Below are 72,089 nucleotides of genomic sequence, written 5' to 3'. Positions count from 1 at the left end.
AATTGTAATAATTTTCCAGCAAAATCAAAATCAAGGTTAAAGCAGTGAGCATTACTGAAAATGACTACAAATTGATTGTTCAATTTATAAACTTAACCCGGAGATTGACTGAAGCTGCGTTGATCTACTTTGCACTTGCATAGCAAATGCAGTTCGAAGGCTAGCTGGCTTGACTTCAGGCTCCATCCTTAAGTTTATAAAACAACAAAAATTGACCAGCAAACAAGCTATTTTGCTCACAAGATAAATAAAATTAAAATCAAATTTACATTCCTTAGTCTAACTGTCCCATAATTTATTTAAGACCAATCCTTAAAATAAATTACAAAATGGGCTCTAAAAAGTTACAAACTATTTCTTTAAATAATCTGCAAACACTCATATTTGGAAAGCCTGCTGCATACATAGAAGCATATCATATATCACCAAGTAATTGCAATTTGAAGCAAATTAAGGTTATATGCTAAGCCTGATAACTATGAAATAGATCTTTGTATCATACATAGAAATGCAAATATTGTAAGTAAAATTTGCACGCTATAAGTCAAATATGATCATAATCCACAAGACTCTCAACCGTAGTGTTACATTTAGATATCTTTGAACAAAATGACTGTTAAGTAAAGATACTTATTGCGTTCCTGCTACATTGGTAGTTACGTGAATATATGGAACATTATAAAAACTTACACTGTGATTGACGCGCATGAAGGATATTATATTCAGATATTCCTTAAAAAAAAAATTATCCAAACGAAAAACCTGCAATCTCGGCATAAAGTTTTTGACCAGTGGAATGTTACTTAACCAATGATGAAATGTTAATTGCTCTGATGTTTCTATAATACGATGTTTCTATAATCACAATCCAACCAGAATTGAGGAACCTTTTTGAGTGGCATATAATTTGGCATATAATCGTTCCATTGAATTAAACAAATGCTACATTATCGTTCCATTATAATTTTCCTATTTGGAATTATCGTTCCATGCCACATTATCGTTCCATTGAATTAAACTTTTAAAACTTTAACTCACACCGCAATTTATCATGAAATGCACAAATTAACTATTAACAACACGCTTTGCTATTCAGGGGTAGGCGAAAATAATTCGATGGTCACACTGAACCGTAAATGCCAAGGTTACCAGTGGACGTAACAGAGAGACAATACTTCCACATAATCCCTTGATTTAACTCTAATTTCAGCCTCAAAACCATACAACTGATTCAGAAATAAATATTAGAAACAAAATACATAAATAACTTGATTTTTAAAACAGTTAAGTCGAACTCTGCAATTTAATTTATATTTCTCAGCGAAATCGTTAATTCTGAATCCAGTCCTGTCCTCGCAACGTGTTAAGTCTCTGTCCACCTTGCAGAACAAGGTTTTCACTTAACTTTGAAAGGGAGGAAATCATTTTAGTTGAGTTGTAAACACAGATCCTTTCGGAAATAACAAAAAATGGAAATGAACAACAAAACCCATCATTTTGAATAAAACGCCCAACATTATACAAACTAAAACCCTGCAAACCTTGGAGGTCGCAGCTCAAACGAAACCAATGACTTACATGTCCAAGTTACTGCAACTATAAAGATCTTTCAACGAAACTAGAGAGCAAAACACATGCAGCTGTATTCGCCAAATCTTAATCGAGTTGGAAAATAAAACTTTTAAGAATTGGGAAATTATATCCGCAATAATAATCCAAATACAGAAACAGAATACAAAATGGTGATAAGGGGAAACTTAAAGGTATCTCTAGCTTATCTTGCCGACACAGAGCGCCTCATGATCATGGATTTAATCCGAAACGGTTTTCTAAACAGCGCATAGAGTTTGAGGGTTTCTAAACAGCGCAAGGCCGGAACCCTCTGAGAACGACATGCATATACTGAAAATGACTGTTATGCTTAATAGGCCATGCCCAGAAAAAAAAGAATTCGATTCTTGGTCAACACACAGCAAGGCAGAAGTAAAAGGGCTCTGATACCAAATGTAAGAAATTCTACAGATTTCATGTCAACGATTCTTGATGCGGAATAAACTCAAAGAATCATTAAATCTTAATGCCCAGGGATACGAGTTACCTCCAGCCATTGATGATGTTCTGATGGAGGCCACAGTCCACAAGCTTCTTCTTCAGCACTCCAGCTTCAATCCAAGCAAAAGGAAAAGGACACAAGAATTCTGAAGGCACTTCCAAGCTCTGATATCTCAGCTAGATGGTGTAAAACTGAAGGGGGTTGAGAGATGAGCTTGGGGACCAAACAGATCAACATATAGCTAAGCTTCCATCAAGCTTCTCATAGCTATGTGTTAGATGTCCACAAATCAAGGCAAAGAACTCGAATCAAAGTGATGGACCACTTTAGTAGCTCCTAATTACAAAATTAGTAATTGCAGTTGCCTTTTCTTATCTTAAGGAAACTACTGCAGTTGGTTTCCATAAGTTAAGGAAAGACTGCAACTCCATAATTGTAGGTAGCAATTTGTGCAAAATTAATGGAGCTAATAGATCTGACATAAAAATATAAACCTAAACATGTAATATTTAACATTTGCTAAAATTTTAATATAATCTAAACTAATGCCGACCCTAATGAAAAATCAGGTCTCTATATCTATATAAACTTAACCCCAAAAACAAAGTGTGGAATTCTATTTGTGTGGAAGCATTTAGGCATAGTGCGAAGTGTGAAATAATATTTCTGAGGAATGATTACTGCTATTGGTTTCTAAGTTTGATTTCGATTGATTTCTAGATTTGATTTCAATTTCTCTTACACTTGGTTTGCATTATATGTTTGTTTTTTTTTTTCTTTCTTTCTTTCAAATTTCTGTGCTAGACGGGTAGATTATTTAGTACTATTATTAATCTACATGATCTACTAAAAGGATGCTATTATTAATATGATCCGAAAGTGGGTTTTAGTTCTTTTTAATTTTTTTCCCATTTCATAGTATATATCTTTGCCTAAAGCATGCGATTATTCATATTCTATTTGGAATTTGAATGATATATATCTTTTGTAAGGCATGTCATCTTTCGTATGATACAACTTTTTTTTTCCTAAGTTAGCATTCTCGTAGTAAATTAAATCTTTTAATTTACTGTTTGGTTTTTGATTATTTCTAAGAACGAAAATTTAAATTGTATATAATTTTTAAATGATATATACTTTTATATACAATAATATCTTTTACTAAAATCTGTTTTCTCCCAATTTTTTTTTGGCTTCCTTTACTGAATTACCACGGAAAATCGGAAGAAAATTGTTTTTTAATGGCTCTTTTTCATTAGAGTTTTTTTTCTTCTTTTTCTTTAATTAATCTATTAAGTCGCTCTATTCAAGTTGCATCTCCCTACATGACCAATAACATAGTGGATTTCGTAGTGGTGTGGTGCCAAGTCGATTTAATATCGGAAAAGAAAAATTTAAACCTTACTCTTCTTCCATATAAAAGAAATACCTTTTACCAATTCATGGTTCTTCCATATAAAAGCAATACCTTTTACAAATTCACCATGAGGTTATCAGTTTATTCTTTCCTCATTAATAGCCTCTTTTTCTTTAATTAATCTATTAAATGCATCCATTCAAGCTACATCGCCCTAAATAAGTAATGTCATATTGGCTTTGGCACTAATGGGAGGAAAATCACTACCTATCACACCTTTATTCTTTACTTATTCTATTAAATTCATTTACTCGAATTACACCTAACATATTGGCTTTGGCTTTGTATAGAAAATATAATTTTCTTTATAGAGGTTTTGTTATAGAGGTTTTGTTATAATATGGTTTTAAAAGTGTTAATTAAATTGTGTATAATAATTTTTTTTAAAGAAATGTATTAGGACTGTTAATATTCAAAAAGAGAGGTATGGTAAATATGGTAAATATTATGGGACAAATTATTCTCAAAGATAATAATACATACTTTTTTTTATACTTACTCTAAAGGTATGGTAATTAAATACAAATATAAATAAATTAGAGGTATGGTAAATAAATAAAACTTCTTTTTATATTTAATCGATAAACATCTAAATTAGAGGTATGGTAAATAAATAAAACTTATATTTATATTTAATCGATAAAACTCTTTTTTATATTTACGAAAACTCAAAAAAAGTTTTTGATTTAGGTGAATCTCATGGGCCAAATACCATTTTACTACCATGGGCAAATCTCATATTTATAAAATATGTATGGTAAATAAATAAATATAAAAGAGGTATAAAAAGGCATGGTAAATAAATAAAAATATATCAAATAGGATAAATCAACATCTAATCATATACCAAGTCTATGGGCCAAACGCCATGGTAAATAAAACAGGTATAATAAATAAATAAAAATATAAATAAACCAAAGCTATGGTAAATAAATAAAGCCTCTTTTTATATTTTCTCCACAATCCTCTTTATATTTAGAAACAATCAAAAAAATGTTTTATTTAGGTGAAGCTTATGGGCCAAATACCATGGACCACTTTATTATGAATACAATGAAAAAGAACATTATTAACCCTAATATAACTATTAAAATATTATTATTATTATTATTATCATTATTATTATTATTATTATTATTAGATATAATATTCATATTAATATATTATAATATTAATATTATTAAATCTATTAACTTTGGAATAATACCATATTGAATGTTTTATATTATAGTATATATTAATATATCATGAGATATATTAACTCTAGATATGTATGGGAGGGAAGAAAAAAGACATAGAGTGATAGAGGTGGAGAGATAGGTAGAGTGACAATGGAGATATAGAGATAAACTGAAGAAGAGGGGATAGGATGAATGAAGAGGGAGAGATGGAGAGGAGTGAGAGAGCTAAAGAAGGCTAAGAAAGGGAGAGAGAGACATAAAGATGGACAGAGGAGAGAGAAGGAGAGAGGGAGCGATATAGTGAGAGGATTGGAGGGGAGAGAGAGAGAGAGGGAGAGAGAGATTGGGGAAGAGAGAGGGTGGTAGGAGATAAAGGGAAAGAGGACAGACAAGTGAAATAACTTGAGAGAGATGAGGAGAGAGGGAGGGATAGAGAGATGGAGTTGGAGGGGGAGAGAGGGAGGGAAGAAGAAAGACAAAGAGAGTTAGAAGTGGAGAGAGAGAGGGAGGACAAGGGAGAGATGGAGAGAGAGTGTGTATGTATATGTAGATGTTGGTTTCTAATCCTATTTTCTTACTTGCACTAGATGCATTGATTTGATTGTAGATGTTGATATTTATTCCCATTTGGTTGTTTGCATTAGATGCACTAATTTCAATATAGTAGTCTTTTTCTAATCTTATTTGATTGCTTGCACTATATGCATTGATATCAATGTAGATGTTGATTTCTGGTTTGAAAATACTAACAAGGGTGACAATAAGAATAGTAGAAAAAATCGTTTGACATTGATCACAGTGAAGACTATTTGTAATTGACTACATTCTTATTATTCATAGTTTCTATCATTCAACAATATTACATTTTCACTTTGCATTCAAAATTTTTATTTCATCATTTTTCATTAGTAAAGTTATTAACAATATTTATCATTTCAACAAACTCAACTAACTAAGCAAATTTAAAATTAAAATACCAGATTAATCTCAGACATATTTAACATATTTAAAATGATTATATTAATATTAGATGTATTTATATATTATTCATAAAATTAGTCATATGTTCAATAGATTTTCCTTGGCCACACGACTGAAACCAGCCTAGATCCATCTTAACTCCAGATCTATCAAGCTTTGTGAGGGATCAAATCTCTCAAGGTGCAAACCATTCCTCAAATTTTGCGCTAAAAAAAAAGAGGCTTGCACCTCGAGAGATTTGATCCCTCTTGGCGCTTGATAGATCCAGAGTTAAGACAAATCTAGGCTAGTTTTAAAATTGGTTTATTAGGATGGTATTAAGATTTTGAAATTCAATCATAATTCAAATTTCGTGTATTTATGTTTATAGATGCGTCTCTTTTGGGGTTTCATGTCTTTAATAATTATATGTGTCTTTTATGATAGGGATTTAACTTGCAATAAATACTGTAGAATATTCATAATATTAGCTACAAATCAAAATTTCAGATTTATCTCCAAAGTAGTTATGTTCATTTATTTGTTTTTTTTCTTTTTAAAATAATTTGATTAATTAAAAATAAGTTATATGAAAAACTATTATTTGAAGTGACTTGTGGTTTTTTGGGGTTGTAGTATTGGTAAGCCATGGTATTGTAACGAAGCCTATTTACAAATTAAGAATCTCCATAGTAAAATAGGGGTAAATCTCCATGGTTAAAAATTTTGTTCCATATTTTTTTAAATGTATATATGTTTAACTTATATATTAGTTATTTTATAAATATAATAATAATAATAATGTTATAATTTAGTTAGTTTTCATGATGTTTTTTAATTTTAGAAATGTGAGATGTATCATGAAGCAAGTGTTTTGATACAGATTGATACTATTTATATATTAATTTTTTATAATAATAATAATAATAATAATCATAACAACAAAGTCATAATTTAGTTAGCTTTTATGATTTTTGAATTTGAAAAACATGAGATGGATTATGAAGTAGGTGTGATGATGCTTAGTATGGATTTATATTTATGGGGGATTATTAGCCATTTAATTCATATGATTTTTCTAATTAATATATTCATTAAACTATTATTTTAAAATAAGTAAACTAATATTTATTAAAGTGATTGAATTGTTTCTTGATAAATTAAATTTATTCCTACTTTAAATTTTACTTGGACATATTGTTTCTAAATATATATAAAAATTAAAGGGAGGATGGGAAAAGAGGAAGGAAGAATGAGAGCTAACAAATAGAATACGAATACGGGGAGAGAATTACAACCATGGGAGGGATTTGAAAGAGAAGAATATGGGGATGGGGAGAGAATTATAACCATGGGATGGGGATGAAAGAGAAGGGGGAGAAGGATGCAGTCAAGGGAGGGGAAACTGGAAGGTCCAATAGCAAGACAAGGAAGGGGACCAGAGATGGTGTTGGAGACGAAAGTAATGAGAGGGACGAGGAGGTAATAATAAGACATAAATATACCCGTCAAGATGATTAAACCCAATTAGTGGAGAAAAAACCAGAAGCTTATAAAACCTGAGAATGAATGAAAACCATTGATGAGAGATTTTAAGATTGAAACCTAATTCCAAGGGGGCAAGAGCAAGAAATCAAAGCTACATGTACTGGTTTCTTTGTTGAAGGGCATCTTAGAAGGATATAAGAGTCTAAAACAATCACCACTTAGGATTAGGATTAGACCACCTAGCCTCAATTGTTCCATGGATTAACTCTAATAATATGAGAGGTCGATTTTTTTTACCTCCCGCTATGGCTGGTTACTTAAAATGATGTAAAGGTGCTCTCTCCTTACTAGTTGATCTCCTTCCGACCACCTTTCAACATTATTTTCCTGTATCATCCCATGACCTCCCATAATGAGCAACCACCTTCCATCTTTATACAAAATCCACCATGAGTGTACCTTCCCTAAACTCGACATGAACCATCTATGTTTTTATGCAAAAGCTACTAAATTACCACATATTTGTCTCTTCATGTGATGGCTTGGTCTCCATGTAGGCTACCCGGTGGAAGGAAACCTGTCTTCCCTTGTTTTTGTGGTTGCTCTTATATTGATGCACAGTAAGATGCCCCATATGTGCACCCATCATTAGGATTTTCTATATTAAAATATTATTCATAATCATATTATTTGTTTTGATCTTTTAAAAATAATTATCAATTTGCATTTACATGTTATTCTAAGCATGGGAGGGAAATTAGATACTAGCTTCCCATTATGTTTGGGGATAACTATGGATGATCAAGTTGAAGCATATCGGTTCGTTAAAGGTCATTCTCTAGCCTAGGAAAGCAACATTGAAAGGTTTCTTATAGTCGGGAACTCGAAAATCATTATAGGCCACCCTTGAAATGGATCAAATGCTAAGGACCCTCTTCTCAATTCAATCATTAGTCGTATAGGCCTTGTTCTCTCTTGATTTTTTGATGATCAATACTTTCATGCTTTTAGGCCTAATAATTTCAAGAAGATGAAATGGAAAATCAAGAAATTAGATTAAGGGATCGTTATTGATCAATGATAAAATCACTTAGTCTCTCATCTCGTGACTTCACCCTAGTTTTCTAAGGGTCAAATTGGGAGTTAGTTTGTGCTACCCCTCACTACAAAAGGTCAAATTGGGTCAATGATCAATTTAGGTCAATTATCTATCATATCTTCTTCCCCATGCAAGTTATTGTTTCTTAGAACTCCGTTGGATTCAGATGTGTGTCTGCAAGAGTTGTGAATTATTCATTGTATGGAGGAGGAGGATTTAATGTTGCGTTGATAAAAATGGGGACAATGATTGGTTTTCCCTAGCACATAATGAACATGTAGTGCTTCACTATCCTTTGGCACAAATGGGCCAAGCAGAAATCAAGAATCTTCATTCTTCAAATCAAGGAGGTGATGTATATGCATCAAGTCAAAAGGCGGGAATGAAGGTTTTTGCAACCCAAGAATTTTTTATTTGCAAAATTCCTTCTATGAGTTATCACATCAATTTATTAGTAAAATTCCGTTCCAATATCATGGCTTTATGGCATCTATATGTCCTTGAATTTATGGTTTCACAATTTATGTGGGTTTTGTTTCTCAAGGATGGCAATTATCTCTCGGTGGGGCCTCCAAGAGGGAATTGTGGTGTCTAGTTTTTCTATAGAATTTGCTTTATGGCATATTTATATCCTTGAATTTATGGTTTCATAATTTATGTGTGTTTTTTTATGCAAGGATGACAATTATCTCTTAGCCAGGTCTCCATGAGGGAATTATAGTTTCTAGTTTTTCTATGGACTCTATGTATCCTTTCCCCCCTAGAGATTGTCTAATTTGGCAATTTTGTTTTTAATTGGAAAGAAAAATGAATTATGCTGGTTTTGATAGCATTTTGGGATTGACATGAATCCCCTCTACAATGTACCATTGTGTTTTCCTTCAATGTTAACCTCCTAAGGCTCATTTTCTATTTAGATGTGGATTGTGTTTATTATAGATTCCACAATTTCCACCATATTCTTTAGGATGTGATGTGGACATATTCTTTAGGATGTGATTTGGACGTTTGAGATTTCTTATGCCTCCTTTTAATATCCATTATCTTCTAGTTTCTCTCCTAGTGTAAGTCTAGGTAGTGGTGTGGCTCTAGGCTCTTAGTGTTTCTTTCCTTTTGTGGGGAACTATTGGTGGAAACTAGAGTGAAAATTCAGTCTTGAGGATAAGTTTGGCAGCACTTTGAGTCGCGTTTACTAAACAAACGAAATCCGTTGTTATTTTTATGTGGATAATTATGAATGTCAGATTATTCATATCGAGCAATGAGGTCATCTACGTTAAACAGTGCCAAACCCATGACACACATTGCAGCGCCCCCAACTAACCCAGGCACCTTAGACGGTCACATTTGAAAAATGCAAAGGCAGCCTTTAATGGATCTGGCTTCCTCACGTCCCTGGTTTCTTGCAAGTGTACCTTGCTTGCTTTTAAGGCAACCAATATTTTCAACCCTATAGACCGATTAATACACCTGAAAGGCCCTCAAAGCATGGGCATTCTGACATCTATTTACCAGTCAATTCATGTAAGTAATTTTCAGGCAAACACTTAATGGTTTCTAGTTAATAGTGATGGAGATGTGATCATCCATCTCGTTGTTTGTATGGATGGCCATTGAAACGAGGCGGCATATCATGGCATGTCGTGTATCATATGCTATCCATTCCCCCACACCATCTAATATTAATTTCCATGGAATGTTCCCATACGAAATAAAATACATAGCTCGATTGCTGATAAATATAAGATGGTGTATAACGTGGAATGCGTATGAATACTGTAACCATTAATGCCGTGTTATTTGAATTTGAAAACCCGCTCAATATTCAAGTTTGAACTTGTAAACCCGCCTGACACCGCTCGTATTTCATCTGAACCACATCAACCACAATTCATTAATGTCATGTTATTTGAATTTGAAAACCCGCTCAAAAATATTTGAATTTGAAAACCTGCTAAAAAAAATATTGAAGTTTGAAGTTTGAGCTTGTAAACAAGCATTCCCATGTTTCATTTGAACGACATCACATTTCAGGCGTTTTGGACGTTGGTTTTTGAAGGGAAACGATGCAGTGTTGAAATTGGAGCGACACATCAGCATAGATTCGACAACGAACACATTTATTCCCATAAACCATTTTGCAGCATGTTTGAAGGGAGTATCATCGTTACAGTCTATTAAACGAGGAGTTGATAGATTTTGCATGGTGTTTGCAGGTCAACAACCAACCATTCTTGTGGGATATTGAATAACACCTCGTCATCCAGGGGCAATCTGCAATACTATCATGATCTGTCTCGGGATTTCATGGAAAGAACCAAGACCGAGGTTTTCTCTGTTAGCTGGCAAAATTTCTCACACAGTGGACTCCCAATACAATTAATAATCCGCTGTTGTGATTTAATGTATAGAATCAGTTTGGGTTGCGAATGAAAAGTCATTATATTCGAAACCCTAAGAATTGGGATGATCGAAAGACACGATTATATGAGTGGTAGCCCTAGTAATAATACCCATCACGTAGTGAGGTCGTCGGTTCCATATCTGGTTGCCGTGACGGGTTTGTTTGCAGTTGCCTTGCTCGTGCTGGTTTGGTCTATCAATAAACAATCTGATCAGCACTAAGAGAGCAATACCGGAGGAAATCACAATAATAGCGCTGCTGCTGTCGAACGTGGGGAGAAGAATAATGAAGTATGCATAGAATATACAGAGGCCAAAGTGATGGTGATTAGGGCTGGAGTTGAAAGGCCTACTTTCCTTGCAAGGCCTGCAATGTCTACAGCAGGAGACATGGAAAACACGGTTTGCCAATTTCTTGCAATTTAAATTGGCCATAAGGGGATTTCCTTGCAGCACATCAAGTACCAAAGCAGTCTTGAAGTATATTTAGGAGATATTGGTGGAATATTAGGCCTGCCATGTATAATGTGAAATGTCGATATCATTAATAAGATAGTACGATCACTTGTGAACCTATCGGAATCCGTTCATCCAGTGATGTCGTAATCGTTCATCCAGTGATGTCGAGATTACGGAAGCTACTTATTTAATAGCTGAATTTTGTCGGGTAACCCTTAGATTTTAAAATATTCTGATTTAAATTTGTGTTATTTCTTCTAATTTCAAAAAACATTAAATAATTTAAATTAAACATAAACTCTTTTAATAACGTTTATTTAAACAATAATGTTAAGTTTTGGGCTTAGACTATGTCTTAAAATTTCTTGTGTTTAGCTAACTGCTTTTTATTGTTAATTTAACAAATAAATTATGATAAAAATTTTTACTTGCTATTAAAAAATAATGATATATTCAATTTGCCGAAATTAGATAGTGATACTTCTGTTCATGGCATATAATAAACCATTATGTACAGTGATTACTTAAAAAATGTATCAAAATTTCATGATGTCAAAATTCCTCTCCACGCACACAATGAAAAATTTGCACTAACTTTTGTAATGACCAAACACACAACATTTTGAGCATTCAAACTTTCCTAAGCCATGCTATCAGGTTTCCTTTTGTAATGAGAATTTTTTTCTAAACATTTTTAGAACTTGGAGCACAATTTACATGATAGCAACTCAATCTTGGTGGTGTGGATATTGAACCATAGCCCATAACCTTTTAGGGCGGAAATCTTTACTCAATCATTACTTATTTAAAACTTTACTATGGAATAGTAAGAAAGATTGAATCTTAGGATTGCTAGCCATACAATAGTATTCTAACTCAGAAGCAGATAGCAATTGTAAACTCAGAAACAGAAGGCATCAAATTCCAGGAAGATAACAAATATGAAACAAACAAAATTAATTTCTGAAATAAAACAAAATTAATTTTTGAAACAAAATTAATTTAAAATGGTTGTATTCAAAACATACTAAATATTAAAATTTATATTAAACCTATTAAATATTAAAATCCATATTCAAAACTAAAAAATTACATAACAATTATTATTTTTTTAACTAAATAATTGTATAGCAATTAATTTTTATTTAAAATATATTATATATTAAAATCTGCATTTTATCAATATACATTAAAAACTAAATAATAACTTAACAATTGACTTTGTTTGGAAAAATAAATGTTGTTAGGAAAAATTATTATATATGTAAACACTTCCCTCTCTTATTTTCCAAACTGCAACTCATGTATCTTACAACATTTCATACATTTTAGACTCAACTTTTTGATGAATAATCCTGGACCATATTTTATAGCTTCAACTTCCCATTCTATAATCCTTGACGAAATAATAATACTTTCACTAAGGTTCACAATCTGCATTTTAATGAGATGCAACATTTTTGGGTTATAAATATTTTTTAATTTAAATTTTTAAAACCGTATCATTTAAACTTGAATTAACTTTAAGATATAATGTATAAACCTCCTAATTGTAGAACCTTTCTTATAGCTCTATAGCCCAGAGTTCATTGATCATTGATCATGTTATTGTTCTCTAATTTTATTATTGTTAAAACATTCCTAGAATTTAAAGTAAATGGCCTTCCTGGTATGTATAAATGATTTTAATGAAATTTATTATATTAATTATTTAATTAAATAATTTATTAAATATTAATTGAATTAATTATTTATTTTAATCATTATTTTTAATATTAGTAATTATGCTGAAACATGTTATTTTTTTTGAAAAAGCTATAAAATTATATTATTTTCATGTTTTTTTAAACATTTTTTTTAATCAGTTTTCAAGTGGAATATATTTAAGCTTAAGATAAAATATTTAGTTATTAAGCTACTAGTTCTTAACTTCATCATCTAGTACATTAAAAAAAAAATCACTTATCCATTCAAATAATGTATATGTTTTGCTTACTTGTTAAAAATAGACTAAATAGAATGATCAAAATGACTAAAAAGTAATCTCCAATTAGAGATAGGAAGTACTTAAATGAAGAGGATCTCTTGTTCCCACCATTAATCTATGAAAAACAATACAATATTCTAAAATCTTATTTTCTATAAAAATGGATAGAAAACTGAGAGATGAGCAGAAAGATTGCACATAAATGACAAGTCACAATCTGATATTATTCATCACAATAGTTACATATATTTAAGACATAACACACTGACTTCAACACATCTAGATCACAGCTACAACTCACACATAGGAAACCAACTACCTCTAGATTGACACCTAGGTACTCACAATGAAAACTCACAACACATGCAACCATTACTTCCAATACCCTCCCTTAATACTTACATGGAAAATATAGAAAAGCAAACATTATAGAAATAAATGAATCTTTGTCTGACTGGTCTTCATAAGCACTCACCCACTTTGGAATCTCGCAAACATTTCTCTTTCTTCACCACCACATCTTCGAGTTGTCACTTCAACTCCATTTAAAACATAAACTCCTCTGACCATAATTGACGAACTTTGTACAATCGACGCTTCTTGACTACCCCAAAGAATAGCCTAGATACTGAATATTTTTATGGAAATGCTTCCATCCTAGTAATATGCATCGAAATACATACTTCTAGTTATATAGGTAAGTTGTCTACATACTGAGCTTGTCCAGTAGTCCATCATACAACTGAATTTTTTCACATATACACTTGCATACATATGAAGAAAACCTATAACTAACGTAGCACTGAAGAACAACAAGACACATTAGCATATTAGAGACTCAACATAACCAAGTTAATGATGTGTTCTCTAGGCACCGAAAAATGTTGAGAATCATTAACTTGAAATATGTTTTTCTAATCATTAACTCGTCTTCCATATAATTACAATAGAAATAAAAAAGAAACTCAAAAAACTCATGATGATGGATCTTCTATACATGACTCAAAAAAAATTGCAACTAAAAATAAAAATAAAAATTGTAATTGTGGAATCTCAATGGTTCTAACATATTTCACACCATTGACAATGAGAGACATGCAAATGAAAATTAAAACACCAAGCCCCTAATACACATGCCATGCCACAATTGACATTTTAATTCAATGTTGGGAGGCCTGTTGAAATTACAATTCAACCCTCGGAGGCCTGCATAAAATTTGAGCATTGAACTCGCCAGATTCCTCCAACAACTCTAGAAGAACTTTAAATCATTGCGTTCTGACTAGCGTTCACAACACACATCTACATTGGACTTCTAGAAGGTTGTCTTAGACAAGTTGGTATCTAGCCCACCCTTTGTCACTTAACGAAAATACACTTGTTTTATTCTCCTTTGATGATGATCATTATGTTTTTAACCTTCCACATTGAACCAATGTCCCAACAACTTCTTTTAGTTATCTCACGCCAATATGTGCAGGCACTGGTGTAGACAAAATCTCCATAAATCATGTGCTTTACGACTGGATTTGATTGTAAATGCAAACTTCACTTCTACTTCGGGGACACCTCAAGGAGTAGGAGGAACTCCATCCAATCGAAAACTCCCAAGCGATTCTTGGACGCTTTAGATAAGCAACGCAACGAGCAGATCCATAGGTGAAAGAACCAATTCGTTACCCACAACATTAGATTCTCACTCGGTCGCAACTTCTACAATTCACGATGATTCGTTAGGTCATGAATCTCTGGTGTCAGCATGTTCGACGCCATGGTCATGGAGCTTGTCCTTTCAAAGTCACCTTTCATGTATCTAGATGTAGAAAACAACATTGAAAAGTTACATAACAATGGTTGACTATCCTCTCATGCAGATAGAAAAATGACGACCTCCCACATAGCTATATGTGTCTTGAGAACGACTTTACCCATAGCTCCAAACCACAAGAATCTTCCTCTAATATTCAACGAGCATTCCAAATCCCAACAACCGATCTGTAAAGTCAACAAAGATTCTACCTGCAAATAACTCTATATCTCCACATAGATCAACAATCTACACAAAATGCATGATTGCACACATTCTATCTATTTTGTAAAGTAGTAAAACTCAATGATCTCTCATTTTCCTGGCCTTCCCGGTAAGGGAATAAGGCCATAATAGGCTCTAATACCATGATAGAAAATTGATAGATGGGAAGAGAGATTGCACATAAATCACAAATCACAATATGATATTATTCATCACAAAAGTTACATATTTACAAGACCTAACACACTGACTTCAACACATCTAGATGACAACTACAACTCAGACATACGAAACCAACTACTTCTAGATTGACACCTAGGGACTCACAATGACAACTCACAACACATGGAAGCATTACTTCCAATAAAAAAGTCAACTTTAGATAAACTATGAGCTTCCATATTCCTATCCCTATACAAAGATTTGGATGGTTGAAAACACTTCCAAACCTTTGATCTCTTCTAACATAGTACTTAGAAACACATAGTGACATCTTTGTTTATATTTTATCCATTGGACGAAAGCCTATGAATAACCAAACACTTGTAAACAATTAATTCCTTTTACATTTAAATGAAAAAAATACACGTTTTAATGCCATTAGTTTTACATAATTATTCGACCTTTGCTATAATTCCTCGGTAAACTTAAGGCTTGATTATCTGCAAAGAATATGATCCCCCCAACCACCACATATAGTAGGATCCTCTTGTGATATCTCATTGATGAAAGATGAGGGAAAGAGGACAAGAGGATGAGAGGAGAAAGGTGGAACATGAAAGAAAACTCTATAACATCTCAAGTAGTTATTAGGCCTGTGTAATGAAATTCAAAATATGTGTAATCACCTAGTTTTGTATAATCTAATGTTAGCAAATTATGTTCTTTATGCATGGTGTGTGCTAATAATTTGTGAGGAGAGGCAGTAATTAAACACCATATTGATCGTTTATGCAATAGATAACTACTTAGTGAAGAGCCCTGCAAAAGTGTCAAGGAGTAGACAAAGGTCATAGTCCAAAGGAAGGGGCAATCTTGAGGCTTGCTTTGTAGCAACAGTCAATTCAGAATCTATAGCAAAGTATGTATTACTCTTTGCATGGGATTTTCTATAATGGAATACACATTAGTCCGTACACGAGGTTTGTTGTAGGAGAATACTATTTACTTATTGCAAGAGGTTTGCCATAGTGGAAGGGTGGTTATGCACCTATACAGGGTTCCATGCCAAAGGCCCCAAACAAAAAAGTGGAGTGTTTTTTATTGAGGTTGAGTTCCAATTTTATACCTCCTCCCTCCACCCCCCCTATTAAGTCATAATAGAACAAGTAGGTGGGGGGGCGGGGGGGACTCGGGGTGAGCAAGGGCCATAAATTAATCCTATAATAAAAACTTGTTGCTACAAGGTAGTAACCCTTTAATGAGGGCACCACGATAGGAGTTCCAACATCATACACCCCATTGTTAACTAACGACAAACATAGGGGACCCTAAGGTGAACTTGGGTCATTGATAGAGTAGTGCTAATGATCACGCCATCAAAAGAAGGTTGGCCATTAACAAAGGTTGATCCGATAGCAGTGGGTGGTCCAATCAATTAACGGTTCCCGAATACGAAAACTTTCTTGTTGGTTTCCACCACTACCTGATTGTGAAAACATAATGCAATGACAACACCAACAGGTATCATGCAACACCAAAATGGAGATACAACAAGTAGGGCTATTCACAAATTGATGATATAGAGGGTTAGAGATAAGCACCTTCCTCATGATGCAAATACATCTTTAATATTGGACATGTTGAAGGGGGTTCATTGTCAAGGATGAAAACAATTTATTATTGGGGGAGTATGTCAGACCTCAGGTTTGAGTTCCCACGCACACCTCGAATGACATCAATATGGAGAAAATGGTGGAATTCCCATCATAAGATGTGACATTTTGTGACATTTTGGGGATTTCACCCAAACATGGGGAAACTTGCCCATCATGTGAGCTAGAGTGTTGAGTAGGTGTTGAATGACATGGGCACAATGAGTCAAGAATTCCCATGGTGGACCAAGAGAATTGGAGGTTGATAGGTAAGTGCGCCCAAGGGATGTGTTCACACTCCATGAACCAACATAGTGAGGTACCCACAATAGTGTGTTTAGCTGAGTGGGAGATGTCGAAGCATGTTGACTTGAGTGGAGTATGACTGATGCTTTTAACCAAGCAGGACCACATGAGGTGCACGAGAATTCATGTTGGTGGAGTCACAACAACCCCTGGGATGACCCAAGTAGTCAATGAGTATTAATTGTTCAACACCCCTCATTATAAACATGTATATATTGCCAAGAGTGGATGGGGGAGACACATGACGAAACAAAACAACATTTCGATGGACAAAACCAAAGAGTATAGAGTTGAATGAATGAGAACCAAATAAAACAAAGAAGAGAACTGAGATGGGCTCTGGGATATGCTCGGTCGAGGGATAACATTAAAAGTGACGTAATGTCCAAAAAAATATAATGATATGCAATTAAACTAAGTTCATACACGATGTGCAAGTAAATTTTCTATATCTATATAACTTCAATATATGTGCATATCTTCCATATATGCGCAATTTCTGTGTATGCACAACTTCGGTATATGCAACTTCTATATATACACATATATAAAAGTTGCATATATGCAGAAAATACGCGCATATATACAAGTTGTGCATATATGAAAGATATGTGATACAGAAGATGCACATGTATAACACATATATGACTTCTATATAATATTCACGTATCTTCCATATATGCACATATCTTCTATATATGGATAAATTTTGTGTATGTGTAACTTCGATATATATACAACTTCCATATACGTGCATGTCTTCCATATATGCAGATATCTTCCATATATGTGCACATCTTCTATGTATGCACAACTTCACTATATGAACTTCAACTTCCCTATAACACAACTTTTGTATATGTGCATATCTTTCATATTCATGCAACTTTTGTATATGTGTGTATATAGACATTACACAAATATAGAAGATATGTGCATACATGAAAGTTGCGTATAGATGAAAAATATGTGATACAAAAGGCACACATATATAAAAGTTGTGTGACTTCTGTATATGCACAACTTTCTTATATGTTCATATCATTCGTACACACACATATATAGAAGTTGCATATATATAGAAAATGTGCAAATACGGAAGTTACATATATATGGAGGATATGCGTTATACAGAAGTTATGTATATATGAAACTTATTCATATACCTAAGTGGTGTGAATATATGGATGTTATGTATATATGGAGGATGTCGTATATGCATATTCTAGAAGTTAGCCACCGCTTTTGTATATGTGCATATATATAAGTTGCGTATATATGGAAGACATACGATAGTTGCACATAGAGAGAAGATATGCACATATACTAAAGTTCTGCACATATACGAAAGGTATGTGCATATATGGAAGTTGTGCATATTCAGAAGATATGCCCATATAGAGAAGATTTGCACGCATACACAAATTGTGTAGAAATTTAATGTTTGTATAGGTGGAGTTTTTGTATATACACATATTCTATATATGCTCAGATAGATATACGAATATACAAAATTTGCACATATACAAAGGTTACACATATACAATGGTTGAAGTTGCACATAAATTATGTATATACACATCTCCCATATAAGTGTAACTTTTGTATATGTGAATCTACCGTATATGTGCAACTTCTATATATGTTCATATACGGAAGCTACACATATACAGAAGTTGTGTACAACTTCAACATCCATATGTACATAGCATTTGTATATGTACAACTTTCATATATTCACATATTTTCCATATATGCACAACTTCCGTATATGCACATATACCAAAGATATTTTCATATATGGAAGTTGTGCATATATATAAGATATGTGACTTTTGTATATGCACGCATTTGGTATATGTGCATATCTTCCGTATATGTGCATATTTTTTGTATATGTGCATATAAATAAGTTGCACATATACAATAGATACACATATACAAAATATATGCACATATATGGATGATATGCACATCTACAAAAGTTACGCATATACGAATGTTGCACATATACAAAAGATGTGTATATCTGGAGATTTCTGTATATGCATATTACAAAAGTTGTTCATAGATTCTGTATATGTGTAGCTTAAGTATATGTGCATATACAGAAGATATACTCATATATAGAAGATATGCATATATACGAAAATTGTGTATATATGAAAAATATGTGCATCTTTTGAATATGCGCAACTTAAATATATGTACATCTACCATATATGCACAATTTCCATATATGCGCATATACAAAAATTATGCTCAACTTCAATCTTAGTATATAGGAAACTCCCATATATGCACATATCTTCCTTGTATGTGCAAATTTCATATATATACGAATATACAAAAGTTGCACATATACAGAAGGTATGTGATAAAAAAGATGAATAAATATAATTATGTGAATTTTTGTATATATGCAGCTTTTGTATAAGCATATTTTCCGTATATGAGCATATATTCCTTATATGTGCTATTAGATCAACCTCTATTAATGACCAACCTTCTTTTGATGGTGTGATCATTAGCACTAGTCAGTCAATGACCTAGGTTCACTTCAAGGTCCCCTAGGCCTGCCGTTAGATAACAATGGTGGTTCTGATGTTGGAAATCCTATTGTGGGGCCCTCATTAAAGAGTTACTACCTTGTGGCAGAAAGTTAGTATTGTAGGCTTAATCTTCAGGTGAACAAGGGCCATAGATTAAGACTACACTACGAAATTCACGCCGCAAGGTAGTAACCCTTTAATGATGGCCCCATGATAGGAGTTCCAACGTCGAATCCCCCATTGTTAACTAACGACCGACCTAGGGGACCCTGAAGTGAACCTGGGTCATTGACCGAGTAGTGCTAGTGATCACACCATCAAAAGAAGGTTGGCCATTAATAGAGGTTGATCTGATAACACATATAAGGAATATATGTGCATATATGGAAACTACACTTACAGAAAAGCTATGAATATATAAAACTTCACATAATTATGTATATTCATCTTTTGTATCGCATATCTTTTGTATATTCACAACTTTTGTATATGCGTATATATACAAAATTTGCACATAGAAGGAGGATATGTGCATATATGGGAGTTTCCTATGTACTAAGATCGAAGTTGTGCATAATTTTTATATATGCGCATATATGGAAATTGTGCATATACCGTAGATATACATATACGGTATATGTACATATAGGTAAGTTTCACATATAAGGAAGATGAAAATATTTTTCGTATATGTGCATATCTTCCATATATGAGTCTATCTTCTATATATATGCAACTTCTGTATATGCACATATACTTAAGCTACACATATATAGAATTTATGCACAACTTTTGTAATATGCATGTACGCAAATCTCTAGATATACAGATCTTCCATATATGCACAACTTTTGTATATGCGTAACTTTCATAGATGCGCATATCGTTTGTATATGCATAACATCCATATATGTCCATATATTTTGTATATGTGTATCTAATGTATATATGAAACTTCTTGATATGTGCATATAGAAAAAATATGTACATATACGGAAAACATTCACATATACCAAAGATGTGCATATACAAAAGCCGCATAACTTATGCATATGCACAACTTCCATATATGGAAATATATTTGGTATATGTGTGTATATAGAAGTCGCGCATATAGGAAAAGTTTGCGCATATGTGAAAGTTGCACATATACAAATGTTACATATATATGGATGTTGACGTTGTGCACAACTTCTGTATATGTGTAGCTTCCGTATATGCACATATATAGAAGTTGTGCATATATGGTAGATTCACATATACAAAAGTTGCACATATATGGGAGATTCTTATATACATAATTTATCTGTAACTTTAACCATTGTATATGTGTAACCTTCGTATATGTTCAATTTCTGTATATGTGCAAATTCTATATATGTGCATATATGTCTGAACATATACAGAAGATGTGTATATACGGAAGCTCCACCTATACAAAAGCTAAATTTCTACACAAATTTCATATGTGTGCATATCTTTCAAATATGAAAATATCTTTTGTATATGCACAACTTTCATATATGCACATATCTTTTGTATATGTGCAACTTCTGTATATGCGCATATCTTATCTATATCTGTAACTATCGTATGTCTTCCATATATGCGCAACTTATGTATATGCACATATATATAAGCAATGCATAACTTCCAGAATATCCATATACGACATCCTCCATATATGCACAATGTCCGTATATGTGCACATCTTATGTATATGCATAAGTTCCATATATACACAAATTTTGTATAATGCATATCTTCCATATATATTTAACTTCTATATATGCACATTTTATATATAAATGCAACTTTTATATATGTGCATATACAAAAGTTGTGCTTATATAGAAGTCACACAACTTTTATATTTGTGTGTCTTTTGTATCACATGTTTTCCATATATATGCAACTTTCGTATATGCACATATCTTCTATATGTGTGAAACATCCGTATATACACATAAATATAAGTTGCACACATATGAAAAATATGCACATATACAAAAGTTGTGTATATACGGAAGTTGTGCATATATAGAAGATGTGCGCATATATGGAAGTCGCACATATATGGAAGATATGTGTGTATAGGGAAGTTGTCCAAATATGGAAGAAATGTGAATATACATAAGTCACATAGCTTTTATATATGTGCATATTTTGTATCACATATCTTCGATATATGCAAAACTTCTGTATATGTGCATATTTTCTATATATATGAAACTTCCATAAATGTGTATATATAGACATTTCATATACGAAAGTTGTACATACATGGAAGACATGTGCATATACGGAAGATATGTGCATATACAAAAGATATGCATATACACTGAAATTTGTGCATATATGAAAATTTGTGCATATACATAAAATTTACTTGCACATTGTATATGAATTTAGTTGAATTGCATATCATTTTCTGCTCTTTGGACACTGAGTCACTTTTAATGTTGGGGCATTACTAGGAACATATGGTAAGAGTCACTTTAATCAAGTTGTAATATAATTCCAAATTGGAGTGATTAACTCACTCTACATGTAAGAATGAAGTGAAACAACCACAAGCATTATCTCTTTCCAAGGACACCTCACCAATATCAAGTAATACACATGAATGAAAAATAATTCCATGCACATTACAAATGATGTCCAAAGAAAAATATTACCATGCACATTACAAATGCACTACCATGATGAATGTGTACATGTTGGTCTATTAATAAAGAAAGGTCGTGCATTGAAGAATGATATGACACCTTGACAAGTACATAGTTTGATTGCTTACACCTAATTTCAAGAAATGTTTTATGACTAATAAAAACAAGTTGTGCACAACTTGATGGTAAAAAAAAGATCACTCTTAATAATCAAAATAATTAAATAAAATTCAAATTAAAATCCTTTAAATTAAACATTTAGCACTGTAATTTACTAATTATATAATAATGTCCACCTGGTTTGTGGAAAAGGACATTAACCAAAGAAACCAATTTTAATTTTGTGTTATAATATTTTTCAATTTTGAAAATGTAATTTATTTTATATTTTATTAATAGGGTAAAGGCTAGATGTGAGATAAAAAAAATCTATGCAGGTTTGTACTAATGCATTCTAAAGTCATTCTAAATCACCTCCTCAAAGTGATAAACTACCCACCAGATAATCTAACTCCAACATTATCTCACTTATGAAGAAGAACCTCTATCTCTATGAATATGTCAAAAAATGATTTGAAATCCACCTCTTGGTGGTGTGTATCCCATGATAGAATAAACTCTAATACCACTTGTCATGCCCATAGAGAATTCCCATGAGTTAAGGTGTGTCATGACCTTTAAGCATGTGGCACCAACGTGCTTCCTCAACAATGGCACAACCAACTTGCAAGTACTACAACAATTTGACTGCGCTTTCTCCTTGTACTTATCATGTGATTAGTTAACACTTGTTGTGGAATTACAAGAAACCAATTCACAAGTACATGAAAATATCTCCAGTCATATAAATGTGCATCATAAATTCATCAACATCATAAATAAATGAACATCACATGAAAACACATTGTTGAAACAATCTCATATTGGCTCTATTCGCACTGATAACGGAAAAAAATACGCTTCAATTGAATTTGAAAACTATCTTGTCTAGCATGGGATCAAACATCAAACAATTGTTCCTTATAATCCCCAACAGAATGGAGTAGCTGAAAAAATGAACATGACAATCTTAAATATGCACCTTCCTACACCTTAATTATATACTTGTGGACTCCTCTACTCTCTCTTACCTTTGTCAATAAACCATCACCCTAACAAACCTTGGTCCTTGAACTCTACTAAGTATATCCCAGAGCCCGTCTCAGTTCTCTTCTTTGTTTTATCTTGTTTTTTATTTGGTTCTCCTTCATTCAACTCTATACTCTTTGGTTTTGTCCACCAAAATGTTGTTTTGTTTCATCATGTGTCTCTTCCCCATCCAATCTTGGCAATGTATACATGATGAGGGTTGTTGAATGATAACCACCCATTGACTACTTGGGTAATCCCAAGGGTCATTGTGACTCCACCAACATGCATTCTCGTGTACCTCAGATGGTCCTACTTGGTTAAAATCATCGTTCATACTCCACTCAAGTCAATATCCCTCAACATATCCCGCTTAGCTAAACACATCATTGTGGGTACCTTGCTATGTCGTTTAATGGAGTGTGGACATATCCCTTTTTGGTCAAGAATGTTAATTATGAGGGCATGTTATTACCTGAAAACAGGGAATAAGCCGATTCACTGTAATTTGAAAGATAGTTAAGGAGCCTTTGAATCGAGCTTAATGTTAACATCATGATCAATTTTTTTCCTTCTGAACCTTATGATAACCCTAAGGAAACTATTCAACAAACACTCCACTTGATGGAAGGGTGAATTATTTGAGTTCTAAGCGAGTGTAGTGTATGGTGAAAGAATAAATAATGAAAGATTTACGGGAGAGGACATTTGAGAAGAACATAGTCATAATGTTTGTGATAGGAATAACGGGTAGGGATTTTCAAAATCATTTTGAAGAATGGCCTCGTAGGGAAACTTGATGAGGGAAATGTAGTGAAATTCTATCAACAACATGAGAATGGTGGATAGGCAATAACATTGACAAGAAACTAATTCCAACTCTTGAGCTCTAGGGATAACTTCTAGGCCTCACCAGTGACTATGACAGCAAGAAAGAGAGGGTCTATCGAGAAACCTACAAGTTGACCTAAGGTTATTACTTATGTTCATGCTCATTTCCTGCACATTTCCTCCTCTTTCATTCTGCTAAGTATGAACCATGATGGAATGATTAATCGAGTGAATTGAACAACATATAATCTACTTGACCAATATGTTTGTCTTTTGTCCACCTTGTATACATTATTTCTTTGAAGCTACAAAATTATATGTTTTCATATAACTTATTTAGTGAGTAGGTGATATTATTATTATTATTATTATTCTTGTTGTTGTTGTCATTGTTTGAATAATAATATAAATTAAATAGCTACTAATAATGAAAAAATAATAAGTTTTTTGGTGGGCCATTAAATTTAGAAACTCTTATTTGAAGAAAAGTGAATAAAAAATTATAATTTACATTTGTGAATTTTAAATTAATAGTGGTCAATAGACAAATAGAATCCTATAGTCTTGCTTATCCAAGAACTAATGAATTGAGATGTGAAATTTATAAATTAGTTGTTTTCTTAACCCCAATGACTTACATAAATTTTGTTGGGTAGTAACCACTAGTAGGTGTACACATTTATTTTTAATCCTATATAAGTGTTGAGGAAAACATAAATAATGTGTAGTGCGACCATTTTTCTGGTAAATTTTAATCAAAATCGGAGAAATATTTTTAAAAACTTCAGTTTAAATTGTTTACTCTGCATAATTCGAGTTCTCTAGGGGTTTTCGAGGGTGTTGAATCCTTTTATGCATTCAAACATGTATTTTAAACAACAAAATATCTTAAAATTGTATTTCCAGATTTTGGTGAATTCTGGTGAAAAAGGCTATCTCGTCTATAAATTAGACTACGCCCATAAATAATGGTGGAAGGTAACTCCTGGTGATCTAGAAACACTTCTATCATAGAAATAAAATGTTAAAGAATCTCAAGTAATCTTTTACTTTATTAAAATCTAATATACCATATTGGTCCTAGTAATTATCATCAATGATCATCTTGGTCATCAATTATTTACATTTTATTCCTATCCATTTTTTATGTAAATGCTTTCTTAAATTATGGCCCTAAGTAACATGCACGTACATTTGTTATTTAGGTGTGTATGAGTTATTTTCTACCCACCATAAGAATAAAAAATCACTGCACAAATATCTAAAAATCATCATGAATATTGCAACCACATCCATAAATTATGGCATAAAATATGTGAGTTGGTTATCCACATCCTACTTTCAAGTTATGGTCCAATCAAATGTTTGAATTTTTTTTAATAATACTAAAAAGTAAATCTTTTTTTTTTGAATTTAAACATTATAAGTTGCATTGGTCAATGTTAAATTGATAGTGGTCAATTGCTAGAATAATGGATTGGCAAAGGCTAACAAAAGTTTAATGTCATAAATAAAAGTTTAATAAAAATCCAAATAGTTGTAAATATGTTTTTTTAAAATAAAATTGAAAAGTAAAAAGAATATAACTACCTTTGAAATAAGTCCCAACCCCTAATCATAAATGAAATGTCTACCATCCACATCCACCTAATAATTATTAATAATTAAATTTAAATTCTAAAAACTTTATTGTAAAATAAATCAATATAATTATTTTTATATATTAGTTTTGACATACCAAATCTTAGATATTTTAAAAAATATATTTTTATATAATTTATTTGATTAGTAATATCTTTTATGTAGGTATTTTCATCATCTATACATTATTTTTTTTTTTAAACAAAATTATATTTTTTAAGTTTTTTTGGTTAATTGTATTTCACTATAACATTATAAACATTTGTAAAAAAATTAAAAACAAAATTGGTATTTATTAAATTCGTTGTATTTCACTTTGATTTGTCGAAAAAAAAATATATAAATAGTATTTCTTAAATTCATCATAATCATAATACATCATAAGAAAAACAATTTATCTATTTAGAAATTTAATATATTTTTATATATGTGAGATATGGCTTTAATGTTTAGAAATAAAATAAATAATATAATCAATTAAAAACCGAGTATCTCTCTTATGTGCACCATATGGAATTGTAAATGGAAGAGACCCTATGTGAGATTAATAACAATGGAAGATGTTGTGAGAGGTGATAAAGTACACCACTTATGAAAATGGAACCCAAGGTACTATAGGAATCATAATATGTGAATAGGTGTCTTAATGTAAAACAATAGGGGAATTTCTTAGTGAACAACTAATTCTAAATATCATATGTTAAATGTGAAGCAACATATCTACGATTCTAATAGTCTCAAGGTGTTTCTATAGGTCAAAGTCTTTGAGAAATATGTTGTCATTGATAAGTGATGACCTAGTAGAAATAATTGAATAGAGACATTCCATAGTAGTGCAAACAAAGGAAAAAGATTCGTGTTAATGTTGAAAGTGACTTGACAAATGGGAAGGTTGACAAGATAATTTATGAAAAATTGACATAATGTGACTTAGTAAGCTGTGAGGTTGGAATGTACACTAATATAATTATGTGACAACACAACATCACAAACTCACCAAAGTGACTAGAAGAGTCACCAATCATAGGATTAAAGACTTAATAAATAAATATTATCTTCCTAAGGCAAGTTATAAAATGAAGTGTTTGAAACAAATGAATCAACTTGTGCTTTGTTCAAGGGAAACATAAGAAAGGACTAATGCCAAAGAGACACTAAAAATTAATTTCTTTCCCACCTAGTCTTTTTTCATAATATTTTTTTTTTTTACTAAAAACTAATGTAGAGACCTTACCCTTGGAAACTCTCATCTTTCCCTCATATTTCATCAATGAGATATCACAAGAGGATCATGCTAAATGTGGAGTTTGGGGGATCATATTCTTTGAAGCTAATCAAGCCTTAAGTTTATCGAAGAATTGTAGCAAAGGTCGAATAATTATGTAAACCTAATGGCATTAAAACTTGTATTTTTTTCTTCCAAATGTAAAAGGAATTAATTGTTTACAAGTGTTTGCTCATTCATAGGCTTTCATCCAATGGATAAAAGATGAACAAAGATGTCACTATGTGTTTCTAAGTACTATATTATAAGAGATCAAAGGTTTGGAAGTGTTTTCAACCATCCTAATCTTTGTATAGGGAGAGGAATATGGAAGCCCATAGTTTATCTAAAGTTGGCTTTTTGATGGAAAATAAGAATAGAAACACTTTAGAATATTATATTTTTTTTTCATGAATTAATGGCTGGAACAAGAGATCTCCTCATTTAGATATTTCCTGTCTCTAATCAGAGATTACTTTTTAGTGATTTTGATCATTCTATTTAGTCTATTTTTAACAAGTAAGCAAAACATACACATTATTTGAATGGATAAGTGAATTTTTTTGTTTAATATACTAGGCTTAATAAAGTTAAGAACTAGTATCTTATTAACTAAATATTTTATCTTAAACTTAAAAATATTTCATTTGGAAACTGATTACAAAAAATGTTTTAGAAAACATGAAAATAATATAATTTTATAACTTTTTCAAAAAGAAAAAATAATATGTTTCAGCATGATAACTAATATTAAAAATAATTAATTTAATTAATATTTAATAAATTATTTAATTAAATAATTAATATAATAAATTTCATTAAAATCCGTTATACATCACAGGAAGGTCATTTATTTAAATTCTACAATTGTTTTAACAATAATAAAGTTAAAGAACAATAACATGAACAATAACATGACCATTGAACTGTGGGGTATAGAGCTATAATAATGGTGGTTAAATGATGAGATTTGTACATTATATCTTAAAGTTACTTCAGGTTTGAATGATGCGGTTTTAAAATTTTAAATTAAAAATATTTATAAGCCAAAAAAGTTGCAGTGAAATATAGTCATCCATCTCACTAAAATGTGGATTATGAACATTAATGAAAGTATTACCATTTCATCAAGGATTATAGAATGAGAAGTTGAAGCTATAAAATATGGTCCACGATTATAGATCAGAAAGTTGAGGCTAAAATATATGAAATGTTGTAAGATATATGAGTTGCAGTTCGGAAGATAAGAGTGGGGAATGTTCACATATATAACAACTTTTCTTAACAACATTTCTTTTTTATTGTGGTTCTGTAAGAATATGCATTGATTGAATGTAGATTTTAGTATTTAATAGGTTAGATTTTAGTATTTAATAGGTTTTTAACATAGTCACTTGTTATGTCATTATTTAGTTTTGAATATATATTGATCAAATGTAGATTTTAATATTTAATAGACTCTAAATAAAAATTAATTGTTATGTAATTATTTAGTTAAAAAAAATTAATAAATTCTGAACAAAATTAATTGTTATGTAATTATTTAGTATAAAAAAATTGATTGTTGTATAATTATTTAGTTTTGAATATGGATTTTAATATTTAATAGGTTTAATGTAGATTTTAATATTTAATAGGTTTCGAACATAATCATTTTAGATTTGTATTGTTTGATTAGAAATTCTAGAATCTAACATGTGTGAAGCAAAGTGATTTTAGCATTTAACTTTGTTTCAGAGATTAATTTTGCTCTATTTCAGAGATCAATTTTGTTTGTTCCATATTTGCTATCTGCCTGGAATTTGATGCCATCTCCGTCTGAGTTAAGAATCATATTTTATGGCTAACAATCCTATGATTCAATCTTCCATACTAGTCTATCGTAAAGTTTTGAATAAGTAATGATTGAGTAAAGATTTCCGGCCTAAAAGGTTCTGGGCTAAGGTTCAATATGCACGCTGCAAGATTGAGCTGCTATCATGTAAACTGTGCTCCAAGTTTTAAAAAAGTTTGAAAAAAAATTATCATTCCAAAAGGAAGCGTGATAGCATGGATTAGGAAAGTTTGAATGATCAAAATGTTATTTGTATTTTGTCATTACAAAAGAGGATATGTGATAGTGTGGCTGAGTAAAGTTTGTGCAAAATTTTCAATGTGTGCGAGCAGACTAACTTTCTACATCATGAAATTTTGACGCATTTGTTTTTTTAGGTTATCACTTTATATAATGGTTTATTATTTATATGTTAAGAAAAGGAAGAATTAATCATATCAGTATCTAGTTTTGGCAAATTGAATATATTATTATTTTTTAGTAAATTGAATATATTATTATTTTTTAGTAACAAACAGGAAAATCTATCCTAATTCAGTTATTAAATTAACAATGGCTAGTTGTTGCTATTTAGAAATGTAGATTGATTCATTACTAATTTTCAAATGGAAAATCATTTTTTATGGAATTATCTGCCAATAGTCAATAAGGGGCAGGCTTTCACTCTTGCCAAATACTTTAAGTTTTGAGCAGCTAACTTGTTTCCTTACCTCCTAGGAGGCCTATTTGTTAGCCAAATAAAAGAAATTTTAAGACATACTCCAAGCCTAAAACCTAACATTACTTTTTAAAATAAGAATTATGGTTTAATTCAAATTATTTTTTGTTTAAGAATTATGGTTTAATTTAAATTATTTTTTGTTTTTGTTTTGAAAAAATAGATGCAAATTTAAACCAAAATATTTTAAAATTTAAGAGTTACCAAACAGGATGAATAGATTCCGATAGGTTTCAATATCATAACTGATCGCACTATCTTGTTAAAAGTAGGAAACCTATAATGATATCGACATATTCACATTATACATGACATGCCTAACATTCCACCAATATCTCCTAAATATACTTCAAGACTAATTTGGTACTTGATGTGTTGCAAGGCAATCTTGTGACCAATTTAATATTGCAAGAAATTGTCAAACTAGGTCTTTCAACTCTGGCCATAATCACCATCACTTTGGCCTCTATATATTCCATTCATATTTCAATATTCTTCTCCCCGCGCGTTCGACAACAACAGCACTATTATTGTTATTGCCTCTGGTATTTCTCTCTTGGTGTGGATCAAATTTTTTATTGAGAGACCAAACCAGCATGAGCAAGCAAACTACAACCAAACCCATCACGGAAACCAGATATGGAACCCACTACTTCCCTGCCTAATGGATATTATTACTAGGGCTACCACCCATAAAATCGTGTGTTTCCATCATCCCAATCCTTAGGGTTCAACTAGATATAATGACTTTTGAGTCGCAACCCAAACTGATTCTATACATTAAATCAAAATAGTGGATTATGAATTGTATTGGGAGTCCACTATGTGCGAAATTTTTTCCCAGCTTACAAAGAAACCCTCAGTCTTGGTTCTTTCCATGAAATCCCAAGATAGGTCATGACGGCATGGAAAATTGCCCCTAGATGACAAGTCCTATTCGATATCTCAAAAGAACAGTTGGTTGTTGACTTGCAAAAACCATGCAAAATTTATGAAATCCTCATTTAATAGATCGTAATGACGATAGGGGAGGCATGTCATTACTTGTGTGCCCTCCCCGCCATGTCGCCTGCCGCCATGTGAACCCGCGTGATGTTCGTATGACACCTGTCTGTCATGGAGGTCCACATGTTGGGCATCATGTCATCACCTTAAAACACCTTTCCGCATCGAGTTGAGGGTTCATTTCTGATCATTTGTGCGATGTTCATTTTTCCGTTTGTTTTTCTGTTCGGGTTTGGTTGTTAGGCGAAGCCCTCTGTCGAAGATGGCGTGGGATGGCTCGAGAACCTGCGAGCTTCGTCTGCTAACCAAGAGCTGATGTCCGCCATTGTTCGAAGTTACACGTCCATGGTTGGAATAGGGTTTCTGGCTTTCTTGTTGTTTTCTTCCTAGATTTGTTGGTCATTCTGGACCGCCGGTTGTTTAGGGTTTCTTTGGTGGTGGTTTAATTCACAGTTTTTGTTGTTTGGGGAGGAGCCAGTTGCAGTTTTAGCGAGTTCGAGGTTGAAGGTTTTTTTAACAGGTAATTGCAGGTTTTGTTGTTTTTTGTTGGTTTTTTGGGTTTTTTCTATTGTCTAGTGGCTTATTTCCAACTCGTTGCAGGTGTAGCGAGCTCTGGAGAAGGTATGGGGAAGGTGTGGCAAGCTCCGAAGAAGGTCTGGCAACCATCCATGGCCTCTATTAGGTAGGATTTTAATCCTACTAACTATTTCTATGTGTTTTTCAACACAAAACACCTTATTGGAATTTTTGTTAACTTTGCATGGCAGGTTTTGAGGGTTTAGGGTTTTGCAGGTTAGGGGTTTAGGGTTTTGCAGGTTAGGGGTTTAGGGTTTAGTGTATTTAACTCATTTTGTTCTTTCTTTGGTCTCTTGGTCTCTGAATTTAGATTTAAATGATGGTTTTGTTCTTTCTTTGGATTTCATTAAACCTCTGAACCTTCGATTGTCGATGGCGACTGTATAAGGTCACTGTCTTTGTGTATATTCAGGTTAGGGATTGAAGATTTATGCACAAATATGTCTAAAATTATCATTGAACAACAACGAATTTATTTCTATTTCTCTCCCCGCAATTCCTATGTCTGGGGCTCTTTGTCATTTTTTGTTATTGTTATATGATCCCATGTTTTTGGTGAAATCAGGTAGGCCTATAAACATGGTTCCCCGCATCAAAATTGGAGCCCAATGATACCCAAATTGAAAATATAAAACCTTAAGCTCCTTGACAAAAGATAAATAAAGAATATGTTTCTTTAGTAATATGCATCTCGCTGTCTTTGTGTAGCTTCGGGTTAGGGATTGAAGATTTATGCACAAATATGTCTAAACTTATCACTGAACAAAAACGAATTTATTGCTATTGCTCTCCCCGCAATTCCTATGTCTGGGCCTCTTTATCGTTTTTTCATTATTGTTATATGATCCCTTATATTTGGTGAAATCAGGTAGGCCTGTAAACATGGTTCCCCTCATCAAAACTGGAGCCCAATGATACCCAAATTGAAAATATAAAATGAAAAACTCCTTGACAAAAGATAAATACACAATATGTTTCTTCAGTAGTATGCATCTCACTGTCTTTGTGTAGCTTCAGGTTAGGGATTGAAGATTTATGTAGAAATATGTCTATACTTATCACTGAACAACAACGAATTTATTGCTATTGCTCTCCCCACAATTCCTATGTCTAGGCCTCTTTGTCATTTTTTCGTTATTGTTATATGATCCCATGTTTTTGGTGAAACTAGGTAGGCCTGTAAACATGGTTCCCGTCATCAAAAATGGATCCCAATGATTCCCAAATTGAAAATATAAAACCATCAAATCCTTGACAAAAGATAAATATAGAATATGTTTCTTCAGTAGTATGCATCTCATTGTCTTTGTGTAGCTTCGAGTTAGGGATTGAAGATTTATGCACAAATATGTCTAAACTTATCACTGAAAAACAACGAATTTAGATCTCTGGCCCTCTGGTCAAATCTCAATCCTTTGCTACTACTGCACAACGCATAAACCTATTTGGATTGAGATTCTGCAAATCTCAATCCAGAATCTCAAGACTATTCTGGATGAAACCTCCTCAGATAGATCGATACTCACAAGACGCTTCTAGCGACTTCGACCTTCCTTAGGATATCAATTCTATGTTGGTCGCAAACATAAGATTAGAGACAGATCCAACAAAAACTTGATTGATGCATAAGAGGGATAGAAATTCCTCCTTGCCTATTAAATTTATGTTATTGCTCTCCCCACAATTCCTATGTCTGGGCCTCTTTTTCCAGTTAGATTTTTGCAAAGAAAAGAAAAAAATTGTTCCTTGTGTGTAGACCTGCAAGTCCAATTTATAAATTTATATAGGCAATGTCTTCGACAGAAATCCGCCTGAACAGCTTTTGCCAATGGATATACACAAGGAAAAACAAGTAAGGGTGTTTATCACTAAAAGGAAAAGAGATGTACGTAAAGGGTGTAGAATGAAAACAAACGCCTTTTCTATAAGATGCCTTCCCTTTACAGAAGCAGTGCATTTTATCAAAAATAAAATCTACAATAAGACAAGGAACACAGAGGAACAAATGGATTCTACTCAAATCTAACAAGATACTAGAGAATATGGTAGAACTCCAAAACTTTTCATTATGCCAACAACATTTATACCTCGCAAGGAAGACATACAGAAATCTTATCATATAGAGATGGTAGAGAAAAACAAATGGAATGATATTTCACCTTTAAGTTTCTAACTATATTCTATCCTGAGATAGTGAAAGATCCATTTCTTGACATCTACTTATTTGTGGAAGATTTCAATATAGATTTGCTAATAAAAAGAGCATTGGTCAGAAAGGCTAGTCAAATTGAAAAGTTGTTTTATACAATGTATATAATATATACCTCAGTTCTCATGACTGATTCATTTAATTTCATTAAATTGGTAATTGCATGCAGGACATTCAAAATATCAGAGGTTTAGTGAATTTAACGATACATTGCCTACCCTGAAAGTATGTGTAATTCAATGAGAATTCTTAAAATCTATTCTTTATGACCCTAAGAATCTTATAAGATTTCTACATTATAATAGACTATAGATGTTCCCTCTAAAATGGATTTTGGCTACAATGTTGCACACATTATGAAATAAAATAACCTAGGTTGTAACCCAAAATGTTTCTGTGACAAGAAAAAGGTACAATCCATCGAAAATCCACATCATAATGTGGTTAGAACCAAAAACATATGACACCCCTATTCTTTATGGCCCTGAGAATATTGAGTGCCAAAACTCCTCGAGTTACCTTCTTGAGCTAGGTAGGTTGGCCTACAAGTCAAGGTTTGATTAGGAAACGGTTGATTGTTGCCATATGATTGATTCCAATTTGCGGCTTCCAACCATGGAGGTATTGAGTACCCATACTTCACATTTGCACTACTGACCCCTGCATTAAGTGGAGGTGTGTAATGAGCATACAGAGAATTGACACCAACTTTGGTAAGAACAAGGCAAGTGGGTAAACCCTCAGTTTGATAGTGAGGCACTTGAATGTTTATGAAATCTTGGAGTAATGGTGTATTATCTGCAATGGAGTCCAATGAGTTTGAAATAATCCTGGTTTCATCAGCTATTCTTGTATCATTGATCACCACTTGTTCCTTTTCAAGCATTTGTTGTGCCTTTCATTTTTCCTTTTCCTATCTTTCCATTTGTTTTTGTTGGTCCTTAACTTGCCTTGCTTTATCTCTTTCAATCCTTTCATCTGCTCGACGTTGCGCTGCAATAATCCTTGCTGCCTTCTTTTTCTGTTTTAATTCTTGCATTTCAAATTTCTTTTTTTTTCCAGACTCAACTAGCAGGTTTATATAATCCTCTAAGGTGAGTAACTGTGAGCTTCACCCCAGACAAACACTACCCAGTGCACCTTGCTTTTTTTTCATTGATACTCTCTCTACTGGTAGATTTAGGAACTGGCCAAGTGTCTTCTCCACCCCTCCCACCTGCATGTCATTGCTTGGTACTTCCCTTTCAGTATTTGTTGGAATTGATTGAACTATATCATTATCTTCATTTGATGCCTCATTATTTCCTTCATCTTCTTCCATTGATCTATTGTCCACAAAAAAAATGAATAATTTCATTGTTCAATTCTGCTGGTTGTGAGGGCATGTTCATGCTTTCTTCATTGGTTGCTAAGACACTATGTGCATTCATATTGATCATTGCTTCTGCTAGCCATGAAGGTGGGGTTACTTGGCCTGGCAATGTCAATTGGTCATTGTCAACTGCATGTTCAACAATGTCATTAACAATATCAGCAACAGGAGTTTCATGTTCTTGAGTTGGTGGAACAATCTCCATGTTACTACGAATTCGTTCATTTTTATATTGTGTTGCACATATAGTTTCATCATCTTCAGCATATAAGTGTCCTTGAGATAGGGAAATCATATTACCAGCTGCAGCAACATCATCTTGGTCATCTACTTCTTGCACTTCAACACCTGTTTGGGCATTCCCTTCTTCCTGACCATCCACATGAAACACTTGGCTACAACCAGTATCATGCATAAGAGCATCATAGTTCAGTGGCCAGATTCCTGTCCTCCTAAAGCCAGCCTTGATATTTGATGGTGTTAAAGCCCTTTTAAAAGCTTTACTTGCAAGCTCTGCTAGCTCGAACCTTCTAAACTCAACCCCTGGATTCTTTGCCATCCATGTAGTGCGCTCTGACCTGAAATAGTTCTTGAAAGGCCAAACACACTAAGATCAAGGGGTTTCAATCTGTGAGTGGTATGAGTGGGAAATTTCAATAGGTCGATGCCTAAATAGTTTTCTTCCTCAATTGTTTCTACATCGATGTGGCTCCCATTGCCATTTAATATCAATAGGTGTCCATTATTAGGTGATACGCCACTTGGTGCCGATGCAGCAAAGTGAAAAAGCCAATTTAGAAACATTTCTTTAGTCATCCATGCATGGGGATGTGCAGCCATGCGTGCACCTGGTTCATAGTTCTGTATATAGTTTTTCAATTAATTTTTACCTTTGAATAGATAAAATCTTGGGTTTGAAGTGCCAATTGCATTGACACAACATAAAATAGTTATCCACTCCCTACTCTTAGGCAAAATATTTGGCACATTTCGGCTCCCTCTCTTAGCAATTACCCGCATGCCACAATTCCTCCCTGCCTGTAAAACTGTTTCATCACAGTTCCATATATGGTCTGCTCCATAAGAATGTTTATCTTAAGCACTAGAAAGTGTGTCATAAAACTTTGCACGACTGCAAGGTCCAAATTTAATGCTCTGTCTCTGTCAAGGCCCTCAGCAGTACGCAATACAAGTTGTGGATGCCTTTTTTTAAACCCAAACCACCATGATTTACCAGGAAACCCATCTTTGAATGGGTTTGGCCTTCCTTGACAGATATGAGCAACTGTTGATTTGAGTTGTATCAACTCTAGCCCATGTCCCAATTGGGCCATCTCTTTACACCACTCAACCACCTTGGCCTCCTCCTTCTCAGTCATCACTTTAAGAGGCCCTCTACATTTTGTATGAGTCAGTCCATTTATCCAATAATGTATTGATGAGGGAGGAATACCATGTTTTTTGCTGATGCTCGAACTGAGTATCCATTAAAATCTATGTTGTCAATTGCAACTAACATTTGTTCTTTTGTCCATCCTCCATCCTGTTATAGCACTGATCTTTTTAGTTGAACTTGCCCCTTGGACTGTTGTTGATGGTGGTTATGTGGCTGATGGTGTGTTAACATCAACTGCCGTCACATGGTCATCCTCAACAATATTCGGTGGTGCATTGTTGGCATTGACATCAATTGTCCTGTCCTCATCAGACGATGTGCATCGCAGCTGCGCACCCCTTATCACTCTCCTGCCACTTCTCCTTGTACGAGCAATATAAATTCCTTTTTCCATAGATGCAAAAACCTTTAAAATCATTGCATGCATTTAGACATTAGAATATTTGTAAATTATGCTTTGCTACAAGGCAAAAATACTTCTGCTTTATTACAGGAAATTATCAACATGTATGTCACAGGAAATTGAATTGCATTACTTTGTAGTCTCTCATTGCAAATTACTTCGTAGTCTCTCAATTGCATGGCTATTCATCAGTTTAGCAACTTTTATATGGATATCTGCTAGTGGGCTTCAAGTAGGATTCTATGATAGAAGTTGTAGTGTAGTTGAAGGCATTATTCAGTAATCAGTTTCCAAGGCTTTTGCTCAGAATTCCCTTATACCAGCTGGGCTTATAAGGATGCATTTTCATGATCGTTTCATTAATGTAAGGATAGGAACTAGCATACAACCATGTATATCCAAGTTGCATGTTTCTAGTTATAAATGCACCCAAAGTACTGTCTAAATTTAATGCATTGCTGCTATAAGATCATCTATGTGGTGATTGTTTTTTTAAGAGTATGATAGATCAAGAATTGGACATTTCATTAGCATTTTTAATAAAAACCTATTGTTTTAAATTAAGGTTGGTAGTAGTCCATAGGCTTACATTCCATTGCCTTCAGTTTTCTTGTTGGTATGCTTTCCATATGCAAAAATACTGAAAACTCACAATGTTTTAGCTAAGGCATAAGCAAGTGAAATGTGCACATATATTTTGTTTCAAATATCATTTTCCATTTTTTTGTTGTTTGGCATTGCCAAAAATGTTTCAGTATGGCAACTTCTCCACTGCAGTCCATGGCCACCATTGGAGGCATAGTAATTAGTTTGGAAACTCAAAAAAAATATGGTCATATGCTCCAGAATAGTGTTATGCCTGTCATAATCACAGTAAGGCTAGGCATAAATTCTATGTTGGGAACAACTTGTAGCTGTGATTAGCCTTGGAATGGACTTATTGTCACTTTCAACATTATACAAAACAATATCTTTTAAACTACCACATTGTATCCACAATATTTTAAGTGGTTGATCCATAAGTATAAGTTAGATCACCTGATGATCACATTGCTGGAGTTTTCTTTTCCTAACAACAAGGAAATTAAGTCATTGCATGCCTGTTCATCAGTTTAGCAACTTTAATATGGATATCTGCTAGTGGGCTTCAAGTAGGATTCTATGATAGAAGTTGCAGTGCAGTTGAAGGCATCATTCAACAATTAGTTTCCAAGGTTTTTGCTCAGAATTCCCTTATAGCAGCTTGTCTTATAAGGATCCATTTCCATGACTTCTTCCTTAATGTAAGGGTAGGAACTAGCATACAACCATGTATATCCAAGTTGCATGTTTCTAGTTATAAATGCACCCAAAGTACTGTCTAAATTTAATGCATTATTGCTATAAATTCAAGTTGTCAGTATCTAATTTATAAATGGATCCAAATATTGTCTATTTTGATGCATTATTGTATATTGTTGATAGTGAACACTATCCACTCAATTACACAGCATTGAATGCTGCTGTCAGTGGTGTATGGATTTTGGACCATCAGATCTACCATCTATTCAAATTAGACAGTTTACAGACCACTCTCATAGCGTTCAATTAGAAATTTTACAGACCACTCTCATAGTGTTCAATGCTGCTTAGCTAGATGGATAGTGTTTAACTAGAATTGATAAACTCATCCATGTTGTAAAAGGTATCAGATAGTGTTCCTGTAGAATTGGTAAACTCACCCAAGCTGTAGAAGGTATCTTGATAGTTGATGCTTTTTAGTTGGCCTTTAGGCATAGAATTACTCTTCTTTTAAGGTTATATCTGTTGTGATGTGCTTTAGGCTTAGAATTACTCTCTTGGTAAGATCATCTGTGTGGTGATTGTTTTTTTAAGAGTATGAGAGATCAATAATTTTGACATTTCATTAGAATTTTTAATAAAAACCTATTGTTTTAAATTAAGGTTGGTAGTAGTCCATAGGCTTACATTCCATTGCCATCAGTTTTCTTGTTGGTATACTTCCATCTGCAAAAATACTAAAAACTCACAATGTTTTAGCTAAGGCATAAGCAAGTGAAATGTGCACATATGTTTTGTTTCAAATATCATTTTCCATTTTTTTGTTGTTTGGCCTTGCCAAAAATGTCTCAGTATAGGAACTTCTCCATTGCAGTCCATGGCAACCATTCTAGGCATAGTAATTAGTTTGGAAACTCAAACAAAATATGGTCATATGCTCCAGAAGAGTGCAATGCCTGTCATAATCACAGTAAGACTGGGCAGCTTGAAATCCGTGAGAGATCTCGGTGATGCTTTCATTCAGAATTTCGTTCATTCCCATTACGATAGACTTTCACGTAAATCAAGATTCCCTTATTGGACAAAGAAAACTTAACTGAAGACGTGTGAGAAAAGATCTTAGGTTTTTAAAACATTTATCTCATTGAATGGAGAAAATAGAGTTTGAAATAAGAAACTCTACAAAAACTCTATCAAAAGTAGTTGTGTGGTTATATGGTTTCCAATTTTTAGTATCAGTCATAAAAAGTTTTAGAAAATTGAACTAAAAAAATTATGTTGAAGGCATTCATTTTTTTTTATTTTAAGGAATGGTTTTAACTTTCTAAATAGCTATATTTAGAACCTACTTTTTATTCAATGGCTGTTTGTGAAACCATCCAGCTATCCTTTTAGCAGTTATGGCCAGACAGATCATGTAAGAACTCTGATAAATGAAAACAATGAAAACAGAACTATAAGAAGAATGAGTTGTAATTGATATAACTAACGTGGATATATTGGCAATTATTTTGTGATGTTGTCTTCAAGTTTGCTGAATAGTTTGAAAGCATAAGATGAAACTTAAACAATGGGTGGACTTGTTTTATAGTTTTTGGCACTTGAATTTAATTGGTGGACATGGATGCACATGGATTGCAATGGCTTCATTTTGAATGTGTGGTCTAGATTTAATTTGATGTGATCTAATGGTTGGGAATTGGTTATTTGTTGATCCATGTGCTTTGATCTGTTTTAATGAGAAATAGAGTGAGTTGGGTATCATTTATTACAGTTATTGGGTTTGGGTGTCATTTATTGAACAAAGTGGGTTTAAATGTTATTGGGTTGGGTGTAATTTATTGAACATAGGGGGTTTAGTTGTTGAACAACACAGCAGTTGTGGCTGACATACATTCCCTTTTATTATGTGCAAGTAGGGATATTTATTTGGGATACAAAGCTTCAGTTCTAATGAGTGGGGGTTGAAGTGACTGCTACTTTGTACTTATGGAATAGTCCATTTTGGAAGCATTTATGGTTTTAGCTTTTTTCTAGTTGGGTCAATATGGTTTGCACTCTTAAGTAGTAAGATACTATTTATGGACAGTTGTGGGCTCAATCAATGTATGGGGAAATTTTGGACATAAATTAATACTTATTTATACTTAATGTTATTTATTTTTGTTTAAATATTGGTTTCAAAAGTCTCAATTTAAGGTGGTTTGGTGGGACCAGTACTATATCAATTACTGGTCCATGCACAACAATAGGAATCTCTCCCCTACTCCCTTTAAACATGATGCAAAATGGTTTATAGGAATAAATGTGTTCGTTGTCAAATCTTAGGAATAAATTGTTCGTTTTCGAATCTATGCTGGTGTGCCACTCCAATTTCAACACTGCATCATTTCCCTTCACAAACCAACGTCCAAAATGCCTGAAATGTGATGTCGTTCAAATGAAACATGGGAATGTCAGTTTACAAGCTCAAACTTCAAATTTCAATATTGTTTTAGCAGGTTTTCAAATTCAAATATTTTTGAGTGGGTTTTCGAATTCAAATAAGATGACATTAACTAATTGTGGTTGATGTGGTTCAGATGAAATATCGGCGGTGTCGGGCGGGTTTACAAGTTCAAACTTGAATATTGAGCGCGTTTTCAAATTCATATAACACGACATTAATGGTTACAATATTGATATGTATTCCACCTGATACACCATTTTGTATTTATCGGCAATCGAGCTCATGTATTTTATTTTGTATGAGAACATTCCATGACAATTAATGTCAGATGGTATGGGGAATGGATAGCATATGATACATGACATGATACACATGCCCCTCATTTCAATGGTCATCAATACAAACAACGAGATGGATGATCACATCATGCATATCTCCATCACTATTAACCAGAAAGTGTTTGCCTGAAATTTACTTATACGTAGTGACTGGTAAATAGATGTCCAAGTGTCCGTGCCCTGAGGTCCTTATGGTGTGTATTAATGGGTTTGTATGGTTGGAAATATTGGTTGCCTTGCTTTTACTGGAGCAACATGAAAGTACATAAAGGTTGTCACACAGTTGGAATCAAGCATTGTACAGAAATGTCTTCCATCATTTGTCTTACATTTCAGTACTACCTTTTCAAAATTATAAATATACCACATTTAAACAAGACAATGGTCGCAGGGCTGGAATTTTGATGTCCTACAGGACATATTTTCTATTCCAAAATGTATTTGACTTATGGTGTAAATTTCTACACGTCACACTTGACGTCTCCTATATATCACTAACCTGTCATATTGACATTTAATTTGGGATTGGAACCGTCCAAATCTATAATACCTAGCACCAACAAAGGTAACGCCAGGTAGGCTACTAATGTTTAATATGTATCTGGTATCTAGTTTTGTTTGCTTCTTTCCCACCTTGGATTCTAGCAAGCGAATTCATTAACATGGCAATCGTAGAAATTGAAAAATTAGGGTACAATGGTTGCGGTGTGTGTTAACTGTGGATTAAATGGTCACCTTCTAGTCATAACTGCTTCTTAGATGGTTACTTGCACTTGATGAGCAAATGCAAGTTACAACGGGCTTAAACTGATAGGTTATAGGTTCTAATTTCCTACTCAACCTTGGAAAGAGGCACAAATTGATTAGGTTTTATCACAGGGGAGCACAAGTTCATGCCTACTCCTGTAGAGCGCCCATTGATTCTCTCAATCAGGGTGACAATTCTTCCAGGCTCATTAATGGTAACGCATCTTTTGAAAGTCATGGTATTTCTTCTTTACGATTCTTATCGTTCTCATCATTGTGTCTGTATTTCAAAGGATCCTTTTGAGCCTCGGTCATAAGTATGCTTAGTACTAGGTATCTTGAATAAACAGTAAACATGCCTGAAACATTGAATGGAAATCACAGTAAACATGCTTGAAATGTCGAATGGAAATCACTTGAAATCTCTTTGTCTTCACAACCCTTGGGATGTAGGGAGTCTATTATAAATTCCTTTGGTCTAAGATAGCTCATAATTTGAATTTTCTTTTATTAATTCCTTTCGTCTAAGATATCTTTATTATGATATAAGATGCATAATTTAAATTGTCGTTTATCTTATTGGAACTGAAAGCCTCTAAATTCCTGCCTTCTAAGATATTTTTTACTATGAATAATGTAAATTATTTATTAGTGTGGAGTAAAGGACATGAAGAAATTTATGCAATGCAAAGGGAAATTTATCGAACCTGGAAACATGGAAAATAATCAAGTGGAGGGTTTGTTTGAATAGCGAAAGAAATTAAGGGAAAGAAAAGTGTTTGAATTGGCATCGAATCCCAATTGGCATGGTGGAAACTCCAAAAGATAATCTAGTTCTTTGCATAACAAATACCGCTTATATTAAAAGGAGTGTGATAGTATCATGGAATAATTGTAATATAATTAATAGCGGTGTAACATGGACACTTAAGGTGTGCACTACGATATATGGTTGGAAAGTATGGTGGTTTCATTGAGGATATTGGGAATATTTATGTCCAGGCCACATGTGGATTTAATGTGGATGTTACATGTGAAACTTATAAGTTAACTTGGGGTAAGGATGTAATTTTGGTTGTAGTGACTCAATTTATTTTTTTTGGTGAAAATGGTTTTTTTTTTGTTCTCCTATAAAATCGATTATTGGGCTTTAAAAATTGTGATTGGTGTATTTGATGTCTTTCTTGTAATAGGATCTCCTTGGGAGAGTTATTACCCACATGTTTTAGTGTAGCTCATTTTCTATATGGTGTCCAATTATTCTTCTTCTATTAATGGTTGAGAAAAGGTCAAACTAGAAAAATGTATAGTATTTGTTAGGCTTTTGCAGCTCGTTATATTTTCAATATGCTTGTTTGGCATGAAGGTATTTTATAGAAATATTGGTGTTTAGCTTGAATGTATTTTATCTAAATATTGAGCTTAACATGTTAGTCGACTAATTTCATTATATACACAATAGTAACAAAAGACTTGATAAAGAATTTGAGCGATGATTTGTTTTAAGTATAAAAGTCATTGATGTATAAAAAAAGTCCCCTCCTTTATACATCCTACTAAAAGCAAAATCAAAATATCTATCAATTATTGCAACATGTATTATTTTTTCTCTAAAAAAAATCATTATATTTCATATCAAAATATATGTTGTGTTGACTCTTAAGTCCTAAAAAAAAATAGAAAACTAGTTCATTGAACCATATAATTAGGAAATCAAAACATACTCGGTTACCATTAGAGTAGTTTAACTTTAACAAATAAACCTCATAATGTGTTATATCAAAAGTATGGTTGTATGCTATATCGAAACAAATAAACCTCATACTGTGTTATATCAAAAGTATGGTTGTATGCTATATCGAAACACATATGCTAACTTGGGAGAAAATAAGGCACTCTTTTAGGGAGATTAATGAAAGTTGAAATGCAAGAGTAGTTGACACCCAAACTTGGGAAAAAATAAGGCACTCTTTTAGGGAGATTAATGAAAGTTGAAATGCAAGAGTAGTTGACACCCACAAATTTGGGTAGAACATAAAATGAAGGGCATGAAAAATGCAAAAACATCATTAAATTTTCATTTGATGGGCATTCCAGATTTGAAATTCCATGCCTGAAGGGCCGCCTTAAACGTGTATCACTTTCTCACGTGTATAAGAAGAACGGTAGAATTTGGGTTGTTCAATAAAAGTCACAGAAAGTACCAAAAGTTGCAGAATAAGTGTGTACCAAACGAGGATTTGCACTTTTTCCGCTAGAAAAAAAGAACAAGACAATGGCCGCCTTAAACGTGTATCACTTTCTCACGTCGTATAAAAAGAACTGTAGAATTTGGGTTGTTCAATAAAAGTCACAGAAAGTACCAAAGGTTGTAGAATAAGTGTGTACCAAACGAGGATTTGCACCTTTCCGCTAGAAAAAAAAAACAAAGACAATGGCCGCCTTAAACGTGTATCACTTTGTCACGTCGTATAAAAAGAACTGTAGAATTTGGGTTGTTCAATAAAAGTCACAGAAAGTACCACAGGTTGCCGGACAGGTCCCTAGCGTTGTTTAGGCCCATGGCATAACGGGTATCAGTTCCTCACGTAGTAAAAAAGGAACTGTAGAATTTGGGTTGTTCAATAAAAGTCACAGAAAGTACCAAAGCTTGCAGAATAAGTGTGTACCAAACGAGGATTTGCACCTTTTCCGCTGTTGACGCGCGATTCGGACACCCTTACTGGACATCGACTATTCGACGTTGGCACCGCGAAGTATTAATGTCATGCATTAATTTTAATAACGCCAGCCAACATCACGGGGCTCCTCCTATGTGGATCAATTTGGATTTGGATTGCAATTTTAACACCGTCAGATTGTAAACAGTGGCGTTGTATCCTCGAGCGGTGATAAGCGAAAAAAAATTGTTATTCCACACCTCTGAATTCACTTCTTATCATAAAAACACGCAATCCCCTAACCTTTTAATAACATAATCAATTTGATTACTACTTTGATTCGCTTAGGTGTTTGCTTTGGGCATATGGCATGGTGTAATTTACAGATATATTTTTTTTCATTGGAATGGCAAAATACAATTTTAAACCTTTTTGAAATTTAAAATACAATTTGGAATCTATAAATCAATTGAGCATTCTAAAAATATGGTCTAATATAATTCTACATATTAAACAATTTAGTTTATTGCATACTTGATATAATCTATTCACATTTAATCATATTATTTGAAATGAACAATTAAATAAATTTTGATGTAATATTGGAATAAAAATTGATATAATATTGAATTAAAAATTGAATGGTATGATGTAAACAAATTTTGTATTTTGATTTTTTATTTCACTTCTAAACTTATCATAAGACATAAGAAATTTAATAAACATATAATGATAATGTACAAACAATCAAAATTGCAATATAAAATTGTTATCAAATTTTAACAACCAATATTCCTAAAGCTAAAGTTCCATTAATGCACTAAGTAATATATGGCAATCTTTGTATTTACTTAAATCCAGCAAAGAAGTATAACTTCACACATATTAATAGCCCCAAATTCCAACCATAAGCCACCAACAATACTAAATTTGGTTAGCTGTTGTCAAATTTGCTGGGATTGAATCATCATTAATTGTAACTTTACTAAATTTTGAAAATGGTGACGGGACAATTTTTTACTTTGGTCCTGTCTGAAACGCAGTAATGGTAAAATTAATCATTAAAGATTAATGTCAGTGAAATAAATGGAAATTGCCCACATATGCACAGTTCAATTCGGAATATTCGCACTTGAATTTCGTTTCGGAATGGGTTAAAATAGTGGAAAGTGCAGCTTCCATTTTTAATTAAAAGCTAGGCTATAATTATTTAAGTTGAATGGGTTAAAATAATGGAAACCGTAGCTTCTATTTTTAATTAAAATTAGGTTATAATTATTTAGGATTAATTATTTTTTTTAATCTTTTTTTCTTAATTTGGATAAAAAATAATTTTTTATTTTTTTAAATATTAGTTTTATTTATATATTTAAAAATATATAATAATTTTGTCTCAAATCTATAAAATATGGCAAAATATCTATTAATTAAAATGTATTTAAAATTGATTAATAAATAATATTTAACTAAATAATTATCATCACCTAAAAATTACTTATTAAATAATGAAAAAATAAAAATATAAAATTAGTTATTACCAAAGTTAAAGATTTAATAAAAAATATACGTAAATGATAATAATTAGCAACATATATTCTATTTTATTGGTTTGAAGGTTCCTAATTTTTATAATCTCACCTACTGTAATCCTAATTTAATGAATGGTAAATGAATCATTGTGAATAAAAGTAGTCTAGATCAATCCCAATCAAGTGTTGAGAGTGATCAAATCTCTAGTGGCATAAATTTCTTTTTTGAGTGAAAAACTTGAGGAAATGTTTGCACCTCAAGAGATTTGACCCCTCTTGGCACTTAATAGATCCAAAGTTGTGATGGATCTAGGCTGGTTTGATATATATAACCTCAATATTTAAGATAGCCTACTTGAAGCTGAGTTGTTAGACCATAAAACCTAATAAGCTCATTTGTTATACCCGTAAAACCCAATAAGAATATATACATATATCTCTTAGGGAGTCAAGGATATTAACTATTTTTGGTTTAATTTAATTTTTAATATTATCATTAAATAAAACTCAATAACAATTATATCTAAACTTAGTTGTTATGAACATATGAGAGACATATTCTAGTAATTTTTCATGTTGAATTTAAAAACAACCTTTCACAGTCTAAATTGAGCAACTCCATTAATTTTAATGCGGGCAAAAAATATAAACAAAATGTAGGATTGCATGCATCAAATTTTATTTTTTTCGTGCTCAAGTTTCTCTTCACACTCAAGAGTACAATTTCAAACATTAAAAATAAAATGAATAACATATAAAACAACCTAGAAAATCTAATATTTGAAGGCTATGTAACAAAGTGAGCAACAATGTTTTTTCCAAGTTTTATGTGGAAGACATGCATCCACAACTATAAATTATTTGTGTAGTGTGCCTTTATTGAGTGGTTTTCTTTACCAAATTGGATATTAAAATTACTTAGAGTTACGATATTTGTTGTGGAAATAAGGATTTATTTTGATCTAACAAAAATATCTCATTGCAATGAATGTCTCACATTAACAAATAAACTATATTAGTAAAGAAAACCATGGGTTGTGAAAAACTAGAGGGCAAAAACTTCCATCTATATATTTACTATTTTGTCTCAATTTTATCTTAATTATTATTTTTTTTTTTTTAAATGTAATTCCACCATTAGAGAAGAATACCATAGGTATGGGTTGTGGAAACCTAGAGCCAAAAAACCTCCATCCATAAATTTAGTATTTTATCTCAATTTTATTAAAATTATTAATTATTTATTTTATTTGTTTATTTATTTCTCTAAATTGACCATTACAGAAGAATACTATGGAAAAAATAATCAGTTGTGAAAAATTGGAGCCCAAAATCCTGCCATAAATTTACTATTTTATCTCAATTACTTTAATTAATAATTATTTGTTTATTTATTTTTATGTAATTTGAATAAGTTAAAATTTTTACATAATATAATATAATGACCCTAGGAAAGCTAAGATTTTGGGACAAACATATTAATTGTAAATTTACAAAACATTTAAAAGATTGATGACCTTGAAAGCAATTTTACTTTGGTCTAGTTTCAAACACAATAATGGTAAAATTAAACATTAAAGATTAATGTCACTGGGATAAAATGGAAATTGCCCACCTTTGGAGTTAAATTTGGAGTATTCTCACTTAAACTCGATTTTGGAATTTTGGAATGGGTTAAAATAATGGAATGGGTAGCTTCTATTTTTTATTTAAAATTAGCCTATAATTATTTTGGATTAAGTAAATTTATTTGTGATAAATTTTGTGTTATTTTCTTTCGTGAATTAAGCGTCAGACTTTCTATTCAAATTGATAATACAACCAAATTACAAAATGTAAAAATGAGATGTGGGCCACATAAAGCCTAGGAAACCTAACCTATGGCCCACTATTCGGGCCCGCGACCCACAAAAAACATGACTTCGAAACCACAAAAGAAAATCTGATCACTGAGACTATTCGATCTATCATCAAAGATCTAATGGTCATTAACAATATCATGCCACTAACAAGCACACCCTTTAACTCTTGAATAGGACCCGATAAGCCTTTAGAGACTTCTCTATAAAAATTTCAGGTTCGTTTTGGCTGATAACCCTTACGCATGTATTCCACCAGACGCATGCAATTCTCACCAGTCTGAGTAATTTGCTCACTATTTAAAACTGCTTTCAGACCTGAAGCCTGATAAAGTTACTGTTCAAGTTGATTTTGGTCTGCTTGGCTTGGTAACCAACTTGCTCTTTGCCACGTGGAATTCATAAGATTGCTGCTATTTCTCCTACCTGCTCATACTTTAACCAAGCTCCCTACATAGCCAATGAAAAGGAAATCTGTATTATAATTCAAATTCATGTAAATACTTGTGCTGTCAATTGAAACCCGCCCGAGAACCTTGGGATTGTAGAATTCTGGGCACATATTTTGGCCTAAGGACTAGCCATTCTTTTCATTTATCTCCCTGAGTTGCTATTTCATGTGGACTAAAATTCAACTGTTTCCAGAAGTCTACAACCTACTAGTATCCCCTGCTCTGATAGAGCTCTCGGTCTGTGTTCACCTGTCTGAGACACTCTTCCCTCAATCTACCATGGGGGATATCTATCCATTTATATTTATTATTGCTTTTAGCACAGAGTACGCCTTCATTCACTAAGATGTACACTAATTTATTGGTTTTATGATGCACATGAGTGAAACTCAGGGTTCTCATGTTTTGCAGGTGGGATTGAATCTTTTGATAGACTTGAAGAAGCCTCCAATGTCTCAAAACTTTTCCTGGAGCTGACCATAGCAAATTTTCTTAACCAAATTGATAATCAATTCAGAATCGGCTTCAATAATAATGTTATGAAGATTTGCGTCACTCAGGATTTCTAAGCATTGCTCCAAGGTCATGAGCTCTGCCATATTGTTTTTCTCTTTCCGCAAATTTCTACGAAAGATGATTTTTAGATAACCCTTTTCATCCCTTATCACTCCTCCATAACCAGCCCTGCCCGGGTTTCCTTTTGAGGCCCCATCAATATTGCATTTCATAAAACCTTGAGGGGGAGGTTGCCATAAATCCTTACTAGCAATTATGTGATTTTCATTTTTGTTTTTACCCTTTGGGGTGAGCCCCTGCATACCCAAATGTATTAGCATCTGCACATCAGAATCTTTAGGTTGGATCTCAAGGGGGTTTTTAATGAGGGTTCCTACCGTCTCATTGAGCTGTCTTAAAATATGTGTCATGATGCTCTGGGAAGAACCTTTACTGTTTTTTAATATTTTGTTGTTGTGGTATTTCCAGACATCGCAGATTAGAAAGCTTGGAGCTAAAGCCCAAGCTTTGTTGACTGTTTCATTATCAGAGAAATTTTTCCCCCACTTCTTTAAGGTCCTAGTAGTGCTACCCATGTCCCTGTCTGTTTCTCTGAATATTGAAGCAATCCAATTCCACAATGTGGATGTGAAAAGGTAGAGGTTGAGAAGGTGATCCATAGTTTCTTCTTGTAATTCACATAGAGGGCATTTAGATGGACCTCCTACCCCTCTTTTCCTAAGGTTTTCCCAGGTTATACTTTTTTTATGCTTCACTAACCACATGAACAGTTGATCTTCAGCCAGCTTTGGTTCTGCCATAGGTCCTTCCATACCCAATCAGGGTTTTGAAAGTCAAGCCCAAGGGCTATGTGTTTGGCCTCTTTGAGGTTAAAGGTGCCTTCATTGTTATTGCTCCATCTCAGCTTGTCTAAATCTGCTGATATCAAAATATTTCTCTATTCTAGGATAGCTGTTAGGGCTTCTTCTTGTGCCTTCAAGGGGGAGTCATCACTGTATACCAGGTTCTTCCATATCCTCCATTTTCCTTCGATTTTTTCTTGATCCTAGAAGTCATTTACTCTGAGTAACCTTTTGTTGTCAGTATTGTTCTTAAGATTTGCAAATTCTTCTCTTAACAATTTAGGTTCCTTTATTGAATTGAGACTTCTGTGATCCATATCAACTTTTTTGAAGAATCTTCGGCAAAAATCACATAGAAAAACTTTTTTCGACGCGTTTTGAACCAACTAGTGTGGTTCATCATCAGGACAATGAACCACACTGGTTGGTTTGAAACTCGTCGACAAAATTTTTTCTATGTGATTTTCGCTGAAGATTATTCAAAAAAATTTGGGTTCCTGTTGCCACTTATCCTCCCAAAATCATGCAAGGTTTCCATCTCTAATTTCCCAGAAACTATATTTCTGAACAATGGCTCTATTCTCCCAAGCTTTGTTCCAAATGTGGGAGCCTTTGATGATCCCAGACATTCTAATGTGATCCCTGTCTTGCCAATTGTTTGCATATTTCTGTTTCCAAATTTGGGCCCAAGGGGAAGCTGAATCTTTTAGCCATCTCCACCATAGTTTTTCCCCCAAAACTTTGTTTAGCACTTCAGGATCATCTAGTTCCAAACCTCCATGTGACTTAGGTTTACAGATTTGTTCCGAGGCTACCAGGGCCCATTTTTTTTTCTCTTCCCCTTTGCCCCAAAGAAAATCTCTTTGGATATTTCTGCATAGTTGCATGACTCCTTTAGGAGATGGTAGGGTTGAAAACATAAATATGGGGATAGTTTGAAGGACAGCTTTTGTGAGCACAAGTCGTCTTGCTAAGTTCAAATACCTACTTTTCCATTTCCATATTTTGTCCTGTAGCTTATTAATCATAGGCTCCCACACTATCTTGCTCAGAGGTTTATCAGTTAGTGGTACTCCCAGATATTTGGAGGGTAGCATATCTCTTTGAAAGCCTAGAATTCTGGATATATTTCTCTGAATAGCAATGTCAGTATTAAAAAATAAAATCTTTGATTTGGTAAGGCTTACCTCTGTGCCCATAGTCATTGCAAAGTCTTTCATGATTTGTTTGTAGGCTAGAGCTTCCCTAACCGTAGGTGTACCCTGTAGCATAGTATCATCCAAAAATTGTTGATGGGTCAAAGCATCTTCATTCATGGTGAGTTTGAGACCCTGGATTTTGCCTTCTACTTTGGCAGATTTGATTGCTTTGGCTAGCCCTTCCATCATGAGAATAAAGAGGAAGGGTGAGAGGGGATCTCCTTGTCTGAGCCCTCTCGTCGGATTAAAGGGCTTGGATGGTGAACCATTCACCAGGATTGCAAAACTAGAGGTAGTTACAAGGGTCATCACCTATCTTAACCAGTTATGGTAAAATCCATATGATATAAGAACTCTCCTTATGTAAGCCCAACTTGTCTTATCATAAGCCTTTTCTAGGTCTAGTTGCATAATCATTCTTGCCTACCTATTGCTTATCAATGAGTGAACTACCTCGTGGGCTTGAATGATATTTTTGAGAATTTGTCTACCTTACATAAACCCCATTTGTTCCTCATATACAAGAGTTGGAAGAAGGGGTTTAAGCATGTTGGCTATTATTTTGGAAATTATTTTGTACACCACATTGCATAATGTTATTGGTTTGAATCTGTCTGGTGTTATAGCATTATCCTATTTTGGAATTAAGGATATGAAAGAGGTATTGAGCACCTTCAAAATAGTTCTATTTTTCCTAGAGTCCTCCACTACATCGAAGATATCCTGCTTGATTATTCCCCAACATGTTTTAAAGGTCAAAATTAAAACCATCCGAACCTGGTGCCTTCCCATTTTGCATTTTCTTGATGACTTCAGTGACCTCCTCTTCATTCACAGGCCTATTTAGATTATAATTGTCTTCTCTTGTCACAAGCTTAGGAATGTGCTTTGTAAAGTCATTGATGAATTGTGATATGTCTAAGAGAGGTTCCTCTGCTATGCCTTGGAAATGTTGAACCAACTCAGCTTCTATTTCTTTATGGGTTTTGAGTTGATTTCCTTGGGAATATTTGATTTTTGATATTCTGTTATGAGACCTATGATCCATGGTAGATTTGTGAAAAAACCTTGTGTTCCTTTCTCCTTCTTTTAACCATTGAACCCTTGATTTATGTTTCTAGAATATTTCCTCTCGTTTGCATAATTCTTCCCATTCCTATTGATAGTAGTCAACTTGTTCCTTTCTTCCCCTGTTGAAGCCTTCTATAATGAGGATCTGGTTAATTTCATGTAGCTTCCATTCTGCCAGCTTTTTTCCTTCAAAAATTTTGCCAAACTCATTCTTATTCCACTCTTTAAGCTTGATTTTGATATGTTTCAATATTTTATGCAGGAGGAACATTTTAGTGCCTTGAACTTGCATATCCTCTGTCCACCATTTTTCAATATTGCTGATAAAGTTCGGATGGGTAAGCCAAATGTTTTCAAACCTGAAAGGTCTGTTTCTTGGAGTTCCTATAAAGGACGCTTCAAGTTGAATAGGCCAATGATCCGAGCCACCAAAAGGGAGTGTCATCATTGACAAGTCAAGGCCTATTAGGATAAGGTCCACTGAGATAATAAATCTGTATAGTTTTTAGGCCACCTGTGACTCTCCTCCCCTTTTGTTATTCTAGGTAAATATGCCATTATTTGTCTCTGTGTCTACTAGCCCCATATTGTTTAGAAAATTCTGAAATGCTATGGAGTCTCTGCCTAGTGATCTGGTTCCACCTTTTTTTCTAACAGGGACCTAATCATATTAAGGTCACCTCCAAAAATCCAGGGGATGCCTGAATGTCTATCTCTTAGATCCTCCAGTGAAGTAAGAAGTCTTAGTTTGTCTTTAGGGTTCTCTGGACCATAAACATTTGTGATTAAATAAACTTCCTTGTCCCCCAAAAGTCGAATCACCACTGATAAGTAGTTCCTAGATTCTTCAGAATCTAGGATTCCTAATTTCTGAGGGTTCCAAAGTGTGAGAATTCCTCCTACTATTTTGTCTCCTTTAACTTCTAGATATTCATATTTAGTCAGCCATTTGTTGTGTCTTTCTCTTATTTTTTCTACTAAACATTTTTTTCCTGGATAAAAATCATATCTGGTTTTTCTTCTTTCATTCTATTGCTAAGATTCCTTTGTTTTCTTTTACTCCCTAGACCCCTAATATTCCATGTTGTGAGCTTCATTAAGAAAGATTTGTAAATGAGTAACTGGTCAAGTCTTCCATCTTACCTTAATCGATCATGAGCTTTCCACACTCTATCAGCAGGTCATTCTATTTTTTCCTACCTCCTTTCGTGCCTGGGTTCCTAGGAACTAGTCCCGATGCTGCCTTCATTTTTTTCACCCCTTCGTTGTCCTGACTATCATGGTTTCTTTTGACTCCCGAACCTTTTGCCTGAGTTCTCCATAGGAACAGTTGTTGCACTCTATTGAACTCCTCTTGTGGTAGTGAATCCATTCCTTTGGTGGTTCCCTGCTCCAGGAACTTTTCTAGATGTAGATGCTCCCTATTAAGAATATCCTACAGTTCATGATCCTCTATTCCCACCTCTCTCGGGGTCATCTCTTGGTCCCTATCAAGTTCCATAGTGTTCAACAGATCCTGCTTTTGTTGGTTGTTGTCCTGTGTGTCCTCCATGCTCACTTCCTTTTCCTTCTCCATAGGGCTTACCTCCAAAGTCTGATTTGTGTTATCTTGCTCCTCTTCTTCTTCTAGTACCTTGTACCTATTCTGACTTGGCTGCTTTTCCTCATTGATTTTCTTTTGGTACTTTCTCCCTCCTTTACCTCTATTTCCCATTTTGCTAAAGTTTTCTATTTCTTTTCTTCTACTTTCCATTTTGTTTAAGGGGAAATCCCTAAATAGATGCCCATGTTCATGGCATTTGCGACATCTAAAAGGAACATGCTCATAGTCCACTGCTTGTACCCATTCTTCATCAAAAACTTCCAAAATTACTTCATCTAGTAGAGCTTCAAAGAGGTCCATCTCTATGCAAATCCAGGCAAAGGAGGTATACTTTGCCCACCTAGTGGCCTCTAATATTTTAACAAAATGCCCTACTTTACTTCCTATTTCTTTTAATGATTCTGGCTGCCAATAATCCAATGGTAAGGAGTAGAGCCTTACCCAAATCAGGACCAAAGTGAATGTATCGAGCTCTAGGACAAAATTCATCACACAAGGTTGCATATAGAGGCCTGCACCAGCATAGAAGTAGGGCCCTCCTTCAAACACCATGTATTTATCCTCAATGTTAGTAGAAACTACAGTGAAGAAACCCTTTGATCCAAGGTGTAGATATATATGCCCTTTAAGTTTCCAATGACTCTTTATCCATGCTTGTAAATCCTTCTTTGTTGGCCATAACCTCATGAATTTACAAATGACTGCGTAAGTCGCCATGTGTTCCCTATGCACTTGTAGCACTGGCTAACTTAACACCACTCTAGGTGTGATAGTTGCCCTAGGCTTACATGGTCTAGTTTGATTTTTGGTATCCACATTCTGATTTTCTCCTTCTATTCTTTTTTCTTTTCTGACTTCTTCCTGCAATTTTCCTGCCCCCGTGTACCCCTGTTTTCCTATTTCCCTCCTCCTAAAATTCCGATTTCAGCCTCCATAGGTTTCTTGAATCGATTGGAGACTGCCTGACTGTAGGAGGGAGTGGGATTCCCCCCTCTCGCCTCTCCATGGTGCCCAATGCTTAACTTCTGCTGCAAACCCTAGCTCTCTCCACTGTTCTTCGGTTTTTCGATAAATTTTGTATTATTATTATTATTATTATTTTTTTAATTTTGCTCAAAATTAAATAATTTTTTAAATTATAAATTTGAGTTGTGTAATCTATCAAATTTTTTTTTTATAATGCTAGATTTATTTGTACATTAAAAAATATATAATAATTTTCTTTCAAAATTATATCCATAAAAAATGTTAAAATATTTGTTAATTAAAATGTATTAAAAATTGGTTGAGAAATAATATTTAGCTAAATTTTCATCATGATCCAAAATTTTTCTACCACTTATTTGATCACCTATCAAATAATCAAAAAATAAAAATATAAAATTAATTATTAATAAAGCTAAATATTTAACCAAAAATGTAAATAAAAAATAATAATTAACAATACATATTTTAGTTTATTGGTTTTACTTTTATAATCATCTCCTAGTGTAACCCTAACGTAATGAACACTAAATTAATCGTTGTGAAGAAAACTAGACTAGATTCATCTTAACTCTGGATCTATCAAGCGCAGAGAGGGATCAAACCTCTCGTGGTGAAAATCTATTTTCGAGTGCAAAACTTGAGGAAATGTTTGCACATTGAGAGATTTTATCCCTCTTGGCACTTAATAGAACTAAAGTTAAGATGGATCTAGGCTGGTTTGATATATATAAGCTCGGTAGTTAAGTCAATCTACTTGAAGTTTTGTTGTTAGACAGTAAAACCTAATAAGCTCCTATGTTATACTGTAAAACCTAATAAAATTATATAACTCTATCTTTGCATGATTCGAGGACATTAACTATCCTTGGTTTAATTTTATTTTTAATGTTATTATTTGATATCCTAAATAAAACTAAATTACAATTTTATCTAAACTAAGTTGTTATGAGCATCTGAGAGACATAATTGAGTGATTTTCATGCAGAGGTTAAAGCCAACAGTTCACAGAGTCTAAACTGAGCAACTCTAATAATTTTAGTGGAGACAAGAAATATAAAAAAAATGTATGACTCCATGCACCATATTTTTATTTTTCCATGGTCTTTTTTCTCCTCACACTCAAGAGTATAATTTCAAACATTAAAAATAAAATGAATAACGTACAAAACACAATGGAAAAATCTAATTTGTAAAGGCTATGTAACAAAGTGAGCAAGAATGTTTTTCCCAATTTCTACCTAGATGACATGCATCTGCAGCTATAAATCCTTCATGTAGTGTGCCTTTATTGAGTGGTTTTCTTTGCCAAATCGGATATGAAAAATTTTCAGGGTTACCATATTTGTTATGGAGATTAGGATTTATTTTGATCTAACTAAAATATTTTATTGCAATGAGTGTCTCAAATTAGAAAATAATACCTTTAAATAGACATATTAGAGAACAATAACATAGGAAAAATAATGGGTTGTGAAAATTTGGAGCCCAAAATTCTACATCCATATATTTACAATTTTATCTCAACTTTATTTTAATTTATATTATTAATTATTAATTATTATTATCATTATTATTATTATTATTATTATTATTATTATTAAAATTTTCCTTTAATTTTTATGTAATTTGACCATTAGAGAATAATACCATGGGGAAAACTATGGGTTGTAAAAAAAATGGAGCCTAAAAACCCTTGGTAAATTTACTATTTTATCTCAATTTTATTTTAATTATTATTATTTTTTTATTATTATTTTTTTTTTTATTTTTTTTTTTATTTTTGTAATTTGAACATTAAATAAGAATACCATGTGCAAAACCATCAGTTGCAAAAAAGCATGAGCCAAAAAACATCTGGTAAATTTACTATTCTATGTCAATTTTATTAAGGAGTTGTGTTTAGTGCGACTTTTTGGAGTTTCTGGTGCCAAAATCTAGCGGAAATATTTGAGGTGAAATTTTGATTTGCGTTATTTAAACTGGTGTTTTTAGTCTATATATGGATTCATAACCCTGAAAAACCCTTAGGGCACTTGGATTGTGCAGGGATTAGCATCAAAATTGTGATTTCAATAAATTTCTGTCGTATTTTAGAGAAATTAGACCAGAAAAACCCACTGGAAAAGCTTCCAAAAAGTTGCAGTAAAGACAACTCGTTTTATTAATATTATTAATTACTAATTTTTTATGGAGTGGTCTTTAAGTGCGACTTTTTAGAGTTTCTCGCGGATTTTTGGCTAGAATTAGGGGAAACAAATTGTGGCCAAATCTCGATTTTTGTTGCTTAAATTGGTTTTTTGACTTCATATATGAGTTCAACACCCTTAAAAACCCCCAAGGGAACTTCAATTGTGAAGAGTTTACGTCTCAAACTTGTGATTTCGATGAATCCATGCCGCATTCTAGACAAGTTATATAAAAAATAAAGTGCAAAACTTTCCAAAAGTTCGCACTTAAAGACAACTCAAATTTTTATTTTATTTTATTTATGTAATTTGACCATTAGAGAAGACTACCATGGGAAAAACCATCTGTTGCAAAAAATTGGAGCCCAAAAACCTCCGGTAAATTTACTATGTTATCTCAATTTTATTTTAATTATTAATTATTAATTTTATTTGTTTATTTTATTTCAAAATTTTCTTATTTTATGGTTTTTGACAAACTCAATTTGTTTACATAACATATGAATACTTATGAGCCAGAGCTTTAAAAAATAGTCACACATTTAACTACCACACATCTAACATGTAATGGATACAATTCTAACACCTACACATATAACATCTAATCTGTACAAACCTACCCCATACTGGTATGTAGAGTGCTTCTTGGTGGAATGAGTATTAAATGTCATGGACAATTAATTTGTGAAGCATTACGTAAAAGTGTTGTTAAACTGGAAATGATATAAGGATATTTTGTAATTGTAAAAATATAAATTAAAAATTACCCTATTACATATATATTTTTTCTTTATGTGATAAATTAACTGAAAAGTTTATTTAATTTATAAATCTTTAAATTGATGTTTTATATTCAATTTTAAATAATTTTTCTATAAAATTTGAATATGAACTTTTATGTATAAATTTTGCTAACTAATATTTCAACTTACAAAATAAGAAGACCTATATTTTGGTTGAGTAAAATTTTAATATGAGGTTTTACCAATATAATTTTTTTAGTTAGCACTCACAAATTTGCCTAATTAATGTAGTGTATTTGACCAAGTGTTCTATGGTTTTCCCATGGGATTTATGGGCCTCGAAGATATTAATTTTTTATTTTATTTTTAATTTCATGTAATTTTATAATTGAATTTGACATTTTTCATGCTAAGAAGGATTGTTGTTTCTAATCTAGAAATAGATCAACGCATTCTATTATATCCTTTTTAAAAGTCTAGATTAACTATATTGTCAAGCCTCTCACATGCTCGTTTCTTTGGCCAAATTATTAGGTGAAAATTTCTATGCTATTATTATAAGTTTTAATTAGGTTGAATTTTGGATGCAAATAGTTGCTTCTTACTGGGTATGTTTGAGAGGTACTCACCATGTATGCATATTTTGTATTCATGGATAATTGTTTCAGAGGTATAAGTGATATTGTAGTAAAAGTAGAAGACTCTTCGGATTTTTTTCTTAAGGAATTCCATTAGCTACTGATTGTTTGTATGAAGCATATATTGATTATTTATTTTTATTTTTTTTAATTCTAAAGGTGATAGCTTGTGAAACAAATATCAAGAAAGCTCATATGAAGGAACTTTTTGGGAGGGTTCTACTTAAGTTCATCTTATGCATAGCCTAACCAAGTTAATTTTTTGGTTCCAATTATTAGCATGATTTTTGTTATGGAAATATTAAGGAGAGCCCCTTGGGATTTTTTAGAACACCTTGGTTATTTTGTCATCATGTTTAGAGTATTTATCGACTAGTATTACCTCCTAGTTATCCTTTCTTATCTAGATAAAATTCCTTGATATTCATTAATAAAATTCCTTTATTATCCTTTCTTAGCTAGCACAAGAACACATTATATCCCCCTAAGGAAATTTTATTTTCCAAAAATTGGGAAGGTTTTTCAACCCTATATTTGGCTCCTATAAAATTTGTGTTTAGGTTAACTTTAAAATAACATTGAGGAATTCATACTCATTACGGTACAAGATATGGTTCATACAATGTTGATCTAATTATATATTAATTTTCCAAAGGGTGATTTCAATTTCAAAGCTTGGACTATTGTACCCTTGATTGCAATATGATGCCTTTGGTAAACCCTGTAGTGGCCCCACCCATATAGATCCTTTCAACTACCAATACCTCTGAAACAATAAATAAAAATGAAGTGGGAACTGGTAAATAGTTTGGAAAAGAAAACGCTTTTGGAAAGCTAATACATTATCCCTAAAATTCATGCCCCCCAAGGATGTAGATATTACATTCCTAGAAATACATAGACCCCTTCAACTAGAAATCATGTAGCTATTAGGAATGCATTATATTATTTCATTGTATTGAAAAAAAGTGGGGTTGTCTTTAACCTATTTTTGGCTTTTTGTTTTGCCAATGCTTTTTTGAGCTATTGTAATATCTTCTTACTTGAGGGATTAGGGTTATGACCAAATTTTTATTAATGGAATAGGGTTTTGGATGATATGGATTACGTAAATAATATATTATATATACTCAATTTAAGAAAATGAAGAGAAGAGATGTGTGACTCAAACATTTGATGGTTTTCCCAGTTAATGGTTTCTAGGGTAAATTGTTTTGTATTATATGGATGTTATTGTTTTTATCTCTTTTTTTTTCAATAATATATATGAAGTTTAAATACAAAGGTTTAAAACTTATAATTCCACTAAAGAAGCTATGGGGGATGTCTATCAAAAACCCTCTCTTGAATATTTTTGTCTCTCTAATTAGGGAATAAGACAAGCTCTTGCATATTAGAGTGATTAACACTGTAGGTATATTTAAGGAGGCCTTAGTGGCCCAAAAAATAAATATAACCAAGCTTCCAAAGAAGAAATGTGCTCGCAACAATAGGAAAAATAAGGGTTCCAAAGCATCTCATCCAACTTCTGCTTTTAATGGTGAAAAAGGACCAAAATCAAAGAACAAGAAGATTAATAGACATTGTAAGTATTATGAGAAAGATGAACATGCAGAGTAGATTGTTTTTGAAAATATGGAGGCCTTGGAAGTAGAAATGAAGAAGCACAACATCAATCTTGATTCTTCTTCTAACACTTCTTCTCATGGACATGCACTTTCCGCTTTTGGTTTCTCCTTCAATGTCACCTCTAATTCTTCTTATGATTGGCTCATTGATTTTGGAGTAGTTGATCATATCACTAATGATAAATCCATTTTTCTACTCTTAATGATTTTACCACCCATTAGATAAAATTTTAACCTAAAAGTGGCCTCCTAAGGAAAATAATAAAATAATAGTTAAAATAATAAAATAAGAGATGAATTTTGGAGGGAAAAAAAGAAAACTACTTTTCTTTATTGTATTTTTCACTTATCTCCTTATAGGTTTACTCAAATTTCAAGTGTAGACACTCATTGGATGTGAAATTAAATTCCACCTCCAACAAGTACCCATTATGCATATTTTTTAGAAGACCAACAATGATAAAAATTGAGGATACATTAAAAAAGTGTTTTGAACACTCTTTTTAAATGTATCTTCAATTTTTATCAATGTTGGTCTTCTCAAAAGTATGCATAATGGGTAGTTGTTAGAGGTGGAATTTAATTATGCATTCAACAAGTGTCTACACTAGAAATTTGAGTAAATCTATAAGGAGATAAGCCAAAATACAATTAAAAGAAGTAGTTTTTTTTATCTGAATTAGATCATTATATTGTTTTTCATCCATCTCGATGCATTCAGAGTGGAAAAGTGGAGGAATCAACTCATGGGACCGTTTTTACTAGCGTGACCTTGTTTGACAAAACATGGTCTAAAACCTTCTAGGAGCATTTTGGGGCATCAAACAAAATTTTTTGGGGGTAAAACTTTGTCTCTTTACTGCCACACCATTACATGTTATTCTACACACACATATCTTTCCAATGTGCCAATTGAAATTCGTATGTGAAAGTTATGACACTGAGAAGTTGACCTTCCTATTTTCTCACCTTTAATTCAGGAAGATTTTGCACCAATACCCATTATTCACGGAAAATGTGCTAGCCACATTATTATGATGTAAAAGACTCTAGAAGAGTCTATATTGTAACTTTGGTTAAGAGTTAGGGTAGTCAAACTTAACCACTAGTAGGTTGTTGAGCTGTGTTATAACCAAGCCACTAGGAGGTAGAGACATTCCATTCTTTTGAGTGCATTTGTTCCATATATGAGAAAAAAATAACCAAGAGGGATAGGAGGTAGAACAAAAAGAGAGAATAGATGCAGTGTAGTAGCCCACGGGCCATAGACAATACTCTTTTTTATTCACAACCATATTTCTAGATAGATAAACATAGTGGAGCGACCTCACCTTCTAGCTGAGTTTTTCTCTTGAAAGGGCTTCCCATAGAAAATCTAATGTCTTATGTGTGTGTGAGATTTTATTTTTCTTTTCTCTATTTTCTGCATAATTTTTATTTGCATGCATTCACTACTTCTAGTAAAATCTATAAATATAGAAATCCAAGAAAAGTCTAATAGTGTTGAATTTTATATTTTAAATATAATATTATTAGATCTATTGTGATGAACTGTCCCGTGGAATATCCACGTTAGTTTGTAGATCATTTTCTTCTTTTCGCTCCAAAATATTTACATGTACTACTTTTTAGATTTAAATGGTTTTGATTGGTTTACCTATTATGACATGGAAATTACATGAAAATTCCATGGGAACTTTTAGGCCGAAATTTCCTCTAAGAAACAATTTTTTATTATTTTAGTGTATTTATTTTTAATTCAAGAAGATATTTTTCATTTGAATGATGTATTATGCCTTCCAAGACTTTTTGTGACCTTCTATTAGTTTATCATATCACTCATTTAGGTTGATGTAAAAAAATAGAGATTTCACCTCACCAATTTGTAATTAAGGATTTAAAATATCCTAATCATGTCCTTCTCATTAGAATAGTTTTTGATATTACCCAGTTGTACAAGTTTGAAAACTTTGGGTCATCATATTTTTCCTTAGTTTTCATTATGTATATTAATAACTTAAGCAATTTTTGGCAAGTGATATTTGGTCATCTAAACTATTGCTCATTGCAACAACTATGTAATTAAAATATGGTGATGTTTCTTCCTCTTATTCCTTGTAGCAATGACATTTGTGCTAGTTGTGTTCTCATCAAAAATCATTTGGATAGTTTTGAGAAACATGCCTCTTGGCACACCTCAGACCCTTTACAACTTGTTGATAATGATTTGTGTGGTACACTTTCCTCTCCTTATTTCTTTGGGTTCAAGTACTTCATGGATGACTTCTCTATATTCACTTTGATTTATTTCTTAAAACATAACATTGAATTTTTTTACATGTTCTCAGCCTACAAGGCCCATGGGGCTTCAATCAATTAATCTCTAACATATCACATGCATTTGTTACATACTAAACAATGCCCTTAATTTGACTACATATTGGAAAATACCTCTAAAAATAATGTTATTTAACCCCCTATCAATACAAACCCAATACACCTTCCCAATTTAAAAAACCTGAATATCACTAGATATTGTAGGTATCTATTTTTTCATTAACATTTTTTATACCACTTTATATTTTTTCATCAACTTTGAGCTCCATTTTTTTATACCTTCCAATATAAAAACCCTTTAGCTCCTATTATATGATAAATATATTATGTCATTTTTTACTCAATATATATCCCCTAATATGGACATGTGTGGTATGGTATTGCAACCCCAGTGAGGCCCCCATGACAAGGCCCTTGTAGAAAAATAATATAGACATTAACCTAAAGGGTTAAGAACAAATAGTGGATAAGAATATATCAAAAATAAATTCACAACTTACTCCATTACACATGGCATTTAAATGCAACATATTGTTCCATATACACGATAGAAAAATGGTGTTTCTCAAGGAAAGAATCGTACATTAAAGGAAATGGCTAATTGTGTGATTCAATCTAAGGGATTAATTCTTCATTATTGGACAAAAGTAATAAAGTTTACAACTTACATAGTAAATTTCACTCCCCCAAAGCTTCTGAGTTATATAACACCAGAAGAAGCATGGAATAACATCAAGCCAGATGTAAGCCACTTCTATATGTTTAGTAATGTAGCATGGGATCACATTCTCAATGAAAAAGGAAAAATCTACAGCCTAAAAAATGAGAAGTATATATTTTCTTAATATTTTAAAGATGTAAAATAATAATCTCCAATGAAATAGCCATTAAAATAGGTGTTGAATTTGATGAAAATCTCTTCAGCTGGGAGCCTTATTTGGAAATTGTGCCCTCTTTAGTCTATGAGCCATATTTTGCATTTATGCCACCTTCTCTTCCTATTCCGATTTCTTCTTTAAATGATGACATCAAGGATGAAAATCCACCTCTATATTCCCACATTCCTCCAAATGTATCCATTGAACATGAACCTGCACAAGCACTAGGTAAAAGCATGGAGTTTTTACACTTTTTGTCAAGGGAGAGCACATTTTAGGTGAAACAAGAGAGCTTGATCGAGCCAGTTTAAGTAGTCAATCTATCCATTTTTAAGTGCTCAATCAAGCTCCTTGATCGGTAAAAAAATAGCTTGAATGAGGATTAAAAACAAGCCCTTAATCAAGCTTTTGTTTACCTTGAAAATATGAGCTTGATTGAGTGCTCATTACGTATTAAAAGGCATGACCATAGTCTCTACAACACATTTTTCCATAGACCATGGGGAAAATGGGAGCTCAATCGAGACTTGTAGGGCTCGACCAAGAATTAAAGCTCAACCGATGGATTCATACATGGAGAAACTCAACCAACCTCCCCAACAACCCAGCCAATGTCCTAGAGGCTCAAGCCATGGTAAGTTTCCTATCCTTTTTGTATTTTTATTTAATTTTTCTTTCAAAATGAAATAAATTAATTTGAAAACAAAAATTACCATACAAAAACCATGAAAACCGCAAAAAAAAAAAAAAAAAAAAACCCTTCAAAAAAAAAAAAAATTAACTTAGAAAACTGCCAAAAAATCCTTCAAAACAAAAAAATAAACATGGAAAACAATGAAAACAACCTTTAAAACCACAAAAAACAACCTAGAAAATCACAAAAAACCACCATGAAAATGTTTCAAAACCACAAAAAGAACTATAATTTAGGTTTTAAATTTTTTTCTTACTTGCAATCGTAACATGTTTATTATGAATTTTTCTAATTTTGAATGATAAAAACTTTATTTTCTAATTATTTTAGGTTTTAGAGTTTTTTGGTTAGAAATTTAGTGGAATAATTTTTTGAAAAATTATGATTTTTTGTTATTTAAAATGCATTTTAAATTTCAAACAAATTTGACCGAAAATAGACTAAGAAAAGCTCCGAAACATAAAACAACGAATCTATAACTAATAAATAAATAAATTAGGAGTTTGAGATTGACATGTTGAATATGATTGCTTATGATAAACATCTATTTATCAAATAAGAAATTTGATTTGATTTAATAATTTTAAATTCAAATTAATTTATATTTTAAGTTTTTTTTTTATAATAAATATAATATGATCAACTTCAAAAAATTAATTACTTAATTAAAATATTATATTTGAAGTTAAGAAGTCCATTTTTATTATTATTTAATTATATATATATATATATATATATATATATATATATATATATTACGATTAGTTTAACTATATATATAATATAACTATATATAACATAACATAAATTTATATATAATATAACTATAGTATAACATAGCTAATATCATAGCTATATATAATATATATATATAATTATATATATATATAACTATATATAAATATATATATATATATATATATATATATAACATATATATATATATAATATATAACACACGCATACATTATATATCTATATATATGTATAACTGACTATAAATAACTATTAAAAAATCTATAACATAACATAGCTATAAGATTGTATAGTGTAACATGTACAACACAACTATAACATAATATATTTATAACTTAACATTTTACATAGCATAACTCTTTAAAACTATCTATCTATATATCTATCTATATATATATATAACATTTAACTATATAATTATATAACTATATATAAGTTCAAGTTTCAACAATGCATCACTCATATATACATTAAATATATCTTGAAAAGTGCATTTAAAGTGAATAAAAATATTTTGGCTCTTTTCTAATTCGTACCATATTGTTTCATTACATACTTTGTTATACCAGAAACATTGTCTTCATGTGCTTTCACCTAGTACATGTCATATGTCAAATTTAAACATTATAAGAACTTAGAGCCTATTGGTGTATTTGGTTTGAATGACATTTTATTAGTTTTTCAAATAAGTTTATTTCAATTTTTACATATATATTTACATATTTATGCCCTATGAATAAAATGTAATAATTAGAAATGGGAAAATGTGTCAAGGAATATTTGATCATCTCTTTAGATTGTGTTTATATGGAACTCAATACTTTGGTTGATAAAATATCAAAAAATAGACTCTAATGTTTAGGACTTCACGCTAGATTATTCTACTTGAGTTTAGAATTGGTTTTCTTGTCAATTCTTTCTAAGTCAACATTTTTTTCTTGGATTAGTTTATATATATCATATGTAATAGTTTTGTATTATATGTAATAGCTTAGTCAACATTTTTTTTATTACCTTATTATTATTAAATATGAATTATATGTAATATGTAGAGTCAGAACCTACACACTCCGCAACCGCACACCGTGAAAGTGTGGGGGGTTCTGTTATACATGGACAGGATTGTGATAAATCACATAGCCCAACCAGAGTGTGATTTATACTCATATATCCTTGATCTGATACCGGTGAGAGTGTAAAAGGTAGTGTTTCTGTGTGTGTTGATGATCATCTTATAGATGTTGGACCATATTCACCTGTTGCAGGTGCATTTTTAAATCCTCTTTAAACTTTATGTGTTTATGATTGAAATTATCTTTGATTTTTAATCATCATCAACTCATGTGTTTGAATTTAATGTATATGCTATTATATTTCTATTTTATTAAGTATATATGTTAAATTAACTTTATGATTTGTAGATCCTCGATAGGGTGATGTTGAGGATCACAGTGCAGTGTCGATCCCTCTATGGAGTGATGCTACAACTAATATCACATTAAAGTATGACTGCCCAACATACATGGATCACACGAGAGCTAGATAAAACCCTTGCTAATTCACCTACTAGGTGTAGTGTGTCTTTGATGTTGGATAACATTGGTGAGCACTATTATTGCAGCAATAATGCTGCAACTCTTGAGCTTCCTACTTTACTTTTATCAACCCAATAGTTTGTAACAAACTTGGAAGCGATGGTGTTGTATGCACAAGTACTAGTTCTTATTGCAGGTTGTCACTTGGTCAGCTGGCGCAAGATCACTAGGAGCTCAAGCCAACTTCTATGATTTCTAGAAGAAGCTTTATGTGTGATGAAAGAAAGGAAAGCTCACTCTACAAACGCTACTCTATTTGCATAAACAAAAAGAAGACTGAAATGTAAAGTTAAACCTAACAAACCCTAGTTAACCACCTAACCCTACTTTTGTAGAAAGAGAGATGAAAAACCATAAAATGAATGCCATTACCTACTTAGGAAGTGAACAACATCTATTCAAGCTATTTCTAGAAGGAATAGAGAAAAAAACATCTTTTTGGGTTTTTATGCATGTTATGTGAAATTGTCATGCATGTAATTTATTTGCTTGTGGATGTGGCAGCGATTAGGTGGCGATAGAGGGTGACTTTGGAGTTTGTAGAGGTGTAGGAAGGTGTGTATGGGTCCTAGGAGGCCTCTGGTACCCTTCTGGAGGCTTTCCCTACAACTGGACTTCAAAAAGTCACCTACAAGAATTTCTACAGGAGGCTGCAGGGGATCTATAGGAGGTCTACAAGAGGATCTACAGCAGGATGCCGAGAGCTATTTTAGAGGTTTTGAAGGTGGGAAAATGGTTGGACAGGGTATCTGAAGTCTAGAAGGATGTGTTAAGGTGTCTAAGGTCCATCTAGAAGGATTAGGAGAGAGAGAGGTGGTTGGATTTGTTCAAGGAAAGGGAAGAAATTTTATGAGAAAAGTGCAGAAAATTAGGGCAGATTTATGAGGGGCTATGAATGACCTGTGGAACATGTAGCAAAGAGAGATGGTGATGGCTGATTTATTGACTTATTATGAGTAGAGATGTACTACAAGAGAGCTACAAATCAAACACTGAAACTGAGTAAGCAAAGAAACTAGCTGCACCAAAAAACAGAACTGTATCTCATGTTAACCTAAATTTTGATCTAGGAAAATAAAATGCTGAACAATGATATATGGAAAGGAAAGCATGAATGAAGATTTATTGCAGAAACAGAAATGAGCATGACAAAATGGATTTGAAGCAAAGCATTAACCTCTAAATCAAACTACAACACTAGAAATTGCATGGAGAAGGAAAATCTATGTTTTTGTGGCAGCAAGCAGGTCTTGACCTCAGTTCATGGTCCCAAAGGGAGGAAAGGAGGTCAAGGCTTTATTGATGGCCCTTTTGTATCTTTCTCTTATCACTATTTAACCTACTTCAGCAAACTGAAATGGAAACAACTATGTAAATCACCAAAAGCAACCTATTCTAACCAAGGAAGAAACCTATCTAACAACAACTAATTCATAAACTGCAACAAGATATAAAAATACAAAAAAAGAGATGCTGGGTAGCTTGGTTTGGGCCCTAACCCAAGATCTTCAACCCTTTGAGGTAACTCAGTGCTGCCTTAGAAAATATTTCATCTTCATTATCAAAATAATAGTCACATTACATGGAACTGTCCACAAAAGTAAGCTCGAAGTGAGCTGAGCAAAAGCTACAACAAAAGTGCGAAATTTGACTAACATCGAACAACCTAATGAGGCCATAGGCCTCTCTATTTATACAACTGGAACTCCCAACAATATCCTAAAATAGAGGAGGCTTGGCTCCCAAGACTTGAGATAGACAAGAGTCACTCTTCACTTGCTCGGCTACCTCTTTAATGCATTGATGTGGCTACTTGTGCTCCAAGATTTCTGAGGGAAGATTCAAAGTAGGGAGTCATCAATGAGGGGGACACCTTCCTATAAATCCTCTCCCTTGTCTTAATCGAATATTGGCTGCCAAATGCTCATTAAACCTTTGACTTTGTCTCAAAATTGACAAAAAATCTGCATAAAGCACACATTAGACTTCATGGCATAATGACTAACCGAACTCAATCTATTAGAATAAATACAATAAAAAACATGCAATGAACTAATGATAATGGTGGATTAAGCTAAGTTAGGAGGAAAAATGAGCCCATATAATTACCCATATGGGGCTCATCATCACCCCCTATTGAATGTGTTGCTCATCCTCTGAGCAACTAGTCTATCTCCTCATCTTTGATGGCCCTGATGGTCTCCTTGACATCCCATGCTTCTGATGTGAGATCCTCTTTCTTATCATGGAATCCTTCTTTTCTTTCCACCTCTTCCCACTGCTATCGCTCTTTTTCCTCTTTTGTTCCCTCTAGCAGTCCTAGCAGCAGTGGGGGACTCAGTTTGAGGCCAATCCAATTGACCCTCAAACTCTGCATAGAGTGCTTGTACAGTGGCACTCTCCTCAATTCTTCTTTCATCCTGGTTAGGGAGTGATACTCCTTGATCTGCAAGCTATGTGGCAGTGTATTCCACCTCCTCATACAGGCATGAATACAGTCATCTCCAAGTAATCTTTCCATGTCCTCAAAATGTGCAATAGCCTGAGCCTAATCATTGATATACTTAGGGGCACTTTGAGGATCATTTACAAGTAGCTGGTGGGTGTTAATGAGAGCCATAGGGTTTGATGGCTCTGCTCTAATCATTAGGGGTTCATTTTGTTCTTTTGCCATCAACTTCTTGATTTCTATTGCCCTTTTCTGCTCATGAAATCATCCATGAGGCCATGGCTATCAGCTGCAAGTCCTCTAGCCTAGCATTGGGGTCCCATATGTTCATATCAGTTAGGGCCATGTTATGCAAATAGAACTCTACTATCTCTGCCTTGTCTTCTACTAAACTGTGGTCACATAGGTCCATGAACTGTCTATAATCCTAAAAAGGCATGGTGCCTCTCTGTGCCAGAGTCTTGATCGGGAATTGTGGCCATTGGTCTTTGAGGTATACTCCATATCATTTTGTTGGTTGTCTGCACTGTAGTGCCTCCATAGACCAGCTGGCCATGCATGCCAGTTGTGTTTCCATTTCTTGCAGTTGTTTTCTTAACATTTCATTTTCTGCTTCCAAGTGAGATCTTCTGATTGCTTCTGTATGTCTTACAATGCTCAACTCTCTACCCATTTCTCTAATCTTGCTCTCCATGTGGCCAATGTCTTCCACCCCTTTTGACTTGGCGATCTGCATCCAACTATCACTCCTTATCCTTTCTTTTTCGATTTCAAAGAAAAGTGGGACTACAAATTTCTGTGGAATAATTTTTCCTCCTTCAAGAAGGTTGTAATAAGAGCCCAAACTAGGTTGGGGTTTAGGTTCTTGTGTCTCTGCTATTTCATCCTCCCCCTTGGTCTGCTCTTCTGCCCTTTTCTCAAGTTTTTCAGTCTCCTGTAGCTTTGTTAGGGTCTCCTGTAGAGAAGTTTGTGCATCTTGTAGGACTGTTTTTGAGTCCTGTAGTTTTATTCTTTCCTTCCAAGTGGAAGATCTAGGACTTCCTCTTTCATAAGTGATGGGGTTTTGGAGGGAGATTCTTCCCTTTTGTCAGTAGGGGAATCTTCAATTGTGATAGGCTCTTTTGAGGATGGCTGTGGCTTCCCTGTTTTTATCCTTGTGCTTTTTCGAGCCCTGAAATACATTGATGGTTGCCTTTTCCTCTTTTTCTTGGGTTTAATTGGGGTGTTGTGGGTAGCAAGAACAACGGTTGCCTCCCTTTCTAGTGTCTCAGGAGACACTTCTGTCTTCCTTGCCCCCTTTTCCTCTTCTTTTTTCTTCTCTGCCTCTGCTAGCTTTGTTTCCTCTAGCTCTGTTTTGGTTTCCTTCCCATCTTGTTTAGTTTCTTCCTTCTCTGCTTTAGTCTTCTTCTTCTCTGTTTTAGTCTCTTCCTTCTCTGTTTTAGTCTCTTCCTTCCCTATTTTGGTTTCCTCCTCATTTTCCCCTTTTTTCTCTTCCCCCTCACTTTCAGAAGGACTGAGGTCATATGTGAGGGCCTTTATATCATCTTCTCCTATCATATTTATTAAGATTTCCCAGGCTATGGGGATTGTGAAGTTGTGGAGGGCTTCTTCCACCAAAATTTTAATTAGTCCATGGTGAGCCAATTGATATGGACCTCTTGCCTTCAATTTAATGCTGGAGTCAATAAGGGACTATAGGAGAAAATAGGGAATGCTGAGTTTTTGGGGGTGTGGGAGTGTCCATGCCATATCTCAGCTCATGAAGAAGTCTAAAATGGTAGCCATAAACTATGCTATACCTCCCTTTGCATGAAATTTACTTGATGATTTGGTAACTGACCTCATCCCAAGGGTATGGTATACTTGTTCTTATAATGCCATTTTTGTCTTCCACAGGATGTCCATTTGGTTCGAAGAAGGTTTTCTTGGCAACTTGACCCATTGGCTTTTCATCTTTGCTCCAGGGTAATCCAAGTGGAAGACTAGTAATCCTACTGATAAAGTTTGGGGTGATTTCCATGGTGAGACCTCTGAAAGTAACAGTGGCATGGGTCTTTGAGTGGGGTACCAAAGAAAGGGCAAACTCCTGAGCCACTTCTTCATCAAACCCTCTAAATTTTTCGAAAAATGGCATCCAATTGGCTCTGGTGAAAATGGCTACTACCTCGGGATGTTCATGGAGCCCAACTGAATTTATGGGCTCCTTCCTCATGAATCCCCCTATCATTTTTCTTGCACCATTTTGGAACAACTCAAGTGGAGAAGGATACAAGAATTTTTGCAAAAACAGGAAACAGAGAAAAACTATGTTTTTTTTTAAGAAACAGGCATAATTTTTTTAATGAAATTCCTCTTCTTTTTCAGGCTTAATTTTTCCTTAAAATTACATCACTCCTTGCACATATGAATATCCAAGGTGGGTTTGTACAGATCCTACCTCTTCAAGTCCGAATTTGAGTGAAAACCTCGTGTTTGTTAGGTAAACTTGACTCGGGCTAGAGTCAAAGTTGACTAGGTTAAACAAGTGATGGTTTTGGGGCACATGGTATTGTGCACCCATAGTATTCTGCCCGTGGTATTATATGTAATGGATCTTATAAAAGGCTGGAAGGACTTCATTGTAATGCAAGGCCTGGAGGTGAGCGGTGAAGGCTCACTTGGTCAAATTGGCCAGGGTTTTTTGGCCAATGCTAATGAGATATCATTAGGTTGGGTTTTTCCCCGAATTTGGGGTTTTCCCAAATAAACATGTGTGTTTATGTGTTGTGGTTGTTGCTGGTTATTTTTATATTTGTTCCTCTCAGTAATTCTCCGTAATTAATTTGTGTTCTTGGGTAAATTTCTTAACAATTGGTATCGGAGCCAAATGTTGGCTTCAAAGGGATGCTTTTGTTGCCAAGGGTTTTATTGGCCTGGTGAATGAAAGGGATATGATTTGTTGCACTGATGCATTAGATATGGATTAGAAAGGTACTAGATCAATATAGATCTGGTAAGATCTGCGCGTGAAGAAGGCAGATATCATCAGATTTGGTGCAAAAAGATGGATCTCTTTGGTAATGTGAGAGCCCAAGCGAAATTTCAGTAGTGTAATCATGGTGATTGTAATGCAGGAGCTCATGTGAAAGTTATGTGGAAAAATCAAAGGCAAGTGTAATGTGAAGAAGGTTTTGTTGTGGACTGGTGCAGTCATAGGTTTGTGAAGTCCATAATGGTAAGTCCTAGTGAGAGGAGCATTCAAGATCTAGGCGTAGAAAAGTCAGCGACGATGCCTTAGAAGAATCATTGGAATAAAGAGCTGAGTATTTTGTATAATTATGATGGTGCATTTCATGGTTTCTCTGTTCAGCTCAATGCTACGCAGGATGAGGAGCTGAAGAAAAAAAAAATGAACGCATGGGATTTTGGAGACTGTGTATGAGTTTCATACGACCCGAAGCCTAGCATTTCTTAGGTTGGAATCAGCTGAATCGGGGTTTTGTCCTATGAAGGCTTGATGAGTATGACTATGAGAATGTAGTCTCATAACTTCGATATCACGATGAGATCAATCGTGCAATGCAGTTATGCTCACACAAGCGGAGCAGGCTCCAGTAAGAAGTCCATCAGCAGAGCTGTGAAGGCTGGACTGCATTTTCCGGTGGGGAGGATTGCCAGGTATCTTAAGAAGGGGTGCTATGCCAAGCGTGTTGGAGGTGGCGCAGCGGTCTATGTTGCCGCTGTTCTCGAATACCTTACCGCCGAGGTGTTGGAATTAGCTGGAAATGCAGCCCGTGACAACAAGAAGACCAGGTGGCGAGTTTGATGCGTGCAGCTAAAGTTGTGTGGCGTGTTCTTAATGATGAGATTAGGAAA

The sequence above is a fragment of the Pinus tabuliformis genome, chromosome 6 (genome assembly GCF_031772625.1).
Source record: "Pinus tabuliformis cultivar Carrire ecotype Pingquan chromosome 6, CPIR1, whole genome shotgun sequence".
Lineage (NCBI taxonomy): Eukaryota > Viridiplantae > Streptophyta > Pinopsida > Pinales > Pinaceae > Pinus > Pinus tabuliformis.
Note: the sequence above shows the minus strand (reverse complement) of the source record.